The sequence below is a fragment of the Microtus oregoni genome, unplaced genomic scaffold, assembly GCF_018167655.1.
Source record: "Microtus oregoni isolate MIOR12 unplaced genomic scaffold, Mior012 000069F_ref0000032, whole genome shotgun sequence".
Lineage (NCBI taxonomy): Eukaryota > Metazoa > Chordata > Mammalia > Rodentia > Cricetidae > Microtus > Microtus oregoni.
In genome coordinates, this window is record NW_024543976.1 from 7,827,122 (window position 1) to 7,893,032 (window position 65,911).

General features: G+C 42.5%; 1 protein-coding gene and 2 pseudogenes across 3 annotated transcripts; 2 read left to right on the forward strand and 1 right to left on the reverse strand.

Annotated features, from left to right (window-relative positions):
- Positions 1–501: 501 nt before the first annotated feature.
- LOC121440682 lies at positions 502–1,808 on the reverse strand (annotated as a pseudogene).
- An 11,697-nt stretch (positions 1,809–13,505) lies between these two features.
- On the forward strand, positions 13,506–13,975 carry LOC121440685 (annotated as a pseudogene).
- A 14,322-nt stretch (positions 13,976–28,297) lies between these two features.
- LOC121440651 (glutaredoxin-like protein C5orf63 homolog) lies at positions 28,298–46,517 on the forward strand. Of its 3 annotated transcripts, XM_041641440.1 has the most exons (5): positions 28,298–28,318; positions 30,130–30,231; positions 40,750–40,867; positions 44,895–44,951; positions 45,559–46,517. In XM_041641440.1, exons 3-5 carry the CDS (start codon positions 40,757–40,759, stop codon positions 45,742–45,744), a joined length of 354 nt encoding a protein of 117 aa, XP_041497374.1. In that variant the 5' UTR covers positions 28,298–28,318; positions 30,130–30,231; positions 40,750–40,756; the 3' UTR covers positions 45,745–46,517. The 3 variants fall into 3 exon arrangements, with proteins under 3 accessions (XP_041497374.1, XP_041497375.1, XP_041497377.1); XM_041641441.1 differs by lacking the exon at positions 30,130–30,231 and having other exon boundaries at positions 28,303–28,318; XM_041641443.1 differs by lacking the exons at positions 28,298–28,318; positions 30,130–30,231 and adding an exon at positions 31,032–31,140.
- The last annotated feature ends 19,394 nt before the right edge of the window (positions 46,518–65,911 follow it).

The following is a 65,911-nucleotide window of genomic DNA, read 5'->3' on the forward strand; positions in this document are numbered from 1 at the left end:
ACCCATCTAAGACAATGACAATCTAGTAAGAAGTACCTGCCCCGTTTCAACTCTTTTTTCCCTACTCCATTCCAAGCCTGAGAAAGAAACCAGACTCCACCCACTGTCTATGCATGCGAGGCTTAACAGAGGGAAACACTACCTGACATTTTTCTTTGTTTGTTTTTTAAGCCTCATGAATGAATCTTTATTCAGTACAGACAGATATTTACAGCCAATAGCACAAAGGCCACAGACAAGAACGTGGAAGTACACCTGGGCTTTTAAGTTCTGGCCAGGCTCTCTCACGTGCCTAACACATTCCACCTGCGGGGGGGGGGGGGGGGGGGGAGAGCGGAGTTATGTGGCAATGCCAGCATCTTTAGAGCTCTTAATTCAGCCACTGATGACCATAATGAGGACCTTTGTTTGAACTAGCTCCTCTTCCAATCTAAAGTCATCTATTGGGTTAATTTCAAACTAGCACCTGGCTAACATCATGCACTGGTGACAAGGACAGGTTTAGTGAGTTTTAAGCTCAGACTCCCGGACCTTCTGGCCGGTCTTGTCCACCTCTGCATTCTGAGGCTCAGTAGACTGAGGATAAAAGGGACCTACCAGCCAGTTGAGAGGCGTGTTGTTAACAAGGTCATCCATCACATCATCTAAGGATTCTATAATTTTCTGCAGCTGCCCTTACTGGAAGTGAGGAAGCCATCAGACACTTCCTTAAAGGAGGCAGCATTGCAGAACACTGAGTAAATGTCGCCTGCCATCACCCCCAAGTGGTTGGCCTGATCTTAGACATTCTGTGGCAACCCTTGGACGTTGGACAGGAGAGTCTGGCATGTAGTTTGGAGCTGCTGAGTCAGGTTACGGGCGATAGCCAGAGTGCATGACTCCATGTGTTCAGCACAGTGGGACTCGTCAGTGTCATGGTAGCCAATGCTTCTCTTCCACTCCACCCATGAGACATAGAGCTTATCCTGGGCACTCTGGATTTTCTGGTTGGCACTGTGCATGTTTTTCTTGGCGAATTCAATCAGATGAACAGTGGAATGAAGCCGAGACATGGTCTTCTGGCTTTTCTGTTTGGCATCTTTAACCCTGCTGAGAGCCTGCTGATAGGCCCGGGAGCGGAGCTTAGTGGACAGGGACCCCAATCTTACATAGTAACTTGGCTTCTGAACCATATCAAACCCTTCCACCTTTTTTGCTTCTGTCTCTAGCTCTTCCTGAGTGAGAGGCAGTACTGGTCTACCAGGAGTTCTGACTTGGCAAGTGCATTTTCTACCCCGCTGCTCACAAGTGCATTTTCTAACCCGCTGCACTATCCGACTCCCCAAAACTGTGTTGATGCCGCCATTGACTACAGACTGGGTCCTCTCCATGCTGCCAGTCACTGCTCCTTCGGTCTTATCCACCACCCTGTGATCGTGCTGGCTACAGAATCTCTGGTCCCGGTCACAGTAGTTGTCACTGCATCTTTTGCCCCAGTTACAGCACCTTTGGCATGGGCAACAATCTCAGCTGTCAGCTGATTCAGAATAGGCAGTCTTTCCTCGGTCCTGTCTAGCCCCTTGTAAGCGTAGGTATTGGCAACAGCAATTTGTGACTCCAGCTTTGATGGGCAGCGCACTTGTCACAGTCACAGAGGTCACGGTCTTCACACCCTTCTCTGCCATCTCACACACAGATCTCAAATTTGGATGCTGGTCCTTTGTACTGATATAAGCGGAGCTCACCAGGTCATAGGTTGAGCTCACCAAGGGCAAGTTGTTTACCCTGATCACCATGCTCAGTTGTGGATCAATTGCAACCGAAGCCATTTTTTCCTCCTGGAGGAAAAAAAAAAAAACTAATGGCCCGAAGAGCAGGAAAAAAAACAAGTCTACACGGTCCAGCCCGCAGCACCGACAATATCTGATTTTAAGTTAACTTAGAAGTGTTGACATTCTATAAACTGGACTTGCCAAGTAAAGACTGCATTTAACAACTTTAAAATGTTGTGTGTATGCTTACACTGCCCCGTCTGTGTTGGATCTTAACTGGGGAGGAGGAGATTTGGTTTTAAATCACCTTTGGAGTGTTGAGAATTGATAAGCTGCACTTGCTGAAAAAAAGATCACTTGCCAACTTAACATTTTGTTTGTCTGTCTGTCTGTTTGCTTGTTTGTACCAGGGTCACATTTCGGTGCCCCGGGCTTAACTGGAATTCAAGGTCTTCCTGCCTCAGCTTCCTGAGTGCTGTTATTACAGATGTTTGCCACCACAGCAAGCTGGAACATAGTTCCAACGTCTTCCAGCCTCCATCTCCCTTTCTTTCCCTTTCCTCCCCCCACTTTCTTTCCTGCCTCTGCTTCCCAAATGCTGGGCTATCCGCGGAACTTTCCCTGGCTGGGTACCTATCTGAAATTTTTATCCAGGATCAGTAGGTTCACCATGTCAATTGCATACACCGTTCCTCCCTCCTGTCCATTGCCTGCAAAGATTTGCGTGGATCTGAGAAACATCACGGGTGGGGGATGACAGCAACAAGTAAAACTAAAAGTGCCCTGACTCAGACTTAGCCTCACACCGCAGAGGTGGGCAAAAGCGGTGCACGCAGAAGGAAACCGTCATTCCGGTATCAGCTGAGCTCAGCTCATCCCGAGAGAATCAAATGGAATTAGCTGACAGTCTCCTCCCAATATTTCTGCAAATCCCCAAAAGTCAGCAACCCACCCCATGGTTCCTCAGCATGCTCCCCATTCTGTTCCTCACGTTTAGAAGAGAGACTCTCCCTCACTCTCCTCAGAACACTCCCACAGCAGGCCGTTACCTTTCACCTGCAGTTAGCCCCTGAGCAGGGGACATAAGCATCCTTTGTCTTTGAACGTCCTAGGCAGGTGTCTACCCTGTGCTGCTCCCAGGGACTGGCAGCCTTCGGCTCTGTGGCTTTTCCCTGGATTTTCCTGCTTCTCGCTCTAGCTTCCTTTACCTTCTCATCCAGAAAGTCCTCATTTACTTTTTATGCTGATTGGTTTGGCTATTGCTGTGTTTCATTGCGCCTTCCAAATCATGCCCTGGGGGCATCATCTCTGCTAAATAAAAGGCTATTTAATCCAGGGAGAAATTATGCCACTTCCTTCCAGGCTGAAGCTGCCGCAGTCACTCACGGTTGATATAGGAACTGCTTTATCTTGGTCATAAGATGCAGCAACAGGGCTTGATTTGGAGGGGAGGGGTGTTTATTGCTACAGAGTGGTAGCAGGTGGCGGAGCTCCTGACCCTCAAGGAGCCTGACAGCAAAGGGTGCACTGAGTGAAACAGCCTGAAAATTCTGGATCTGATAAAGTCAGCATGGGCCCTTTTTACTTTTCCTGCATCTACACACACACACACACACACACACACACATACACACACAGATACTTCCTTTGGTAGCTATGAGACATGGTGGGCCATCACTCTCCCTGACATTGAAGCACAATGGAGCAAGTCCTGATTCAGCAGAAGGCCAGTGGCTTTCGAGTTTTATGAAGACTTATGCATCCAGAACAAAGGCCATGGGGAAAGGGCTTTAGCACCACACAGTCCGCTGAATTATTGAACCTGGCCTCATCGGAGTCCTTGCTCTGGTACCTGACAGTTAAGAACTCTTGTCAGCAACTACTGACAGCTCAAGCAACCTAGTGGAACTATCTCAGATGGATGCAAAAGAATAAAAACGAAATATCCTCTGTCTTCACAAAAGCAGCGAATAGGATCTCTTAAGCCTTGACCAGTGGTGCTGTCCCATTTGTTATAGAGACACTAGGTATGGGAATATCCACCTCAACAGTAGTGCTCCAACAGAAGGGATGTAGGAGCAGTCTGGCAGGCAAGGGTCGGCAAAGAGGAGCAAAGAGGTAGCGGCTACAAATCTGGGCGCAGCAGATAGTGGTGAGGAGTAACTGTCGATGGTGTAAGCACCCTTTAGAGGGGCGCGGTGAAAGTCTGTCCTTGAGTCAACAAGAAGCCCGTCCACCCGGGCTCTGTTGGCTGCTATTGACATTCAAGTTTAATATGATGTGGCTGCATTTGCAGTCAGCGGCTGCTAAATCCCGAGATATTTGGATTACATGGCCATAAACGGCTTTTGTCTCTAAGTCCATGAAATTTACAGAGATACAAGGTTGCGCTGCCGTGGAATCACTCTGTGACTTTGACTCATTCTGCTAACAATGTTTTCCAGAATGCTCTGAGAGAAATTTCCAAGCAAAATATTGCAAGCAACATAGGTAATAATATCTAAATAAAGACCATGGCTGTTAGATTGATTGCTTTACCACCTCATCTGATGAAATGCTTGCCATTGTTCTAAGAAGTGGCTGTGCTCCTCTCTCTTTCTCCCTCCCAACCCCACCTCCCCTCCTTCTTACTCTTCAGCCCTGGCCGCCCTAGAACTCATGCTCCTCCAGTCCTCACCTTCCAGGTGCTAGAATCCTCTATCTTATTTTAGATGTAGACAAAGTTCAAAGATTTGAATAACCTAAGCTCAGTTGACTAATAAACATTGCAACCACTCAGCTGGAGACATGAAAATGAATGTTGAAGTAGGATGACGCGTAGGTAGACTTGGGGAGCTATCTTTAGCGCCCTTCCTTTAATACCCTTTCTCCGAAGTCAGCTTCCCTAAAATTGAATTGGGGTTGATGTCTCCCATGGATTGACTTCCTGAGGAAGTCCTCCCAGGGTCTCTGATAAGGAAGTAAGGAAGGTCAGAGAGTCAAGTATGAGATGTCGGGAAAAGCACCACGGAAGTGATGCCCCAATCTTGTGGTGTTGGGGAGGGAGGCCGGGGGCAAACTGCACCTCAGAGCTTTCTCTTTGTTTTGGTTTTACGAGACAGGGTTTCTCTGTGTAACAGAGCTGTCCCGAAACTAGCTCTTGTAGACCAGACTAGCCTCGAGCTCACAGAGACCCACCTGTCTCTGCCTCCCAAATGCTGGGATTAAAGGTCTGCACCGCCGCCGCCCAGCATCTCAGAGCTTTCTAAGCAGAAGTACCGTCACCTCTGCCAGTTGGCACTGTACACATAGGAAACACCCACCAGAGCTTGCAAAGCAAATCTCACCAAACTCATTGACACATAAGGGGGATCCAACAGGTCTGCCCAGAGCACGGCCGTTGTCCACTGAGCCCATTCAACAGCAGAGCTGGGCCACGGCCAGCTACAGTCCTTGACTGCTGTCCTAGGGAGAAGAGATTTAGAGGGAGCCTTCGATAGGGGGCTCTGACTCCCAGTCGATAGCTGGGAAGAGTAGAAAGGCACATGAGCCTTTCAGTGAAAAGGAGCTGTGTATTGGGAGCCTGGCATCTTTAAGTTTCCATAGGATTATGTTATGGAGGAGGCAGCTCAGCTGTGGCATGGCCAAAGGACCTCAGCCTTTGCAACCCTTTTCATTCAGCGAAATGTCCTTCCCATGCCTCTACCACTGTGGGAATCCGTGGTTCTGGGCAAGTCATCATAAACCCTGTAAGCCTCGGGTCCCTTAACAGGAAAAGGAAGAAAATTTTCTACCCCAGAATTTGCTGAAATAAGCAACAAGGAGACACCTGTTAAAGTACTTTGTAAATGGCCATTAGCAACATCAGCTTGTAGTTAAACAGAAAGAATCGTGTTTCCAGTAAACTGAGCTCATAGAATTCCATGACCTGCATGTGGGTGGATACAAAACAACATTCAATGTAAATTCAGGGAAACTGAGAGTTTCTTCTTAATGCATCAAAAAACCTGCATCTGCTTGTTCACTAACATCCATCCAAGCCACCATCCAGCTAGAGATTAGATAGACTTGAAAGGAGAGCAGCCTTGAGCCTCAGGAAACCTCATCTCCCAAAGACACAAAGCAGCCAGGCCACGTCAAGAGGAACCGCCAGTTCCCATCACACACACATCCTGTAGCCTTAGCTGTCCCCACCCTCCCTGCCAGGCCTGGACTAACTCCCCAGCAACTCCTGAGTAGGACTGTGGTAAACACATTTACGTGACAGTCCACAGGGCCCAGCTGTAACTAGGACTCTCTCAAATATCTGGGAAAGCAAGTGGTGAATGGTGGCGTGCCCATTGAAACACTCCAGGCCTAAGTTATGAAGAGTCTTTGACTTTCCATACTGAACAGAAAGGCTCTCAACTATGGCACAGTCTCTCTGTCTGTCTCTGTCTCTCTCTCTCTGTCTCTCTCTCTCTCTCTCTCTCTCTCTCTCAGCTGTTTCCTACGCAAGTAAAGAAAGAAAGCATGCACTCTAAAATCAGAACAACTCGAGCTCCCCTCCTGGCTTAAGCTTTGGCCAGTTTTGTGACTCTGAACCTTGGTTTTCTCGCCTGTGAAATGGAGAAGTGAGTTTCTCCTCACGAACTGCTGCAAAAAGGCCTGTGACCTACAGAGATGTCTGTGCTGCTTGGCAGACATCCACCGACTTCCATGAAATAAAATCCACACTGATACAGGAAAGGGCTGGACAACTGTTTTTGACATAATGAAACATTAGTTATTATTACACTCTTCAGAAAGCACTTCGGGGATTTGTCCTCAGAGGGCATGAAATAAATAGTGGTAAACTAATGAATATACAAATGGCTGTGTTCAACAAGCTTTTTAATTCACAGAAAGGAGAGAACATTCCTGAGATCTCTCTGGAGCTACAGAGAGAGTTCACGGCCAACACGTGTAACTTAGGGATCGTCTATCTCAAAATAGAAAGTGAAAGTGAATGAAAGACTTCAGATGTAACTTAGAGGAAGTCCTCGCCTAGAATGCATGGGGCCCTTAGCTGATATCCATCTGGCACCCCTTCTCCCAAGAAAACAAAAAAGGAAATTCTTACATACTGTCAGGGCATAAAAAGAATGTCACCTTTCTCTCTCTCTCTCTTTCTCTCTCTCTCTCTCTCTCTCTCTCTCTCTCTCTCACACACACACACACACACACACACACACACACACACCTGGACTAGGAATTGAATTTAGGACCTTGGACATAGCTAGACAAGTTCAAGCACTGAATCATATCCCCTAACTTTAATTTAGCTGTTTTTTTTTATCTTGAGTAAACATATTCTTAAGTTACATTTTCCTTGAACTCACTCGGTAGCTCAGGCAGACATTGAATTGTGGTCATCCTACTTCAGCCCCTCAAACATCTGGAAGTATAAGCCTACACTTACAGCCATCCCAAACATCTGGAAGTATAAGCCTGCGCTTACAGCCATGCCAAACATCTGGAAGTATAAGCCTGCGCTTACAGCCATCCCAAACATCTGGAAGTATAAGCCTGCGCTTACAGCCATGCCAAACATCTGGAAGTATAAGCCTGCGCTTACAGCCATCCCAAACATCTGGAAGTATAAGCCTGCGCTTACAGCCATCCCAAACATCTGGAAGTATAAGCCTGCGCTTACAGCCATCCCAAACATCTGGAAGTATAAGCCTGCGCTTACAGCCATCCCAAACATCTGGAAGTATAAGCCTGCGCTTACAGCCATCCCAAACATCTGGAAGTATAAGCCTGCGCTTACAGCCATGCCAAACATCTTTAAAGTGGCCTTGTGCCTCACATCAGGCTTCACGTGCCAAGCAGGTACCCATTCCTCCCTTCACTGTGATGAGGGCAAAGCCTCTGAGCATGGGGCAGCACACTCAGCCTTGCCGGGTGCAGGGCTGGACTTAACAACTCTTTCTAGATCAGGTCACGGCAGAGTGCTGTGATTGCCAGTTGGTGCTGGAGGTGTTCTCTCTTTCTGCCTTTTCACATGGTGGGACCTATGTGTCCATGCACTGTTGTGGAACATTATTTTAAGATAGGTTACATTTGTTTAAGCTGTGAAATATTTGTTCAATGATGCAAAGATGTGCTGCATTCTTTTACATTGCATTTGTTTAACTCTGTGAAGCTTTGTTACTTTGACTGTCTAAAACACCTGATTGGTCTAATAAAAGCTGAATGGCAAATAGTGAGGAGGGAGAAGGATAGTCAGGGCTAGCAGGCTAGAATAAATAGAAGGAGAAATCTGGGAAGAAACATCGAGGAGCAAAGAAAGAAGGAGGAGAGGAGGACATCGGGGGCCAGTCACTCAGCTACACAGCAAGCCACGGAGTAAGAAGGAAATAAAAGATGCCCAGAAATAGAGAAAGGTAAAAGCCCCGAGACAGAAGATAAACAGGCTAATTTAAGTTAAGAAAAACTGGGTATAAACAAGCCAAGCTAAAGTCAGGCATTTATAAGAAAGAATAAGTCTCTCTGTGTGATTATTTGGGAGATGGGTGGCAGTCCTCCCACAGAACCAAAAGAGGAAAATGAAATACATTGCACCTCTGCTGTCCCTTTTGTGTGTCCACAGTTGCTCATCTATAATACCAGTCGGACTGGAAAAAAAAAGGCTCCCTAGTGGCCTCATGTGAACTTACTTACCCCTTTTGTATATATGTGAGTGTGTGTGTGTTTCTTCCTTCATCGTTTTTTGTACATATGTATACACATATCTATATCTTTTTTTTGTTTTCTCCAGACAGTGATTCTCTGTGGAGCCTTGGCTGTACTAGAACTCGCTCTGTAAACCATATGAGCCTCGAACTCATTGAGATCTGCCTGCCTCTGCCTCCCGAGTGCTGGGATTAAAGGCATGTGCCAACACTGCCCAGTTTACATATATCTTTTTAATTACCTATTTAAAGGTCCTGTCACCAAATAAAGTCACATTCTGTGGCACTAAGGTATTATTTATCTAGTGTGTTGGGGGAGGTAAATGTGGACACATGCTTGCCACTGCACACAAAGACGAGGAAAACTCTTCTGAAGTCCATTCCCTCCCTCTTCCTTGAGTCAGGATCTCTTCTCTGTTTATGTGGATATAGTGCTGCCTACTGCCCATGAGCTTCTCGATGAGCTTCTGTCTCTACCTCCTATCTCAGCATAGGGGTGCTGGGATTGTAGATGAACACCACTGTAATTCACTTGTATGTCCATCTGGGCCTCCGTCATCAGGCTTGTAGAGCAAGCCCTCTCCCAAGCCCAATGTCAGGGATTTAATACATAAATAACAGCTTGCCACAATTCAGCTGTAGCTAGAACTATGATTTCCATGTTACTGGTAAGGACCTTAAAGTCTTCTCTGTGCAAAAAAATGATGAGGAAAGGATTTCAACTGAAGTCTGGATTAGTTACTTTTCTACTGCTCTATAGATTTTCTTAAGCAAAGGCAAATTCAGGAAAGTGTTTATTTGGGCTCACAGTTCCAGAGGGAGATTCCCTAATGGCAGGGAAGGCATGACACTAGGTACCTGAAGCAGGAAGCTGATAGATGACACCTTCAGCCACAAACATGAAACAAAGAGAGTTAATGGGAAGTGGGACAAGGCTGGAAACTCTCAAAGCCCATCTCCAGTGACCTACTTCCTCCAGCCAGGCTCTGCATCCAAAGAGCCTTAACCTTTCCAAACTGCACCATCAACTGGGAAGGAGGTGTTTAGATACCCGAACCTGTAGGCAACATTTCTCATCAAACCACCACAGTTTCTGTCTGGCAGGCAGTCTACTGTCATCATCATATAACACTGCCTCTAACAGTCGATGAGCTGAGCAAAGACAAGAGGCTGAGTGACAGCCATCAGTACTTCCTGGTTACTGACAGGTACAGAAGGGTCTGGGTGGGTGGTTTGCTTAGAAGACTGCTTTGCAATGCATACTAAGCAGAAGCACGGAGATTGTGGATCAATTTGCATTTCTTCCTTTGTTACTATACAAAAATCTCTCTAAGGACCGCCCACCTCCATCCAGGTTTAATAAGGTGAGCATCCAAACTGCCTAGGCTCCCCCAAAGCCAGTACGTGCAGTAGGATCAAAAACCCATTGCCTCCGTGCTCCGCTATCCAGCACAATTCTTAGTTAAGGGAGCCACCTTAGGGCTGGCAAGAGACTTGAACCTTGAGTGGCTCCCAGGAGCCCAAGGCGATGTCCCCAGTTAGTTCCTTGGGCAGATGAGGATAGGGAACCTGAAACGACCCTATCCTATAGCAATACTGACGAATATCTTGCATATCACCATAGAACCTTCCTCTGGTGATGGATGGAGATAGAGACAGAGACCCACACTGGAGCACTGGACTGAGCTCCCAAGGTCCCAATGAGGAGCGGAAGGAGGGAGATGAGCAAGGAAGTCAGGACCACAAGGGGTGCACCCACCCACTGAGACAGTGGGGCTGATCTATTGGGAGCTCACCAAGGCCAGCTGGACTATGACTGAAAAAGCATGGGATAAAACCGGACTCTCTGAACATGGCGAACAATGAGGGATGATGAGAAGTCAAGGACAATGCCACGGGGTTTTGATCCTACTTCATGTTCTGGCTTTGTGGGAGCCTAACCAGTTTGGATGTTCACCTTCCTAGACATGGACGGAGGGGGGAGGACCTTGGACTTCCCACAGGGCAGGGAACCCTGACTGCTCTTTGAACTGGAGAGGGAGGGGGAGAGGAGGGGGGAGGGGGAGAAGGGTGGGAGGAGGGGGAGGGAAATGGGAGGCTGGGAGGAGGGGGAAACTGTTTTTTTCCTTTTCTTAATAAAAAAAATAAAATAAAATAAAAACCCATTGCCATTGTTCTTGAGTTCTCAGTAGTCCTCATTGTCTGCTATGTTCAGCAAGTCCGGTTTTATCCCATAGGTCAGGTCAGACAACCCTGATTGCTCTTCGAGCTGATGAGGGAGAGGGACTTGATCGGGGGAGGGGGAGGGAAATGGGAGGCCGTGGCAGGGAGGAGGCAGAATAAATAAATTTAAAAAAAAAAAGAATAAAGAAATATACTCTTGATTTATAACGGAAAAAAAAAATCTCTCTAAGCAACTGAAAACTCCACACCCCGCCCCTGCGCAGGCATATACCTGCCCTGGCTAATTATTTAAGACATTGTTCAAAGAAGAGCTCCTAATTAACAGTGTGCCTAGCCTATCCCAAACCATCTCTAACAGTTTGTAATCCATCTGGTCTCCAGGCCCACATACCGGTGTCAGGTATGGCTGCTGTCCCCACAGCTACCTAGCTTCTTTTTTGGTGGTGAGGGGAGTAGAAGGAGGGGTCCATAGTGAGTAATGAATCAATAAACACTCGGTCAGTTCCCTGGACTCTGTTGACATGCATGGCCAGTTTTCTCTGGTGATCAATTACACTTGTTTTTGCAGGAAGATTAATTCACTTTTCTAGAGAATTTTTCTGAGTTTCTGCTATTAAAAAGCCAATCTCAACAATCCCCCTAGCTCAGCAGAAATAGAATCTGGTTCAGTATGGCTGGTTAAAATTGTCAAAATCTATGACTTTAAAAAAAAAGAGCATGGTCACAACCAGAAAGGAGGGCATAAATGTGCGTGGCTGGAGTGCAACATACATGAACATAAACATAAATCTCTTATAATTATGTTGTTTCATATTAAGGTAAACAGTGTGTATCTTTTTTCTCGATTCCCACCTATTTCAAAAAGACTACTAACGTCCCTACAAGCAAATTAGGTACTACATGTTTCAGATAATAACAATCAGAAAAGAAGAGCAGATGACAGGAGACATGTCCACAATTAGGCCGAACTCTTCAAACAAAGAAGAGCGCTCAATTAATTAATGTTTGTCAAGTACTTTAAACTCACATAATTCAACAATCTAGACATTCCCACCTAAAGATATGAAGACAAAGAATTGGGGGAGGGAGCTGCCTTGACTGGGTGGAGGTCTTGTCTTGCTCAGTGATCATCAAATTTGCCAGAGAGGAAGAGGGGAAAACACCCTACACACACAAAGTAGCTCCAGCTAACGTCCTTTAAAAGCTATTGCTCTGTCTCTTCCTCTCGTTTTTCTTTATGACTGAGGGGGGAATAATTTTTCTGAAAATCATTTCACAGGAGCAGTACCATCAATTCTTAATTATTAATATCACAATTTGTTATTTATTGAGCATCAACAGGGCATTAGATGTCTGCAAGTTTTAAATCAAAGCGGCTCACTTAAAAGTGTGGATCTTTAGCGATGTTGTTTTTGAGAGGTTTGTGCATGTCTGTGTGTGCACACGTGTGCGCGTGGGCTCATGCACGCACACTTAGTGTGATCATGGGAAATGAGCTGGATAATGGGATGTTCCTTGCATTTGATAGAATGTTTTTCCTAACATCTGTATTTTCTCACTTACTAGACAGATTATTTTCCTATAAATCAAAGACTAAAAGCCACAAATGGAATCCTGAAAACTCCGAATCTGATAATCTCCAAATACATCTGACCAAATTCCCATCTAAGATCTGAGCAAACCCCAATCTTAGTAAAGTATTTTTAAAACTACTCCGTTGATTTTATATGATCCCTTGCAAGCTATATACATACACTACTGAACTGATACATCACGATCATTATAAGGCATTCAAAAGAGAAAAGTGTACAGAGGACAAAGAGGTAAATGTTTTAAGATATTTTTTGCTTGATTGTGCTATTAGGAACAAAGAAGATTTGCTCTCACTACAAGGGTGCTGCCACTGATAACACCTCTGGACTAAGAAGAATGCAATAGGCTGTTTCATATTCTTTTTAATCTTGGCTTGGTATTTTGGGGATACAGGGATTTGAAAGTCAAGTGCAGCTTTCACGGCTGTCATTGCTGAGAAGGAAGCTTCACAAAAATACGTCCATCCAAATACAAGAGAAACAGAGAATTGTTGGCTGCCTTCACACATCACGGAACATCCAGATCCTGCCACCCCCCAATTCTGGAACTGTGTCGGTTTTTTTTTCCTTTCCTACCACTTGTTTTGTCCCCCACAAATTAGAACTCACCGCATTTTGCTTATTTAATAGTTGATTCCTTTGAAATATACTGAAACTACTTTTAAAAAACAGTCTTGAAAATTGATTACTACATTTTGTAAGTTTACAACACCATGATTTTAAGACTGTACTTAGCCTTGGCAACGAAAATAGCATTAATGATGGAAACGTTTTTTGGCCATTATGATCAAAATACTTTCTCTGTAGCACAAAATTTGTTTTATTTTTCCGATTTCTCCTCTTTAAAAAGCAATGGCAGTTTAATTGACTAATTAAAAGACTTCATTTAAAGCCTACCCTTCTTGTCCTCCCCCATTTTCTCTTCTCGGATTCTATTTTCTCATATATCCATGGAGTTAATTCTCTGCTTCTGCTTTTGTAAGCCCTATAACAGCAATGACTGAAGTCATGTAAAGTAGAATCTGCCTGGCTCCCATATGAAAATGGAATCTATTGAAGGTAAGTCTTTGTTTTTAAAATTTTTAATATGCCTACTACCAATAGCCAATTGTCACATATGAAAATAGCATAATTTACATGCTATTTGTCAAACAAACTGTTATACAACTTTGACTGCTTTAACTTATCCCGGTATGATCCACAACCCTCTTGTGACACAGCAAAAGATGAAACCGTTATCCCTGCATTAAAATCATCATAAAGGTCCCTTTCTAGCCTGTGCCTTGAACCCTGCAGCCTCGGTGATGTTGATGCCTAAGAAGAACCAGATTGCCATCTACGAACTTCTTTTTAAGGAAGGAATGATGGTTGCTAAGAAAGATGTCCATATGTCCAAATACCCTGAGCGGGCAGACAAGAATAGGCCCAACCTTCATATAATGAAGGCCATGCAGTCTTGAAGTCTTGAGACTATACGTGAAGGAGCCATTTGCCTGGAGACATATCTATTGGTACATGATGAACAAGGACATGAGTATCTCTGAGATGACCGCTACCTACCCCTGGAGATGGTGCCTGCCACCATGCACAGAAGCTGTCCTGAAACTGGCAGGCCTCAGCCCAATGGTCCAGAGTGACCTGCAAGATTAACAAAAGGGGAGGCAAACACCCATAGAAAGCTATGCCTTTTGGTGCTAAGGCTGGGGCTGACTCACCAATTGAATTCCAGTTTAGAGTCAGCTTTGGTTGTGGCCATGGTCAGCCACCTCAGTGAAGTACACAAGAGACGACATTTCTTTTCTCCCTTCCACTATGGAGTCTGCTGCTCTGGTCCAGCAGTTTACTGAAAAAAAGCTTCTCTGGATTCTATACCAGATTTCTTGAGTGCAGGCTGCTGCTCCACACAACATGTGCTAGCTGGACAACTTGATAGCTATCTACACTCCCCACGTGGGTGGCTCCAGAATCATACTTCTGATATGTGGCCATCTTTTTTAAGTATCTCTAATGACAAAGAGCTAGTGACCTTCCAGTGCAATCCCACTTCGTTTTTAGACAGCTGGAACTGTCAGAAAGCATGCTCTCCTTCCCTGTAGTTCTATCTACTACTGGGTTATTTTACTCTCTGGTATCACAAAGAAAACAAGGCACCACTATCCTATCTCCCATCATCTCCCTGTCCTCGATAGTTATAGGTCAGCTTGACAGGTTAAGGTCATCTGAGAGGAGGGAACCTCAATTGAAAAATGCCTCCAGAAGGTCAGGCTATAGGCAGGCAAGCCTTTAAGGCATTTTCTTAATTGGTAGTTGAAAGGGAAGGACCCAGCCCATTGTGGGTGAGAATATCCCTAGGCTGGTGGTCCTGGGTTCTATAAGAAAGCAGGGAGAGCAAGACAGGGAGAGCAAGTCAGTAAGTAGCACCCCTCCATGGTCTCTGTATCAGCTCTTCCCTTCAGGTTCCCACCCAGGTTGACTTCCTGCCTTGTCTTCCCTCCGTGGATTGTGATTCAGGATATGTAAGCCAAATAAGACTTTCCTCTCCAAGTTGCCTTTAGATCCCAGCAATAGTGGCCCTAACTAAGACAACCTCTATCCTCTTTAAACCCTTAAGTCGATGCCCATTTGCTTGGGTTTCTAGAGAGTTTGTCCCATTCTCATCCCCTTCTCCTGGCTGCTCCTGCTTAGATGTGTTGTCCCATAAATGCCATCTGGTCAAGTCAGAGAGCTGTAGGTGTGTGACCTCTCCTGATTGCTGCAGTGACTTTGTTAATTCCAAAGAGAATGCTCATCACCAGATTAGGTTTGCCTGTGTTCTGTGTGGGTGTTTTATGCAGAAATATCTTTCATAATCAAGTTGAAGGATTTTTCTAACTCTCTTCAAGACACACCTTCTGCTGTCAACATGGATGTAATACACTGGTACACAGTCCTAATGACACGATATCTGTTTATTGTCTCCATCTTAGTGTTACCGTAGAAAACAGGGTATGCGAACAAACACCGAAAATAAGGTTACACATCAGTTGATATCAGTGAAGGTCCAACTCTGCTATATGACCTTCAGGAGACCCCTTTCTATGCTCTCAAATCCCCCTAATAAGATGAGAATGTTAGTGACTAACCTCGAGAGCTCAGGAAGTTTTGGTGATAACAGATGAATGAGCTGGGCGTGGTGGCTCATACTTGTAGTTCCCTACTAAGAGGCTGGGGAGAGCTTAGGAGGATCACAAAAGCTTGAGACCAGCCTCGGGTACCCAGTGACCTCAGCACTAGCCTGATCTATAACTGAGACCCATCCTCAAAATAAAAAAAGAATTAAATGAGTTGCAAATGAGCCCTTAAAAGAAGTATGTGTGTGTGTGTGTGTGTTTACAATGCAACCTGTAGGTACTTAATGAATATTAATGGGATAATTGAACATATAAACATACAGATAAATGACATAGAGCATACTGAATAATGACAAGAAAGTGGGATCAGAAAAAATGGTAAGACATAACATCAATTCAAAAGCTCTTGGCATCTGAAGCCAGTATCTGTCGCCAGTGGCAACACCAGATGAATCACAATGCCTTTGGTCCAGTGCAGTGTTTAAAAAATGCAAGGCTTACTTTCTGGAAAGGAATCATCTTACCCATGGTTTCCACGGCTCTGTGCAGTTAATGAGGCATCTAGTAGCACCTGTTCAAAATTTGCTCAGGAAGAAACAAAATGAGTAAGAGGCAGAGCCGAGAAAAGAGGCTCACATTCATCAACGCACATTTCTAGTCTTCCAGGGACAGCAAAATATTTAACTGCCAAGCAGCAAATCCCATTTGACTGTTTAAGTAAGAAGTAATGATTAATATCAGACTAAAAGTAGGTGCCATTCCACATTTTGTTATATAAAATATGCTAATAGCATATATATATATATGTATATATATGAATTGCAATTACTTTTTACCAAGTTTTTCGTTCTCACCTGAAATAAGCATCACAGAATGTTTGTACCTAGACATTTAGTCATTCATTCACTTTTTCAAAAGAAAACAGTGAATTGCTTATGCTAGGCATAATCCGAGCTACAGCAGGACTAAGACAAATAACCCTGTAGGCTGGGTGTGGGAGACTAGGGTCAGTCTTTAAAGGCACAAGTATATGTTAGATCACAGACTGACAACTCAGGGTGTTGTGGGCTGACAGGTGATCAGTCATGACCATGTAACAGCTCTGAGAAAGCCAGCAAATTTCAATAGAAAGGGATTTAGTGAATTAAATGCTAATGAAATCTAAGAGCAGAAGCAGCAGCCTCTGTTAGGACTCTGAAGAAGTGAGTCCTCAAACAATACTTAAGAACAGCAACCGCAATGGCAGCTGCCTTCTATGGCATCTTCAGGAGGCCTGGGAATCAAGATGTTTGCCAGTGCACCCAGTGGTCCCTGGGAACACATTTTGTTTACAACGCTCCATGGGTTGTAACGTTACTTTCTCCTTTAGGAGTGGAAAGTGGGAATAAAGGCTAACAGATTATCCTTGGTCTCACTATTTATTTCGGGTCTGAATTTGTCTTGTGAGAACACAGCCGCTTAGAAGAGCCCAAAGTCACATCCAGAAACCTAGCTACAAAGGAGCCTCTTTCCAACATCTACAGTAGAGGAACATGGGAAGAGCTGTAAGAGTTATGGTTGTAAGGAGCCATTATACTCACTTGATCAACAGAAGACAATAAGATGGAGAGGATTTGATAGAGAAGGGGGATAAGCTAAAGACGGGGAATAGGGAGCTCTGATGACCTTGAACAGAACCCAATACCCCATTTTAAAAGTTCAATTATTTTGGGCCGTCATTAGTCTTGACATTGTAAAACTAACATTAAAGTCACATGAGTGTGGCGTTCTGATGGAATAAATATGAACTAAGAGTTAAGAGCAGTGTTCGCCCTAGCTCTCCCACTAATAATGTCCCCAGGGAGGTCACTTAACATCCCTAGCTCTCCCACTGATAATGTCCCCAGGGAGGTCACTTAACATCCCTGGCTTCAGTTTTCCCATTGGTAGACTAGGGAGGGTTTCCATAATTCTCTGCTAACAGGAATTAACAAGAAATAGAATCACCAAAATTCATCATCTTGCTAAGTAGTTGTAACACGCAACAACTAAACAGTCTACTTAATGGGCTGAAGGAAGACCTTCATGGTATTTGTGTAGAGACTTTCTTTGTAACCAGTAAATTCCTTCCCCAATAATACAGTTCTACAGTTTTGTTAGGATAATTTGAGAGCAGTGACTAGTCGATAAACACTCGCTGATATCAAATAAAATTACAATAACGATGGAATTCAGTTGTCTTTGGAAACGCATGTCCCTACCCAGCTTTCCTCCCACAACATGTTGCAGAAGTCGCTAATCATGCAGCACATGCTGACCGGCCAGGTAAACAGATGAGAATGCCAGAGCTTTGCCTTGTTTGCCAGGCGCTGTGCTCAGCCAAGGTTGAGTGCTTGGCAAGGGAAACGGTCTTCATTTCTCAATGTTCATGAATATGTAATTCATCTAGTCACAATAGATAGGTTTCATGCCGTTTGGGAAGCCACGTGTTGTTTCTTTTCTATAACGGCCTCCTCTGCCCTACTTAGAGGCTCAGCTGCTGCTGAAGGTCACACTGCCACTGAGATGCAAAACACAGAAGGTAGCAACTGTGTGGCCTGTAAATTATCTGCAGGAGCATAGATATCAGATGACAAAGCAACTTGAAACCCCCTCTTCCCCTACCAAGGAGGAAAGATGAATTCATGTAAGCTATAAGAGACAATATAGAATCGACAACCTGTGAAAGATAATATAGGATTAGTTCGAGCAAACATGAACTATTCCACTGGGTTAGATCTTGCCCTCATAGGCCTGTGTTAGAGTCAACAGTGATCAAAAAGGGGAAAATGCTATAATGTGAAACTACAAATAACCTGGAACTAGGAATGTAATGACAAAAAATAAAATAAAAACCTGGAAGTAGGGATCTTCAACGTGACCATCCATGTCACCACAGCAGACAAGCTGCAGCAGAAAGAGTAACTCTAGGTTTAGAGCTTTTCTTAGAGCCGGTAACAACAACATGCCTCTACTATTGTCTTCTCTTCTTTATTCATATACACAGGCATACACACACACAAAGGCACACACAGGCACGTACAAATGAAAATACACACATGCACACATACATACATGCTCAGGAAGAGAGAGAAATGGCAGGGAGGCTCCTTAACTAATGAAGTCACAAAATAAGAAAATGACCATACCATGATTAAATTATCACCAACAGTACAGAAGAGCGATGCCAAAGTTTCTCTGTGGTTATGATAAATTGTTTCTTACATTTCTTTTTGTCCACCAAGCTTTAGCCAATTCCTCCTCTCTTGTCTCTTTGACTAATGAGAATAACTGACCCCTAATCTCTGTGTACCATTCATAATCTGCCAGCTTATTGTTATCATTCAACCTTCCTGCTTTTTCCCAGAAAGTCGTTGCCACTCTTGAGTTTATAAAGAACCTTTTAAAATTTATGTCATATGACTTTTTTTTTCTTTCTGAATCCTGGCCAATTTGACTTGTTAATAAAAATAAAAAATAAAAAAAGATGTTTAAGCCTCAAGAACGCTCATGTCTGTGGGGTAATGAGCACCAACGGACAGCGGTGTGACCAGTTCAAGATGAGAATTTTTTTCTCATTTTAATCTTTTTGATGTGTGGTAGCTTTCAAGACTTTGGATAAAAATATGAGAAGATGGTCTTTGGCTTGAAATATGAACCCAGCAAGGTTGTCAGGGAAGTCTGACACTTTTCACATGGACTGGATAACTCCTTTCTAAGGTTACTGGAAGAACTAAGGGTGGAACAGAAACTAGAATAAAGAGCCATATTCAGGTTGCCGAAGAGAGAAGGCAGCTGTTAAGATCGCTAGATGTTCTCGAAAAGGAACTGGGTTCAGTTCCCAGCACCCACACAGTGGCTCACAGTCACCTGTAAACTCCAACACCCTCTTCCACCTCTACAGGCAGCAAGTACACATGTGGTATACATACATTTGTGCAGACAAATACATAAAAATAAGATAAAAATAAATGAACGTGTGTGTGTGTGTGTGTGTGTGTGTGTGTGTGTGTAAGAACCAGAAACAGAACTATGGAGCCTGGCCCATGATATAGAACTGAACCAAAGGGGGTCTCAGAAGCATTCTTTCAGGACCGTCGGCTTCAACACCAGTGCCTTGTCTAGAATAACTTTCGAGACTGCAGGTGGTACCCAGAAAGGATTTCTTCTAAGGAAGAGACCCATTAGTTTTCAAAGGATGGAAAGGAACACAAGCTTCATCAAAATAGCTGTCCCTCTCCTCCACAACCAGACAGTAAGATTAGCCTAGGTGTGATCCCTATGATGGCTAAGTTAGGGAAGAGCATTGTCTAAACATTCCAATGGGCAATGCATTAAAGAATCACCAAGTGGAGGAACACCCAAGGGGTCTCTTGCCTAAATATCCAAACATGGTCTCATATTAGTTCACAGTCTCTCAATCTCTTGATAGCTGCTGTTTTGAGTTTGTTTTTGTTTTGTTTCTGCTCACTTTTCTTGAGCAAACTCAGTGCTCATGAAGTACCTATAAGATAGGGGTGAAAGATCCTACGGAAGCATGGTGTATTAATCACTACGCTGTTGCTCATTGAATATGTTGTCATTTTCCTTGAGCTGCATACAGGAATTTTAAAAGCTGATTTATTAATTGCTTTAACCATTTGCCAGTTACTTGGGCTTTAAGGAGGTTGTTAGGAGCTTTAAAATCACATTTGTGTTAAATACCAGAGCAAATGAGCCACAGAAAGGAGCAGAAACGCTCTAGCGTTGGGTTGTATTCAAGAGATGATGGCTCCTCCCCCCACCCACTCCAGGCTATTTCACTCTGAGGACATTACACCATTATTAAGACTGTCTTCCCTTCAGGCCTCAAGGATGGATTTAATTTTGTGCAATTCAGACTTGATGGCTAATAGCAATAACGCTGAGTACAAGCATCTGGACTCGCTATGGGAAATTGCTCCCTTCTTTGAGAGCTGGGGACCCACCTGAGTGAAGGGAGTAGAAGAACTTTAGTGCCTCAGTTTCCACCCCAGAAACAAAACACAAAGGTTTGCTGTGAAGTGAGAGGAGACAGTGGCAAGAATGGACACAGAACTTCACAGACCATTCTCTCTCCATCCCAGCTGTAATCTCCTCGCAGTTTTTATATATAGAAAATATCAGGGCAGGAGAAGCAGAATACAAAAGCTTTTGTTTTGTTTAAAAGTAGGTCACAAATGTTCCTAATATAGCTAAAATCCTGCACTTCACCCTAAAGAGGCTAACAGTACCAAGCAACAGAAAAGTTTTCCATAATTATATTGTACATTATAGACCAAGTCCAACCAAAGAAAGTTGCCAAAACCCCAGACCAGAGACTGCAGAAGCCAAAATATATATCTGACTATCTGAAGGTACAGATGGGTAATACAGATGCCTTAATTAGGGTTTCTATTTCTGTGAAGAGATACCATTACCACAGCAACTCTTATAAAGGAAAACACTTAATTGGGGGTAGCTTGCTTACAGTTTCAGAGGTTCAGTCCGTTATCATCATAGTGGGGAGCATGACGGTATGCAGGCAGACATGGCACTGGCTACATCTTGATCAGAAGGCAACAGGAGATAGACTGTGACAATGGGCAGTATCTTGAGCATAAGAGACCTCAAAGCCCTCCACCACCAGTGACACACTTCCTCCAACAAGGGCACACCTTACTTCAATAAGGCCACACCTCCTAATAGTACCACTCTCTTTGGGGTCCATTTTTCTTTCAAACCACCACACGCATATTCGATGGTCTTCCCCCCCCCCCCCCAATTTCCTGTCTGTACTGAGTTGCTTTCTAGAGATGCTCTATGATTACACCCTTCATGTCAGAGACTGCAATATGGGGACCAAGAACTTCTCTGTGGCTTTTCTTGTCACTTGCTTTCTCATCTCCCCTGTCAACACATTATTAACACATCTATAGCTGGCAGTAAATGAGTACGGTAAAGGCACATTTTTGTATCTTACTCTGAAAGTAGTTTAAAACCCCTTATTAGTCCTTTCATCCACCCCACCGCCAGCAACTCCTTGTTATAGCCACCCCTGCTACCTAGAATCACACAGTTTTTCTGATTCTTTCCAACTCTTTTCCTTCAAGTCTGTTATAGGTTCCAGGGTTTTCTCCCAATACTTAAAAATGTAAAAGAGAGTATTTACAAACTTAAGCAGCTTAAGGAAAAGGTATTAACGCAGATGCTAATCCAATATAACAATATTTTTTAGAAGAAAGAGATGTCAAGGCACAGGGAGAACGCCACGCAGCAGCAGAGGCAGAGCTGCCAACCAGGAATGGCGGGATTGCTGGCCACCAGCACTTCAGCCAACAGAAAGAGCCTCAGAGAGGGCACATGGTCCTGCTGGCCCTTTGATTTCCAACGTCTAGCCTCCAGAATGAGAAAACTTATAAATATCTACTGTTTAAAGCTACCCACATTGTGGCACTTGATTAGGGAAGCTCTAGAAAATAAATTGTCTCTCCCTCTGCCTTATTTTCTCAGCAGAGATATTGAGCATCCCTTTTGTCGTCTTGACATTTACCCAGAGACACTCATCTTTGACCCACAAGCTGCTGGTGAATGCAATTTCCTCAATAAGCACAGCTCCCTCCCTAAGAGGAATCCTGGAGCCAGAGGGTAAGGGTTTTTTTTTTCTTTAACAAAGTTATCACTATGATGTATTTACATTGGGGAAAAAAAAAGAAATCAAAGTTCCCAAATTAGACTTGAAGGTCTAGACGCTGTAAATGTTGCTCTTTATAAAACAAGTAGACCTTTGCTTCACCTGCACTGGAAACTTCTCACTGTGGAGAGGATAAAGACAACCATGCTTGTCAAAGCCCTAAGTCAGCAGTTCTCAACCGGTGGGTCGCGACCCCTTTGGTGATCAAACCACTCTTTCCCAGGGACTGCTTAGGACCATTGAAAAACATTACAGTTCACAACAGTAGCAAAAATTACAGCTATGAGGTAGCACTGAAAAGAATTTCATGGTTGAGGGTCACCACGAGGAACTGGATCAGAGGGTCGCAGCATTAGGAAGGTTGAGAAGCACTTGCCTTAGAGCTGTCATGAAGTGGTCTCAGTCTTCCCACCGCCTTGCCCTGTACCAGCCCCTCTTTACACAATGAGCTTCATTCAGTTCCTCCTTTTTGACACATAGTCCCTCGGTCCTCCTACAGCTGCCACTACACTGCTGTCCTCTCCCTCAGAACTCCTGCCTCAGCCCCTCCCTGAGATAATTCGAATGGGTTTCCATCCCAGCTCAAGCGTGAAGTCCTCGGAGGCCTTTCCTGGCTTCCCAAGGCAAGAGCACAGCTCCCCCGTATAGACCTTTATAGCACCCACTGCTTTTCCTTGAAATATTTATTAGTTTTTAATTACAACAGAAGCACTTTTAATTGAGCTCCTCTGGGACTTAACTGATGTTTTCAAATCCCTTTGTCAGATGTTTTGACTGACTGTCCAGAGTGAGACAGATGCTTGTGACTCCTGCCCGCCTGGTGTCCTCACCGCTTCTACTCCCACCAGCTGAGCTCCACGCTTACTCAGAGTGGCTTGTTTTTGTTCTCAAACCTGTTTATGACAGTTGTACTTGATGACTATAATTACATAGTTTAATTAAGTATCACATAAACTGTTCAAATATGAGCATAAAAAGAGAGTTGCTTCCATGAAAGCTAAGTTAAATGCTTTGGAAAGACACACGAAGTCTGGGACGTGGGTGGGGGATTGTTCTTAAATTAGTCGTGAGTGAAAGAAGAAGTGTAAAAGATTGAGAGGAGAATAAAATTTCCCTGAATGAAATGTTCTTCACTGGTGTCTTCACACCTTCCACTTTAAAGTAGATGAAACTGAAAACTGTACGTAGAATGTATAATTTTGAGTGGGCTTTAGACGAGAAAGACGAAGTAACACTTCAGTTACTAGACCAGTTCTCAGACAAGGCATCTTAGCCTGATCAAATTTAGCAAGTGGATGGTTATGGGTTTTAAGTAAAAAATAAAGCATGCATATAGATAGTATATATCATGTCCACTTTTTCTAGTAAGTTACAAACATTACCCTCATCGAAGAAAGGGATATTTACAACAAATATTATTTTGTTTTGTTTTATTTTGAGATAGGGTCTTGCTTTGTGGTTCAGGCTGGCTTCTACCTCTTCATCCTCCTGCCTCAGCCTCCTAAGTGCTGAGATCACTAGGGTGTTCCACCAAGCCCAGTGGTAAATATTTATTAACTTGGCCATCTGGTTCACACTGATCTCCCTATGGATTGTGAGTTCCACTGCAGGAGGCATGCATATTCTTAGTAGCTGGGTTTCAGTGCTCACTGCTGGCACAAGAAGCATTATTCTGAATCAAGACAATTTCCCTTTAGTTTAGGCTGCACATACATAGCAGATGGTATGACTAATTATTTTATTATATTTCTCTGGAGGAAGGCCAAATTCTCAAAATTTGGAAAAACTGTATCTCAAAATTCTTCTAGGCAGTAAGTTGTTGGCATGTTTGTGAATAGCATGTTAGAGTGTGTTTGGAGAGCAGTTCTTCCTGGTAACTAGCTGCCCTGTCTATCTGAACAGGCCTCCTGAATGGTGCATATACACCAGGAAGCCAGGGAGAAGCCTTGTGCCCTCCTCTTCATGCTGTGAGGACCCTATGCTCTTTCATGATTCAGCTTTAGTAATTATAATAGAAGACAGGCTTAATCCATAAAAAATGAAAAACCTTTCCTATCTCAAAACCATTTCCTGCCTCCTGAGGTAAAACAAAACCTTCCCTGAGGGATAATGGAAATGTGCTCAGATATTCTTAAAAGATCCTGCATAGCACAAAAGAGTCTTTTGAGATAAAGCCATAGTTCTTTTTTATTCACATTTAAACCCATGGATGAGATAGTAGAAAAATACAGTGGGAAGCACAGTTTTCCAATTCCTGTTTCATTTGTGATCTTCCTGAAGCTTCCATTTCCTCGTCTGTAAAATGGGATGACGAAAATGTCTAACCTGTCTTGAGGAACTGTAAGCCATCAGTTAACCAAGACTGGCACGGAGCTACACTGCCGCTGTCACTGAAGGGTCTCCGACACCCTCATCTTTTAGGAGCGCGGGCCCCTGACCTTTTCTTTTGCGGCTAGCTGGCAGTACATCAGTTCACTTCCTTCAGCACAGGCCCAGCAATCTCCTCTCATTACACTCTGAAGGAGGTTGGAGGCTACTGATTCTGGAGTCGACGACAATGGTCTGGTTCTCACAGATCTTCTGGGAAGATCCACAGGACACTCCAACCCCATTTCACCTCACTATCTTTTAAAGATGGATAAAGAGAGAGGCTGGAGTCAGGGCCCCTGTGAAAACTGTAATTTCACTGCCGGTATGAGTTTAAATTTTAACAATTTTGGTATCCATCTGTGAAATGTCATTTCTGTTGGTTCCATCCTATAGCTCAAACAATAGAAAAAAATCACACGGCCATTCCTGTAAAAGTCTACAGTTTCTCTATAATGTATGGGCACTCAGGCTGCACTAATTTATGCTACAATTACTTTTATTTTTTAGCATTTTTATTTGACTTTTATACTACATAATTAATGGTGTTTACACAGAAAGGTTGTTTAACTAATGTAAATGGCATAAGTGGATTACTTGAGCAAGCCTTTAAACAAATAAGCATTTTTCCCCTTTGAAATTTTTTTCACTCTCCTCTAAATGTCTGGAAAAAGAAGCAGGGGTTTTTTAAATGCCATAGAGGATACAGAAATCAGGGTTCTGTGGCCCATTCTTTCCTGGTGGGACAGGCTTATAATTCTGTCTCCTCTTACAATGGTTGGTGGGTAGGTAGTCAACAGTGACCCAATGACCCAACCCATCCCAGATTCAGAAGCACATCTTTTCTTTGGGAGGCTGCCACTGTTTTTCTCCATGACCTTAAACATAACCCAATATCTGGCTCTCTCAGATCATTTCCTGCAGTTGGCAGTACCTAGAGAGAGTGACTGATGAGATAAACAAATATGTTCATCATAAGAGCAGAAAGACACAGGGAACTCCTCCCAGGTTCTGAATATTTCTACCATCGTATCACCCAACGGTGGCAATTACTGAGATAGCCCCTCCTAGTCAAAGTCCAGGTTACATGTTCTTTGAGTGGCAGCACAAATCCAGGTTACAGTAAACTAGGGCAGGCATGACGATCACTCCCTGCCGAGACATTGTTTTTTTAAAGCATTCTGAAGGAAATGCTTTCATACCAACAGCCATGTCTTTACTTCTGCTTTCTCAGAGGCAAAGCCAAGAGGAAAGAATGAAGCCACCACCCCCTACAACCACAAGTCTAGCTAGCCCTCATGAGGCCTTAAATGGAAGGCCTGACTCCAAGTCATTTCTGGAAGAAGAGATAGTGTACCGTCTAAAGTACTCTTGAGTTATCTCAGGAGTGAAAGACCAGCCCTTCCAAGCAGACTGTTTCCAGAGTTAGGCTGAAGCCTTGGACAGAACCACTGAGATAAGTCTTGAGGTCTAAGTACAGAACTGAGGTTCCAAAGAAGTCAGAACACAGACTGCTGTTTCAGTTCTCAGGACAAACACTAGAACTGGAGTCCACAGAGAACAATACGTAGGTCAAAGGCCTACAAAAAGAATATCTAAAATAAAATATACTGACCCAGTGCTATCTAAAGACCTTCAATCTTACCTTCACATCATTTGAAACATATTAAAAAGCTGTGAATAGCTCCTGTATACTTTTCTATAAAAATAAATATATAATTTTGTTTTTTGTAATTATTTAGCTAAAGTCACCAACAAATACACTACAGTGTCTCAGTATTCACCACACTGTAGTAGCTCTCATGTGTCTAGACTGTCTCAATAGAGTGTTGTTTTCAATGAATGCTAAATCCATCCTTTAGTGACACCCACACATGTTCTACTCTCTGACCCTTGAATAAATGTTTATTTTGCTGTGGCCAATTTTTTTTTGAGATAATCATTTTTTCTGTTCAAACTCCAGAAATTCTCTCAAACAAAGGTCCTTTGCTTGGCACAGGGAGGTGGGAAATCTGGACCTAGAGGCCAAACTGTTCTTCTGGAATAAAAACCCTAACACAGACATTCCCAAAGTGACTGGGCACTGATAACAGAAACAGGGATTCACAAGCATTTCAGGAAACTCTCTCTCTCAAGTATGCATTCTGAGTCCTGGGCTACCACTTAAAACCCATATAACTACCCCCCAAAAAAATCTTACTAATGAACTGTTAACTCTGGAAACGAACTTTGACTCTTTGGGGAAATTTACCTATAACGGACGGTACAAAGCTTTCATTATGACCTTTGGGGAAAACCATTCACCTTCAGTTTGTGAAATCAAATTTCATAATCCAGCCAACTATACAAAGCTTCATTTTCCAGTGAAACAAACATGAAATTTGGAAGCTGACCTGGAGTTACATTTCTGGGACGATCTTTCTATCACTCTACAAAATGTACAATATGCAGTCTCTAGTGCTTACAGCTAGACACAGCACTAGCTCTCAAGAAAGACTCTCTCTGTAACTCTTACACAGTGCCATGTTCCTGCTCAGAAAGATTGGGACTTATCAGAGTGTATCAACAGAATCATAATCACAGGTCTGTTTACAGGCCCCAAATCCTCTTTTGGCTGCTAACAGATGCTGAAGCGATAAAGTACGAACTTGAAAATTCGACTTCCAAATTGTGTCCTCTACCAATATCATATAATCAATATTATTTGTCTAAGGGATTCATTTCTGACCCATTTTATCTCTTTTTTAAACACTAAATACACAGTGATTTTTTTTTTGTTGTTGTTGTTGTTCAGTGATGGGCCCACAGGTACTGGCAGCAGAAATGAAATTCAATATGCTATTTTCTCTTGAGGATATGGGCAAGTTACTGAGCCTCCATTTCATCATCCGTAAAATGGTACTTAATAAGACCGTTCACAGGATTAAATGTGTTAATGAGGACCAAGCTTTGGATGTGCAATCAATAAATATTAAGGTGAGCATTATTATACCTATTACCCATCATTTTCTTATTACTTACAATACCACCACACCTGGAGCCTATACTACTTAGTCATCTCCTGACGTCCCTGCTTGTTCTACCTATACCAAGCCATTAACTTCCCAAAGCTAAGAGATCCTTTTTGAAGACGAAAAATAAATTATTCCAGCTCCCCTTTCTTCATAGGGATGTAGTCAGTCAGGAAGTATTCCAGCTGCCCATAGCACAGGCCTGACCTGGCTACCTGGGTGGGCTCCACACTCTTCGGCCTCTTTTCACCTCTCGTCCCCAATCCCCTTGGAACTTTAGCCATACTAGTCAGTGGTCTGTGCATGGCCCAAGCTTCATTCTGGGGTTCTGTCAGCATCCTGGGGCTGTCATATGCTAGTCCAAAAGCTACTAACCAGCTGACATTCTTATCTTTTCACAAGTCATACTTGTTCTCTTCCAAATGCTTTGCCTAACAAATTCCCTCTTTAAAGGAGAATTTCCCCCACGTCTGCCTTGCCTCCAAGGTTATAAGGTTGTAAACGTGGAGAGGTACAGTTCCCAGTTTTTCTCATCCTGTTCCTTATAACCCAGTTCAGCCCCCAACCCAAAGGAAGAGGAAGACAGTAAATACTCCCGTAATAAATGAATGAACGCATACAGGGAGAGGTTAAAATGCAATCTCAAAATGCTGCTTCTCAACCCCCAGGCCGTTTCTTAACACACAGGGCCTCTTCTCTACTTCCCTCCTTCCCTTCCTTTCTTTCCTTCCCTCTTTTCTTTCTTCTCAATACATTTTAGCGTGCCTCTCTCATCTACTGACTCAATCCCTGCTCTCCCAGGGAACAGAGACAACGCCCTGAGAAGTAAGAGCCCATGCGGCAGGGCGGCGCCCGTGAGCCGGAAGTGCAGCGCGCGGCGGAAGTGCAGCAGGAGGAAGCGGCGGCGGCCGGGTGCGGAGGTGGGTGATGGCGCCGGCGTTGCCGGGAGCGCTCCCTAGGCCGGGAGTTAGCGCGCGCCCGCAGAAAGAGGCCGCGATCCTTTCGCAGTGCGGCGCGCTGCAGACCTGGGTGGCCGTCAGAGGGGATTTAATTTAGCCGAGAGCTATAAATCCCCGAGCCGCTGGGGGGAGATTGTGAACGCGCGCTTGTGGCGGCGCTCTAGGAACTGACTAAATGACGGGAGGAAAAATAGAGCTTTTCGAAGAAAGCCGAAAATGTCCCAACTCATGCTTCTTCCAGTGATTCACAGATGCCCTGGTCCCGGGTTTAATTGAATTCTATGAAGTGGCAATATCACACTTGACAGCCTGCTGAGTTGACTGCCTTTTTAAATAAATGTTTTTGAGCAGCCATGTTGACCTTTAATTTGGGGTGAAAAGGTTGAAAAGTGCAAGAGGAAACATCGTGAGTGCCAGGCCCCTCTGGACCCGGCTGTCTGGACCCCGTCTTTGCTTTATTGGGAAGAAGCAGCCCTCTGGGCTGTGGACAATAAAAGAATAAATCAGATATTACAGTTCTCAACAAATACTTAGCCCTGTCGCTCACCCCTGACAAATACCAGCTAATACAATTTTTAATGAGCCCAAGTCTCTGACAGTTGTCACTAATGTGAATAGGTATCTGACTGTTTCTAAGACTCTCTAAAGTGGGTTTTTGTCTGACTAATCTTTATCCTTATTGTTGTTAATCGTGTTTATATAAAACTGTATTTTAGTGTTCTTATAGAAAAAAATAAACTGTGTGGTCTAGCATGACCCAAAGATGGGACTTAGACTATGTCATATCCCAACATTAGTAGTGTATTTCCCAACCTAAGATGGGCTCCTGTGACTACACATTCCCTAGGTTGATGAGCTGCTCTGGCTGTCTCGGTAGAACACTGAGCAAGTGGAGTTGACTCTTAGAGGCCACAGTCATCTCCTTCAGTAACATTCTGTGGAGCAGCTTTACACAGTGCTCATGATGCACTCTCCCAATATTTAGAAGTGCACGCGTGAGGTGTATACAGGTAAACGGCAGAGGATAAAATGCAAGGGGTCCAGCATGGCAATGGTGCTTATCTACAATCCCGGCGCTCTAGTTGAGGCTGACAGATCTTGAGTTCTGGACCAGCCTGAAGACGGAGTGAGCCCTTGTTTCGGCAAACAAACCACCACCAGCAACAGGAAACAAGTATGCCCTGGAAAATGCTGAGTGAAGCAGAACTAATCACCGTTCTACTGAGCTGCTGAGACTTAATAACCTTGGTCCTGCTCTCCTGAGGAATTGGCTAGAACCACAAAGACCCTGTTGTGAAAATTAAAATGTATGGGTTACTTTAACAGGCTCCAAGCTTTCCTCCCTGTTTGCTGGGATCCACTTGAAACTACCTGCCAGACAAGGATCAATAGCTTTTGTCTTTTTGGCTAGAGGAATATGCAGTTTTATTTAGACAGACTATCGGCAGGTTAGTAATAGGGAGGACTATTTTTCTAACTTGAGAATTGATTGAGCTGTGCTTCTGTTTTGTTCCGGTTCCCTACTTGTGTTGTACTCACAGGGGCACTGTATGTACCCAGAGGCACTAGAGAGAGGTGCCTTCAAAATAAGTTTGTTTTAACTAAAGTTCTTGTATTTCATATCTTGTATAAATGCTAGCTGGCCAGTATATTCAGTTACTAATTCTTGTGCTTGGGACTTCAAACGTAGTATGATGTTGAGGTGATGTAAAGTAGCGAGGGGTTTTATGTTCCTTATTGTAAATCTAACTTTTTGCACTGTTTTATTCAAGGGATATACATCAGAAGAAACAAAAAGATAGCTGGAATAGCTCCTGAATGGGATTTTATTCCTACTGGCAATTTTTTTGAAGATAAAATAAAATACCCCCCAGGTATGTGTGGCTATACATGTAACAGGACCAAGTAAGGTTCTCCAGCTCTTCTCTTTGTTTGCATAGCAAGTCCCAGGAACAAAGTCATTCAGGGGAAATCTATAAAATGAAAAGTTGTGGCTAATTCACATAAATACATGATTCTACATCCCTGCCCCATCCCTGTACATGTAGGCTCAGGGATCAGAAAACATAAAGACAATACCTCTCTTCTTTCTCTAGTTCTTATCCAACAGTTAACTTCCCAGAGATATAAACAAAATTTTAAAATGTCTGCTGTTGTTAGAAAGTCTTTGGCTCATGATTCCAGAGGCTGGAAGATGTACACACACTGATAATGAAGTCTTGGCAAGGGTCCCCCAGCCATGGCCCATCACACTGGAAAACTAGAGAGCGGGCCAACCATGGACAGAAAGGGCTACTTTTCAGTCAGACAGGACAATGATAAGCATCCTCTCCCCGTTCTCACCATAATGTTCCATGACCAGATATCTTCTAGGCTCCACTTCTTAGACATTCTGTCACCTTGCTGATGCCACATTAGGGGTGGAGCTTCCAGCACTTGAACTTGCTCGAATTGTATCCAACACTACGTCAGTTATATCTGGCAATGACTGGTTTACTTTATTAGCTGTTGTGTTGTCCGGTCTTTTCTCTCCCCTAGGTTCTTTAAGGGCAGGGACAGTGTCTTAGTCACTTTTATGTTTCTAGTACCTGACACTACATGCACTCAGTTCATGCTATAGACAAACGACAATGTCCCTGGAGGAAGATTACACCTATAAAGAACACAAAAGCATCACTGGGAAAGCAGCAGAGAGAAAAGGAGGAAAACTAGAATCACCTTTCAGGGAGCAGCTATGTGCACTTGGATGTAATGCGTTGATTACCAGCGTGGACCAGGGAAGGGTATGTTTGAAAATCCACAGACTGTCACCAGACTGCCTTCTAAGCAGATCTGCCTGGCGAACTGTAGAGCATTTGCTGTGTTGAGTTGACTGTGCAGGCTGGGTGGTCCAACAGCTCTGCCTCTACACTCCTTCCAGGCTTACCACGTTCAACCCTTCACCCAAATATCTGCTCCACAAATGTTTGAAGAATTATCTATGAAGGTATGCCAGCTTACTAACTTACCCAAGCCATCGGCATCTTCATTTGATCCTGTCTCAAGGGAAAGGATCTGTCACATTGCTATCTTAAGCTTAATTGCTTAAATAGCAGTAAAGAAGAGCCACAGTTGTGGGTTTAGTTCATTTTTTCCCTCCTTTATTAACAACATCCCAAGTTCAAGTTCACAGCACACATATAAAACAGTACCGTTTCGGGATACATGCTGCTTCCGTCTCTTAGCTTGATTACAACCAAAACCAGAATGTTATAGCTATAAACAAATGAACTTCCTCTTATTGTTCTAGCACTTTCTCATATTAATAATGAAATAATAGGAAAATGGGTTTTAGTTCAGTCAGGAGGAGAGGACATGGCATTGAATTATTTGATATTTTACTTCTTAATGTGTATGGTTTTGGTAAGCTAAGAGACAGAACACTTATATTAGTTAACAGAAAGTCAGCTGAGGCCATTGGAAATATACTGTGGAAAAGGGTTTTCATGTTTAGATAGAAACTAATGTGAGTCTTGTTAGATGTAGAGATCAGAACCCTGTTTTATGCTAAGAGAATTTTCTATCTGAAACCTCGTTCTTTCTTCCCATGAACCTTAAAGTAGCCTTAAACAAAACACATAAGCATATGCCCTTGTTCAAAGAATAAAATAGGAACAAACAAAAAAATATGATGTACAAAAGACTTAAACATAGCTTCCTTATCTAAAGTCACTTTCCAGTTCCAAAATTTCAAAATATTTTATTAATGATAACTGAGGAAGAACAAAGTTAAGTCTCAGAGTTTGTAGACTGTTATACAACTCAGAGTTTCCAGGGCCTGGTCACGGAGTAGACAGTTCTCAACATTCAAATTAAACTCTGTGCTTGTACAAGCTTATGACTTATTGATATTGAAAGACCAGTGACTCGCTGGATTTGCAACAAAATACTTTGCAGGTCTTGTGTGGTCATCTTTGGAAAGATGAATTGGAAATAAATAGAATATTAATGACAAATGAAAGATACTTTAAATTGCAAACTTGTTTTTAGCAATGAAACTGGTATTACTCTCTGGGCATAGTGTGACTAAAGTGTTTTAATGAAATTGTCTTCTTGCTGAGTCAGTATTAAATATCAGAGGGACTGGGTCATGTTGGTTGAGAAGGGTAATGTCAAAAGGAGTCTATATAATTTCTTATGCACTTTGTTCCCATTCCTTGAACTGGTTGATTTTGCCCTCAATCTTAATGCTGTCTTTATGGGAGGATGGAAGTTTTAAATTGGTTTTTAAACTCTGTTACGCCCTCATATCTAATATAAGCTACGCACAGTATTCATGTTTTCTTGCTTTCAGGAATGAGTTTGCAGCCATTTTGTCAGAGTTGAACTGAACATTGTTGCACACTCTGAATTTGTACTGTGCCGCTCTGGCTCCAGGCCGGCTGCTGAGTCAGCATATCTGGGGTTGGGGCAGAAGAAGGAGGGTAGCACGTGTAGACTCCGTGTAGACTCCGTTGTGTTAATTAGTCCAGAATTCCCTCTAGACGACTCCTGGATACTTTAAGGCACGGGCTGTGGAGTATTAGCATTGTTTTATTTTTCTGAGTTGGATGTTTTGATAGAAACCTTTTCTTGACCCTTGACATTGTGGCATGCACCAATCCCATTACTGAGGAGACTCCTCTGAAGTAGTAATCTGGAGGGAGTGACTGCTGAGGTCTAAAGGTTCCAAAACACTCTTGGTGTGCTGAAGATTCTTTTCCTGCTGCACATCTATCAGCTTCCTACAGGCCAAGGCAAGGGCAGCAGTGCCTCTGGATATGGGGAAGAATGCCAAGATGAAGAGGGTATGTCATTTAAAATAACATTTTAAGTACGTCCTAATAGTGTGTCCGACTCCCATGGTTAAACAGTTTGCTGATGAGTGCCAGGCCACTCTGATGTCAGCTCTCCCATTTCCCCGCTTAGCTCTGTCTGAAGCCTCTGCTTCCCAGTTATGAGAAAAGGGTGAGAGAAAACAATTGAGAGTAAGCAAGGATATTCACACTTGTGTATGAATCGCAGAGTGAACTCTGGTCTTCTCTAAATAGCTGCATTTTTTTCAGCTTCTAAAGACAGAAACTTGTTCAAGGTCTTGTGCAAGCATGGGCCATCCCCATGCTGTTTCTCCAGTATGGGATTGTCCTTTCTTGGGTTACAAGGGCATGTGAGACCCCAAGCCTGTGAACATGCTTCTCTTGAGTCCCTGGAAAGTGTGAGATCAGGACAAGTAGTCGAATTTCCATTTTACAGTTGGCAAAACTAAGGCCGAAAAAGATGAAGAGTTTTCCTGCATCTCAGAAGTTAGTGGCACTTGCATTTCTCTTTGGGATCTGTGTTTATGGAATCCTCACCTAAAAATGCATTCAGGGAATTCAAACATAGAATTCCAATGTAAACTTTACATGAAAATGAACTTTTAACTACTTATGCTTAATTTTTCTGATTGATAAGTTTGAAAGTGAATTATGTTTACTTAAACTATTTCAATCTCTCCAGCAAGCTTATTAGAACTGCTTGGGACAAGTTTTATCTTTAAAGATAATTAACAATTCCAACTTAACATTGTCTTAGGGGCTTCTGTTCTGATATGCATGGCTTGAGGAAATCATTAGTATTATAGTAAGGACTTCTTTTTCTGTCTGTAAAAAATAAGGACAACAACAACAACAAAAATAAGGACAAGTACAGAGAAAGAGCTACTGGAAGGGGTTATTCTTTGTTTAAAATCTGTCGATGGAAAAATGGTGCTTGAAAAGCTCTGTTTGGGTGTCCTAGTTTGAATTTTCTGAAAATTTCTGAGTGAATTAAACCACTACCTTATGCCAGGGTATTTGCTCTCCAGTCTTACATAGGCACAGTGCTGTCCGTTTAAGTAGTGTTCACAGTCTGAAATATTGAACTGTATCCAAAGTGTTTTCCAGTCCTGCAGTTTCTCACTTCTGAAACCACTGTTGCTAGGAATGTAAGTCTGCTGTCTGAGGCCAATAAAAGCAAAATTTCAACAACAGCAAAAAAGAAAGAAAGAAAGAAAGAAAGAAAGAAAGAAAATTGTCATTTTTTATAAAATGCTCTTAGAATTATTAATAATTAATAATTAAGCTTTGATTCTATGTTCTGTTTTGATTTACACAGATTTTTATATTTATTGTCCCTTTTAAGATAATCAACTTTTATCTCCACTCTTTTCCTCCTTTTAAGTTGTTAAATCGGGCAGGAACTAGTCAAGGGTGTGAGTTAGTAGCAGACATTGGTTTTAGGATTAATGCCTTTGGAGCAACATCAGCTACATCTCTTCTGGCCCATGTGTGTCATTCCACTGTCCCATTCTAGGCAAGCCCTCATCACTCCTGGGCGATGGACTGCTCCCTCGTTCTGGAAACACCCTTTCCCACTGGCGTTTCTCCTTCCTCCACAATCGTGCTGCTTGTCCTGGCTTCTCTCTGCCTGATAGCTACAAATTGGATTGCCTCAAAGGGCCACCTTGAGCCCTCCTTTTCTGCACTGCTGAGATTATCTTATCTAGTCTCACAGCTGCAGATGCAATCTTTATACCAATAAAAACTCTAATTTTTGTGTTTAGCTCTGGCTCTTTACATGAGTGCCAAACCTGTATATGTCACTGTCCACTTGAATCTCAACATTTCTCTAACTACTAACAAATTAATCTTCTAAAATATTGGAAACAAAACACTGTTCAAACCTATCAGTGGTTCCCAAGACACACATGATAAATCACACATGGCTTGATAGCTGTTAAACATTCTCTAAAGTCCTGTACTATTCTTCTTTCCCAGCTGATTTTCCACCATTCTTTTTCTTTGCTCTGTTCATGTTTTCCCACCATCAATATCCAACCCATGATTTGGAATATTTCCATTTTGTCTGTGTATCCATAAATCCTAAATTATTTGAAGCCCTTCTTTTGTGACAATATCGCCAACGTTAGCTCACAATACTCGTTTTTTTCCTTTCTCTCACAGCATTTTGTATCACCTTGTTGTTATACTTCCTGTCCTTCTTTCTAGGTTACCTGTCTGTACATGTTAATATTCTGACCAGATTTTTGCTTCTTCATGAATGAGGATCATCTCCTATTTCCTTTCAACCTTTTCTTTCCTCGCCACTGTGGAACTAATGAGTAAATAGTCATGAGTTTGCTAATACTATAAAACATGATATAACTTTTATCTTAATTAAGAACCACCCTTCTGAATCCACAAACTCCATCTAGAATTCTTGTTGCTTGTATGTAGTCTAGGAAGTTGATGTAAGCTTTACTTGGAAAGAAAGAAACTAAACACCAGGATAGATGAAGGGAAAATGTGATGGCTTCATTTTACTGAGAATTAGAAGGGGTGTTCACAAATTAAGTGGTAGGTATGTAAAATATAAATTTAATGATTGTAATCTTACTGTGTAGACAAGTCTTAACTTGAAACAGCTAAAGAACATTTTCACAAGGTTATTACGAACAGATTACGTGTAAATGCCATTGAGTGTGGCACCTATGGAATCTGAACATAAAAACAGATACCCAGATCTGTATTCCATGATTTGCCAGGGAATACTTGAGTGAAGGTGTAATGAGCAGATGAAGTCCGAGTAAATGTGTAGTGTTCACATGAGCACAACCATGTCAAAGACAAATGCCCCAACGCATGGGAAACTGGCAAGCAAATCATCAGCTCAAACTGCGTAGTCAGAGTGAAGCTGAACAGTGCGCTCCATACAGTGGTCCACAAGTGGATGTCAGGGTCATTGCTGTGACACTGTCTGATTTGTGCCACCTTCTTAGTTCCCCAGGCTGAGCCAGACACTGGGAATGTACCTGCTATTGCCTGCCACAGACACTCCATATTCTTCTTTAACCCCTTGGAATTGACACCTCAGAGTATCTGTCTACTGAGAAGTTTAGGTTTTGTCCCTGTATGGTGTCTCTCCTCATCACTTCCAGGGGCATAAGGTCCCTTCCCTCCCTCCCCTGTTCTTGCACCCAAGATCTTCAGTAAGGATCTTAAGTTAGGTTGTAGGGAGTGTGGTTCAGATCCAGCTGTTTGCAACCCAAAGAGAAGAGCCAGGGAGGCATCCTTTGTCCCTATTTCCCTAGGCTTAGGTAGAACCCAGTGATCTGAGTCACAACTCAACAACCTCACCTAACTACATGAACTTTCAGTCTGCTAGAATATAGGGATGGTTCCCCAAAGAGGGTGTGTGTTTCTTTTCATTTGGGTGAACCAGGAATGTTATACCTAGATGGTAATGCAGATGAAGTGGCAAACTTAACCTCTCACACGGCACAGATGACTAAACAGAAACCTTGAGCTCTCTCTATAGAACACAGGTTTAGCAAGAGCTATGATAATAGTGTTTGCTTAATGTCAGCTCAGCATTAAATTTACATTATAGTCTTGTGCAGAAGCTCCAGCATTATCTGTTAATAACCAAGGTGGTACCTGGGTTTATATAGACTTCTTGATTTTGCACATGAGCTAACACTGTAGCCTGCTGATGAATGATTATGTGAGCTTAGCGCTTTGGTGTGCCAAAGGACTCTTTGAATGGATAGAATTCTGGTCAGTGAAGGTCAGTTTCTCTACTCAAGCGAGAACAATGTTGTTTCCCTCCTAATCAGATGCACACAGTGGTTGAAAAATCCAGGAGCCCCACATAAGTGATGTACAGCCACAGCCTGGGCAGCTCGTCATGCCGAAGTGAATAATCCTTAATAAAGGCTCAAACAACCATAGCATCTTCCTGCACTATAATCAGTTGCTTTCATGGTGTGCCCTTCAGTGCTTCTCGGGGAAATGCTATAAAGTTAAGTTACCTTCTCTATCTTGCTTCAAGGAAGGCTGAATTGGTCCAATCAGTCCTCCCCCCATGTTGTGTTTGATTCTGCCATAAAGACCAATGAAGTCTGTCTCTGTCGTGGGGGAAGGCTGGTTTCCCTTTCTCTTTCAGGGGATCCGTGCCTCTGAGTAGCACTAGACTTGGAGCAGCAGGAGTCACTGTCTTTATTGTTAGGCTTCAGAATTTTCTTTAAGCACATTCTAAATCCAGTTTTATGCTTTTCCTACTTTCTTCCAGTCTGTGACAAAGGTGACCCAATTGTGCTTCTTTGATATTATGAGCACAGTTCTTTGTGTTCCTGTCACAGAGACATATAACAAAATACAAAGAATAAAATTGTGTCTGTCTGTATAGTAAGAATACTTATTTCATGACTAAAGGGACATAATTTTAAAACAATGTTGTCAGTAAGGCCTAGGATTACAGGTTTCTAATGCCAGCTGCTTAGAAGGCCAAGGCAGGCAGAGTTCAGGTTCAAGGCCAACCTGGACTACAGGGTCAATTCAAGGACAGCCTGGACTATTTAGTGAGACTCTTAGAGCTTTTGCCCAGCATTTGTGACTCCCTAGGTTCAGTTCCCAGTACAGGGGATTAGGGTGAACTTTTGTCAGCTCATGACTGGGAGCTAATAGGCAGAGACCACTTTTCAGGATGTTTTTTAATAGTACTCAGTACGGTTCAAAAATAATCAAACTAATGAAAATGTCACAGTGATAGAGTGGCCCTCATAAAGATTTTACTTCAAGAAAACATAATTGGTGAATGTGACTTTGACAGCAATGGCGTAAGGGTTTACAGAGTTAGTAAAACGATCTCAGAAGAGTATTAAAGTGCTCCCATTGGAGTATATCATTTTTCATTTAATTTTTTATTGCTATAAGTGAACTTCAAGAATTAAGGAATTTTAACTTTAGTATCTGTCTAGCTGAAGAATATGGAGCTTTTTCTTCATATAAGGCTCTAATGTAAATTTATAATACACTTCTGTGAAAGAAATAATTGAACAATATAGTAAAAATGCATGTACCTTAGACTATTAAAAAATACTCAAGTAAAGCTGCAGAGTTGATGCCTTTCTCGGTAAACAGATGTGCGCGGTTTAAGTAATTAAAAACGTGTGTGAAAGCAGAAGCAGCAGAGAACAGCAGTAGCTGTGCGTGCGCACAGTGGCCGTAGCATCACTGAGGACTCTACTTAGTTGTCTGGTTGATTGAACAAATATTCCAGCAAATCTGAAGTGAACAGCAGCTCTGTTTACTATGACAGCCTTTATTTGTCTTGGGTGCAGCCAAGACCACATGCTGTGTTGTGTCACGTTGGAAATACTGAAGCCAATTTCCATTGTGGATGTGAATTTTTTTTTAAAGCCTTAACACCTCAGTCTCAAGTCAGCTCGGTAGGAGCAATAAGTTTTCTTTTCCCTTCCATTTGAGCCAAACATCAATAAATCTTCTGTCCTTCCCCCAAAAGCATGTAGCTGTAGTTCGCCATCCTGGTTAGTCTGGGTACCCTGCCCTTGCCCCTCCCATCCTCCTCATTTCCAAGGCCTATATCTGCACTGTTTATAGAGCTAACTTTATAATTTATGTGGATACCCAAGCTTACACTCAGTTGAGAATCTCACAGAATGTTGTAGCTTTGTTTACATTCGCTTTCTACAGTGATTCTAAACAGCAGATTCTTGCAGAAGTCATATTACATTCCTCTTCCTTGCATTGCCAGGTCATTTAGCTAGCAGGGAAATCTGGGTAGAAGTGGAAGGCTAGAGGGTTGTGAAAGAGGTAGGGGAAAGACTGTTGCTTTCATGGATCAGTATCTGAGCTTTTTGTCCTGTGGTCCTTACTGTAGTTCGGTATGAGCTGGTAGGGTGTTTTTCTAAAGTCCTATCATTCTGTCTGAAGTGAGTTTAAGGCTGCTTTACGCTGAGAAGCCTGTTGCCAGAGAAGGGTAGTCCTTGATAAAGGCGTGCTCTGTCAAGTGGAGCATAGGAGGTCTGAAGTGGTGGCAGCAGCAACTGAGTGCCTCAGTCCAAAGTCAATAGACACCCCGAAGAGCAGTGCCTTTTAGCTTAGAGACAGGCCTAAGAATGACTGGTGTCCACACGGAGTGGCGGAGCAGAGGTGAGGGTGTGGGAGGGAGAGGCTCACTCTAGTATTTTAACACTTGAGCACCTGTTCTATGCACATCAATTGTGCATGCTGAGAAATACTGGCGCGAACAATACCTGCTCTTACAGAGCTGCGCTGTAGAAGAAGGGACAGAAATTACTGTCAATAATAAGGGGCATCCTGAAACGGAAGCACATGTAGTGAGGTTATGCATCAGGTTGGTTCACAAAAATACTGTGAGTGTGAGGATAGAGAATTACAGGCTAGCTGGCATTGGCCAGGTGGTCAGTAGACTTCTCAGGGAGGTAATCTGAGTCCTAGTGCCAAATGAGGAGAAGCTATGTGTTCCTCATTCGAGAAAGAAAGGCAGGCACAGTGCCACTGGTGTGGAAATGGTCGCTAGGTGTTCAAGGAGTAGAAGGGGAGCTTTCCCAGGAGCCCCTTGCCCATGTAGAGGAGGAGAAAGTGGCAGGTAGAGTTAGAGAGGGAAGGTGAAATTGAGAAATAACGATCCCAGGAGTAAGTTCATCCTGGGAATAGCTGTAAATGGTAAAGGTAACTATACACGTGTGCCTTAGAAGTGAAACTGTAACATTTATAGATTTAAAGACAAGACTGGAGACTCCCTGGAACAACTAGGAATAACAGGGTGTCTTAGTCAAGCAGAGGAGCAGAAGGAGGGGGCTTCGAAGCCCAGTGTTTGACATGCTGCTATTAAACTGTTCCCTCTGGAATCTCTCCAATAGAAACACCAGTGCATCTGCGTGTGAAGCTTTTGAAAGTCATGGCACTCTCCTTTGAAAACACTTCTTAAGGCGTTGAACAGGCTTCTTTCCTGACAAGTTAGCTCAGACTGCGTCCCTCTTCCGCTTTCTCTACCTGCAGTGTTGAGCTTCTCCATCTCTTCCAGTGCAGGAGCAGAGCTCTCCTTGGAGATGCCTTGCGCTGTCCGCTGGGAACTATTTCTTTTACCGTGGAAGGGCTGGGTGGTGTTGGATGCTTGCCAGTAGGATTAAACTGTTGTGACTAAAAACCACCTCAGGACACCTCTACTTTTAGAGAGTCATCAGGATGCTGGCAACATCTGCAGCTGAAATTTAATTTTCTATGCAAATTAACAAACTCATGCAGTTTGCTTACAGAAACCAAGTGATTAGGCACAAAACTAATCCATAAATAGGATTTGTTTTTTTTTCTTTTTCTTTTTTTAAATTCTAAGTTCTGTTTTGCCTGGAGTACAGTATATTCATTGTGGACACTTGCCAAACATCTGGACCTCTCTGACACTCCTGGAGCCAAAGATACAATTCTGAAATTTCCAGATCCAATCATAAGCATGCAGGTTACTGCTTGTATTCTAAAGAGCAGAGTTGATGGTGCATTAAGTTTGTTGGCTTATTTTTCTTTTGGCAGAATTAAGATGCTCTGGTTTCAAGGAAACAGCCTGCAGATTGCCAAATCCTCATTTGGACTCTTGCGAAATCTCTCTGCCTCTAACACCACTCTGCCTGTGCTGACCTTATTCACAAAGGTACTGAGTGAAAGCTGATATTACACTTAAAAAATAAAGTGCTATCGTTGGGTGAAAAAAGTTATATATCCATGAAAAGTGGTCAAATCTGTAAAGAAAAGCAATAGGAAAAATTTTTCTTCAGAACCGGTATTTTGTCCCCAGACATTTCACTGTTTCTCAGTTATTGAGGGTACATTAGTATATACAATGGTCATTTTACCCCCTCATTTGAAAAAAGCAGATGAGGGAGGGGGACTTGATCGGGGGAGGGGGACGGAAATGGGAAGCGGTTGCGGGGAGGAGGCAGAAATCCTTAATAAATAAATAAATTTAAAAAATAAATAAATAAATAAAAAGAAAAAAAAAGAACTATAGATTATAATTATGATGTTTAAAACTATGCTAGTTAGAAATAAGTCAGTTCTTATTATTTGTGGTAGTTACATTGTAAAAAAAAACAAACAAACAAAACACTATAAACATTGAGTTAACAAATACAAAATCTAGGAAAAGTCCTGGATTGGGTTCCCATAAGCACCTGGCCACGGTACTTTTGTGAACTAACTAATGTATAACCTTAGTTTATGTATGTTTGTGTTTAAAGATGTCTTATTCAGTACATAGTGTTTAGTCATTAACATGTTGCTCGCGGCCACCAATAATACAACTTGTCTAACATCTGTGTTTTCTCCATGACAGCCTTCTTTTAGCACCATGCTTAGGAGCTGTTTTGTTTTGTTTTGTTTTAAATCACCAACAAAAAACCCAGCCACAAAAAAATGGCATTACCCATACAGTTACCCCATGGGACTACCTGTAAGGCTACTGATTTATGTTTACAGTAGGGAGCTAAAACAAGAAGACGAAGCATTACCTTAGGAGACCTTACTGTAGAAATGAACACTTTTGGCACTCAGACTTGGTACAGCTCTGTGCAGAAGCATGTTTGTGACTCACTATAAAGGTGCTTCTAGTATTGTTTGGGGAGTTACAAATTTTATCACGTAGGCAAATTCACAAATAAAGAACCTATGAATAATGAAGACTCATTGTACTTGTTTTCTTATTCCTACCTAGCGCTGCTGTTAAGCCACAGGGGTGTGTGTGTGTGTGTGTGTAAGAGAGATGTGAAGATATATGTCTTTTCTATATATGTGCACACACCTGTGCAGGTGCATATAGAGACCTAAGGTTTTAGCAGGAATCTTCCCTCATTCACCTTATTCTTTGAGGCAGTCTCTCAGACTTAAGGGATATAGCTAGTCTAGTGACTCACCTGCCCTAGAGATCTCCTGTCTCCACCTTACAAGCACTGGACTTCCAGGCAAAGCCACCGGGCCCACCCAGCATTTACATGAGTTCTAGGGATCTGAACCCAGACCCCAAGCTTGTAATGCAAGCGCTTTAACCACTGAGCCATCCCTTCACAGCCTTAATTTAAAATTTTTAAGAGTTTTTCACCCTGTAATTTTGTAGTACAAGCATTAGTAATGTCTTTTTCCTAGTTAACCTCACTCTGTGGAATTTATAATCAGAAAGAAATGTGAAGACAACAGAAGTTTCTTTTTTAAACACAGTAATTCAAATTTTTAAAAAACGTTTTTTGGTAGATTTTCAGATTTTAGCCATTTGACAATTTAAAGACATTCTGACAGTTGTCTAATAACCAAGTCTGCTAATTGTGATGGTCCACACCTGTGTCTCCCAGCACTTGGGAGTCAGAGTGAGCCAGGAGGATTAGAGAAGGTTCGGTCCCAGCCTAGGCTACATAGAGCCAGGGCTTACATAATAAGACCTTATCTGATCCTCATCCCCCGCCAAAAAAAAAAAAATACAGAGTTAACTTCTAATTGAGAATATTTCATCTAATTTCATGCATTTATGTCATCAATATGTATTGTACTGTTGGAAATTATAGAGCCAAAAATATTCCATTATCTGAGACAATATCCCCATAAAACTAGTTGTACTTACTTGGCCTATGATTGTCATGCACTGTTTGTTGGTTCCAACAGCAGTTGAGATAGCCAAGAACATTTGCAGAAAATAATCAAACAGACAGAAGGCCAATCTTCTCTTCATCTTAATATGTATACTGAACCCTGCAAAGTACATAATAAGATATAAGTAACACACAGTCCCATAGAAGAAGTATAAAAGTCAAGAATTTGCCCTTTATCTATGACTAGTAGAGTACACTTTGCAGATTGAGTTAAAAAGGGGGGGGGGTGGATTGTTTTGGTTCCTGGTTCCAGGGAGCGCCTGAGTCAGGAAACAAGGTTACCAGTTTCTTCAGTTTTTTAATCTTCTGGATTAAATTCACCTTCGTATTGGCTCTCCTCTTTTATGACTGCAGCAACCCTGAGCCCAGCTCTCACACTTCAGACATCTATAGAAATCTCAACAGAAGACCCATAACTATTCATGGCTGATTGGTCCATCCCTGAACCAGTCGTAGACAAAAGAGATAGGATACCCTAAATGTTTGCACCTGGTCCTGTGTTCCCCCTTTTCTTACTTAGAGATGGAATTGGCCACATGCCGAGTAGTTCCTTGGAACAAAACTGTAGCGTTCTTGCTACAAGAAAGGATGGGTCAGGAGTAGGGTGAACAAGTGCTGTGGAGAAGCCTCAGAGAGGCCGTCCTGGCCATGGACCTGTTCTTGTCTGGGCTCCTTATCCTTTCCAAAGCGTGGTGAGCCTTTAGAAAGATCCACATAGATGCACACTCACACACTTGCATTAGCAGCTTATACAAACTTCAACAAACCTGATTTCAAAAGCAAAACACCTTGACTGGGCTCGTCTCAAACTTTGCTGTAAGAGCAAACTATAAAGAAGGACATTAGGTACATCTGCAACTTAGTATGTTCTTGTTTGGCTTTTACTTTCACCTCTTACATCGATCTTGTAACACTTTCTTAGAAAATTTAATATGATTGTCTTACAGCAACAAGCTGTCCACAATCTGTTTGTTGTTAGTGCTAATACCAATTTGATGAGGTGGATCCAGCCGAAAAGATCTAGAAATATTCAAGTCCTTATTTGCAAAACATGTTTTGAGTTAAGCTGAAGAAAAGGCCTGTCTTTTATGTAATTGCTTATCTCTTCCCAGTATTTTAAAAAGCAGCTTTTGCACAAGCAGAACTAATACTGAATCTGTGTGAGCAGCTTTTACACAAGCAACAGTAGTTCTGAGTCTATTTGAACAGCTCTTACACAGGCACAACTAATACTGTATCAGTTTTGAGCTCACATAAGAGAACCTATAACTGGACTTTTAGGCACAGTAGCTAAGAGACCATTAATATCTGCCAATCTGTGTTCTCCCCCATCTTCCCCATAAGGCAGTTGAAGAATACAAGCCACAGCCGGTCCTAGTGCTTGCCTGTGCTTCAGGTAGAATAGTATTAGCCCATTGTGGGTACCTCTACTACTAAAACTGAGAAAGCACTGTGAAGTGCTACAGTCGTGCGTCTGAATTGAAGAGAGTTTGTTTTTCTTTCAAGGGTAGAATGGTCCCTGTTCCACTCCTCCCTGATAGAATTATTCCTCGGGACTGAGTAGGAAAACCAGCATGATGAAGTTCAGTACTTCCTAGTCAGGAAAGGCTTAAACCATTCAGGTCCATTGTATGGAGCCACCAAGTTGGCTCTTTACTTAGGACAGAGCCCTTAGCTAGGTATATAGGTCAGTGAGAAATAAGGAACATGTGATATGCACACACAAACACACACACATACACACACACACACACACACACACACACACACACACACACACCAGTAGGTATATACACACATATGAGGAAAATAAAAACAACACCCAAAAAGTGTGGAGAGCATCTACCATGAAATAGTAGCTGTTTAATGAGATTCTGTGGTGATGTTTTGCTTTGGAAATAAAGCCGTGTGATTAACCTAGTAGAAGACTATCTTTGGAAGTAAATGTAATACGCCTTTGCTGTGTGTTCGGTTTTTTCTTAGGTGGGAGGTGTTGCTCCAAATGTCTGCCTGTGGGCTTAACAGCTTTTGTTCTTCTTGTAGAATCCATGCCCACTCTGTGATGAAGCCAAAGAAGTCCTCAAGCCTTATAAAGACAGGGTAACTTTCATATATATGGGGTAAATAGAGCTTACTGCATAAAGTATCTGCTTAGATCCTTTCTTCGGGAAAAGAGATTAAATGATTTTTCACTTAGATTTTGTTTTTATTCCTCGCAGAGTTTAGGGACTGATTTCCATGAAACCCATTACCCCGAAGTGCTGTTCTCTGAATATTACTGGATTTTTTTTCCTCTCTGATTCAGAGTTAACTACCAAGAGCATTCATGCTTACTTTCCACTCTGGTCCCATTCCTTTTCTCTTACTTTGCAACGTCTATGGCTGTGTTTGCCTTTAGCAAACCATTTTAGCTTGGCCATTCTTACACCAGAACACCTACATCCTTATTTCGAGGCCACTTGCCAGCTCGGACATTAGGAACAGGGCAGAACCCTGGTGCTGAGTGGAGCAGGTGTAACAGAGAAGTAGGGAAATCAGGAGGTGGAGTATATGTGATGAAAACAGTCAGGCTTTGGGAATTGGGGCCACTGGCTTACTGTAGGCCTACAAGTTTTTCATTACAACGTCTGCAGTTGGTGCATCATTGCAGTCAGTGCATTGCTCCGTGGCCTGTAAAACACAGGGCTTTAACCTCTCCATGTCTTAGTTTATTTTACAGGAGGTGGACATCACACTTCCAGAAAATGCTACTTGGTATGAACGGTATAAATTTGACATCCCCGTCTTCCACCTGAATGGCCAGTTTCTGATGATGCATCGAGTAAACACCTCCAAGCTTGAGAAGCAACTTCTGAAACTTGAGCAGCAGGTGCTGGAGACAAATGTCTCATGAGTTCCTCCCTCTCTGTCAGAAGGCATCTGCCCAGGGGGTGACTGGGGTCTTGGATGTCCTTGTCACCTTCACAGTGCCCTTATGATGGTATAACATAAATATGTTACCGTTACTCCTCTGATTGATGCAGGCACCTACATGAGAAAAGTCTACGTATGGGCATTGTGTAACCTAGTGCACTGTATGGAAGGGGAAGTTGTAGACAGGGAGGGGTCTGTTTGGTGGTTATTTTGTGTGAATGTGGAAGCACATGTCGTGTCCTGGACAGTGCCCTGATGGGAAGGAGATGCTGCAGTCCTGCTGCTAAGCAGCCCTATTACTTTTAGTGGCGTAAATGCTCTTCCACTAAATAAACTGAAATGTGAATTGTTAATAACTGTGCACAGTCAATAAAGGGGTGTTTTAATGAATACATCTGCACGCAGCTATTTCAGTGGAATTTAATAATACCTGTTTAAAATTAGTGTTCACTTTTGTTGAGTAGAAGAGAATAATTATCCTAGCCAAGGAGGCTTCTCTTCAGAAAGACAAAGGAGATTTACCCCTCCAGAATGTATATAACAGACTCCGCTGTTCATGTCTTCGTGGAATTGACTTGTAATGTTGAAGACTGCCTTAAGTTCTCATCAGTTAAGTCAATTCAACTAATTGTACGATAGTAACTTTGTCAAATTTTAGTATCTTGGGAAAATTCATTTTTCATCATAACTGAACATATATGTATATAAATCTAAAGTACCATGTTATATAAAGTATTAAAATGTGGTTTTGTACCCTTATTTGTGTTTTGTCAGATTTGTCAAACATTGGAATGGATTCATTATTTTCCTCTTAAGTCAGATCACCATGAAGTTTTTCTATACACTGTTACATATCGTGAGCCACTAGACCATAAGTGAGCAGTGTGATTTAGTCTTTAAGGTATAGGATATTACAGCCCACTCACCTTAATCACCCTTTGGCACTGTCCTTATATTATGCCTGAGGAAGAATCTAAAGTTTAGGGAGTTTGGGAGTTAGTCCATAGTCACCCAGCCACTCGGCCTCTTGGCCAGGTCTTGCCCAGAACCCTGGCATTTCTTTTGTTCTCTGGACTTACAGTAGTTGTTCAATTGTATTGTTTCAAATACAGCATCTCCAACCAGTATGGGTTCAACACAAAATAAACTGTCCAAAGTCTAAAAAAAAGAAAAAAAAAACTTACAGTGGCCGGAGAGATGGCTCAGTGTTACGAGCACTTGTTGCTCTTCCAGGACATAGGTTCGTTTCCCAGCACCCACATGTTGGCTCACAACCATCCATGACTCCAGTTCCAGGGGATCCAACAGGAACACATGTGGTACATGTACATGTATGCAGGCAAAACATTCATACACAATCAGTAAAATAAGGAAATTAACAAAAATTAAAATCAAAAAGTCCTTATAACTGGAGAGCAGTGTTCATAATTTACACATGTTGGTACTATATTTATTAAGCCCCTTAATAGACAGACTTCTAGAATGACACCGATGTCCTCACCCCTGAATAATTCCCTCCCCGATGAGTGAATAGAAATGTCGTTGTAGCTGTATGATATATGGCAAAGGGACCAGGCGGTAGTGACTCACGTCTTTAATCCCAGCACTCGGGAGGCAGAGGCAGGTGGATCTCTGTGAGTTCGAGGCCAGCCTGGCCTATGAAGCAAGTTCCAGGACAGGCACTAAAGCTACACAGAGAAACTCTGTCTTGAAAAACCAAAAATAGAAATTGTCCTGGGTGTTCCTGCTCTGATTAGGTAAGCCATTGAAAGCTTCGGAGGCGTCAAAGAGGTCATTTCTAGCTATCCTGGAAGCAAGAAAGTGTCTTGTGAGCTGCCTGTTTGGGGCCACATAGCAAGAAACCGGAGGACAGTAACCAACAGGACAGTGGAGACATTAGTCTTACACCTTCAAGGAAGTAAATTCTATCAATAGTCAATGAGCTTACAGAGGACCTAGCCCTGAAGGAGAACTACTGCTCTAGGTAGCACCTCAACTTTAGCTCAGTGAGTCTCTGGTCAGAGCATCCAAGTACTCCACTCCAGATGCTCAGACAGTAGGGTTAACCATAGAGCATGCAACTTGGCTCGTCTGAAGCACTGCCCTGCTGAGTTTCGCCCAGTGGTGATGCTGTGTAGGGATGCAGCAGCTAAAGAATAGCACTTCATCACAGCTTCCACAGTCAGATTTTATAATGTGGTGCTGTGTGGTGGTGCACACCTTTACTTCCAGCACTCGGGAGGCAGAGGTGGGCAAACCTCTGTGAGTTCAAGGCCAGCTACTATATAGTGAGTTCCAGGACAGCCAGAGCTATATAACAATACCCTTTGTTCCAAAGAAAAATTTACACTGTGCTTATTTCCAAGATATTCGAAGGTATTGATAAAGACATTAAAACAATAATACCAATTCCAGAAACTATTACGTCACATTCATGATTGCAGGAGATTAAGGAGAGGATACTGAGAGGGTTTAAAAAAAAAACATAATAAGGGTGAGCTCTCACTTAGTTCCTACCAAAATCAAAGGCATGGGGTCACCTGCTCTCGAGAGAAAGAGGATGATCAGAAAGCTGGTGTATGTCCTGAGGTGAGACATACAGTGGTCCAAGTATGTCTTTGGCAGTCAATGGAGAGACAGTTGTTATGAAGAAAGCTACAAGTTTGTCCAGAGCAGTAAATGTGTGTGTCTGTGTGTGTATTTGCGTGTCTGCCTGCTTCCCTGACCAAATGTGGGCCAAGCAGGAAAGAAGGCATTTAGTGTAGGGTCCCTTCAGTATAAAATTAATTTATAGATATAAATATAGATATATTTACTACATGTATTGTTTATCTATTATAGCATTATAAGCTCACTATAGCTATCCTATGATGTGAGCATTGGTTACATAGCCTAATGTTTCCTAGTTGCAGATATCAACTAATTTACTTCTCAATAGAGAGCAGTGGTTATGTGATGAAGATTCCTGGAAATCTTCAACAATCTTTCTGGTCCTGGTAGCTGGCAAAAGAGAAAGCCAGATACCTGGAAATGTGGTATCTAAAAAGCAATTTGATTATGCCACTGTTGACAAGTCTCAGAATGTCACTTGCAGGCATTTTCCTGTGATACTTGTAGCAGCAGGTGCTTGTCTGAAATTACCTTCACAGAGACTGATTTGTTCTTAATGTACAGATTTATACCATAAGCTCAACATCTACCCCCGCAAAGTGATGCAGCTTTCCTTCCCCCACCCCCTTCCTTTAAGCTAATACTTTAAGGATTAGAAGGAACATTGAGTTAGGGTCTTCTGTTGCTGCTCTCAAGTAGTCATTTGGTCTCTTCTTTACAGACGCCTTATTGGGGTGTCATAAGGACTTCCTGGAGTACATACTGTTTGGGCAGTTCCTTTGAGCAAACAGGATTCACTCAGACAAGGCTTTTGATTTAATAATGTAACAGCTTCATGGGCATCTACAGCAGAATCACAATACAACATGCCATGACAGCGATACAACACACAATACAACATGCCATGACAAGCCATAGGAAACAGATCCTGCCCTCTCACAGTGTCCTGGCGTCCTTTCTTTCATTCCCCTGCTCACGTGCTAGACCACTGCAAAGCTGCAGCCTGCCCATGCCCATATTTCCTTCTGAGATTTCTATTCCACAGTACAACGCTCTGAGTGGCTTAAGGCCAGCTCTCCTCAGCTTCCCCATTTTGGAATCTCAGTAGAAATTTTACCGATATTTTACAGTCAGCCACCTAAATTGTAAGGTAATTGAAAGTCTGAGAGTACTGAAACTATGAGCCACCTTTTGGACAAAGGCCATTCCCTAGCCCAGTTGGCTGTGGTGATAAAGGTCATGTAGAATGCAGATCGTGACCATCGTCCTTGTCCATGCATCATAGAATGGAAGCAGGGCAGGCATAGTGATCAGTAACTGCTACACATCCAAACATTTAAATGTGTCATTTCACTATACTCACCAAAAGTCAAGAGGATGGTGAGTTCATTCATATCCCTCTTTGTAGAAATGAAGAAGTCTCGAACCAGAATGTTAGGCAAAAAAATTATCAAGAATTTAAGAAATGCATGATTGAATTACTGGGAAGGTGATGATGGTGAAGGTTTGGGAACACAACTGTGAGGTCTCAGTTAATGGCCAGTGTTCTTGCTTTACCATTGTGTAAAACCTGGGACTTATTCCTTGAGACAGAAGGTGTAAGAAGATGAGAAAGTTAGATTTGTGTTGTATTTGATAGGTAAGGAAAACAGAACATGGTGAATTTGCCATGCTGTGCTTCATCCTGGTAAAGATTAAAATCCAAAGTGTGACACACAGGTCTTAGGCTTGAGGTGCAGATATTTAAGAGCCACAGGATATGGTTGGAATTTTATCCACTTGGCATATTAGGAGGAAAGCGACCTGGAGTATACCTATCTTTACATAAAAACAGAGAAAGTTGCCACTGGAGGGATGAGAGTTGACAGAATTGGGAACAGTAGGAGCTTGTCCATTTCCTGTTAATATGGTAGCTGTGATTTGATGGTACCAGCGCTACCGAAGATAACACACTAAACCCGATAGCCAGAGATCCTTCTCCTGGGGGCTTGCATCCAAGAGAAAGCCCACATCAATGGAAATAGCTGTCTTCTTAGAAGAGGAGCTTTCCTGCATACTGAGAGCTTTAACTGTCAGGAGAATTAGGACAGTGGCTAAAGAGACTCCAGGTTTAAAACAAGGGAATCAGTGCTGCCATAAACTGAACATTCCCCAAGATCCCTGAGTCCTCGTCCCCAGACTTGGAAATGTTTCTTATAGTGAAAAGGAACTTTGAAACTGTGATGAATCTCAACATGGAGAAATTCTATTATCCACATTTAATTGCATGTCTATTAAGAGGGAGACAGGAGTCTTGACTGCAGAGAAGGAAAGAGGAAATGTGGAAACAGAAGCATGAGGTTAGCCTGACACAAGAAAGGGGTCATGAGCTTAGGAACCTTGGTGGCTTCCAGAGGGTAGAAAAAGCAAAAGGTCATAGGGCAGTGGTTCCCAACCTTTGGGCCATGACCCCTTAGGGGGTCTGGTGACCTTTGCACAGGTCTCCTAAGACTACCAGAAAATTCAGATATTTATATCACTATACATAACAGAAGCAAAATTAGAGTTACAAAGTAGCAAGAAAACTAATTATGGTTGGGGCTACCACACATGAGGAACTGTATTAAAGGGTCACAGCATTAGGAAGGCTGAGGACCACGGCCACAACATGAGGAACTGTATTAAAGGGTCACAGCATTAGGAAGGCTGAGGACCACGGCCACAACATGAGGAACTGTATTAAAAGGTCACAGCATTAGGAAGGCTAAGGGCCACAACCACAACATGAGGAACTGTATTAAAGGGTCACATCATTAGGAAGGCTGAGGACCACAGCCACAACATGAGGAACTGTATTAAAGGGTCACAGCATTAGGAAGGCTGAGGACCACGGCCACAGAGCCTTCAGCGTGAGCAGCTCTGCTGACACCTCAAGTCCACTGAAAGTTATTTTTTATTTCTAGTGGTCAGAAATGGTTTAAATGAAAAATGTTGCTCACAGGTTCATGTATTTGGCAGTGCTGTTATGGAACCTTTAGGAGGGCAGCCTTGCTGAAGGCAGTATATGACCGAGGGCAAGCGGGGTTAAAAGTCTTCTTCCACTTTCTACTTCCACATTCTCTGCTTCCTGTCTGTGTTTGCCATGTGATCTCTCAGCCCCTACTCCAGCTGCCTGCTGTTCTGTCTTCCTCACCATTGTGGGTACCGCCTTTGGGACCATAACCCAAAATAAACTCTTCTCTAAGTGGCTTTTGGTCTAGTATTGTATCACAGCAGCAGAAAAATAACTAACAAGCAGTAAAAGAGAATACATCTGTGTTCTATTAAACCACCAAAATTGTGCTCAACTGTTACCATGGCAATAGGAAGTAGATACAGTTGTTGGCGTTGTAAGAACAATTTTGTGGGAAGGAAGAGGTAGACTAAGAAATTATAGTAGGATGGGTCAAAGATTCAGAAGGTTTCCATCTCTTAGAAGTTTTCACAAAAACCCCACTTGAGCCTCTAAGAAAAAGTATTCAGAAAAGATCTGAAAGATTAATTATCTCTCAGTCCCAGGCAGTACCAGGCCTCGGCAGTCTTTATCTTCAGCCTTTCTTAGGAAAGGTTGGTGCCTAGCAATGTAGTTCTGGGGTCCCCAGGTTAACCCTAACTCTGAAGAGTAAACTATGATAACCCTCCTCGGTCCAAAGATACATCACCCTTATTCACCATGAAGACCAGGATACACTATACTAGGAATCTGCCACAGATCTTCTATGAAGGCAGAAATCCATGTTGACCTTGGAGGCAGGGCCAGCATAGACTGGCCTGTGGCCAGTCCAGTTTAAGCACTGACACTTTACATTTTACCACCCCTTTGGTTCAAAGAAAATGACTACCAAAGATAAGTTTCTGAATTGGAAAACCTGAAATATAAACCTTCAGGGAAAAAAAAGAGAGAAATATTAGAGTCATACGAAAGATGGAGAATAATAACACTGAAACACAGCGCCAGTCAATGGAATAGGAACAAGTCTGGCCAGGGTCCCATAGGAGAGTCAAGAGAGTATAGAAATGCTCCATTTGAGGTGTTCATGATAGAAAGCCTTCTGTCCTTAAGAGCAAAGTAGGCTGATATCACTAGAGACTCTTGAGTGATTTTGTCACAGCAGGATATGGAGATGATACGAGCTAAAGGCAAGTTGAGTCCGCCAAAATAAGCTACTCACATGCACCAACATACTATAACTTTCTCCAGAAGAACCCTGATAGCAGTGCTGGGTTCTACAGAAGATCCTCCCAAGTCCTCACCACAAGATCAACCCTTACTCTGGCCACTGAGACAAGTTTTATAACAATATAAAAATATAAACAAATTCCTCAAAAAATGAATAAAGGGGCCAGTGAGATGGCTTGGGAATAAAAGTACTTGATGCCAAACCTAACACCCTTAATTCAGTATCTGGGGTTCACACAGTAGGAGAGAACCAATTCTTACAAGTTGTCTTTTGGCTCCATAGGCATGACCCATGTGGACACACAGAAATAAAACGGTGAATCAAAGTGTTCAAATACATAATGGCTCTAAGCTAACCATCACTTGGAAAGCTTCCTTACATAGAACAGCTTCCTTGGCTTGATCAGTAAAGTATTGCTTTGTGTTCTTCTTTACGAATTTAATGTCAAGAGAAGAAAAGAGATACTGACAGAGATGCAGGGCAGGGATGGGTTAAGAAAGAACTGCCAGAGGAGCTGAGATTCAGGACTTAACTATAATTCATCCAATATTACTTTGTAAATGTATTCTCAAAATTGAATTTAAAAAAAAAAGAAATCGAAAGGAAAGGTCATGACTGTTCTTAGGTATGGTGGAGGAGAGAGTGTGTTGTAGATAAAAGGGAGGACATAGGTAGAGGCAGGGACAGGGACATCTGGGAGAATCCAGGGTGGACATGACCAGACTTAGTTGTCTATGTGAGGAAAGGGGGAGGGGAAGGGAGAGGGGAGAACCTGGTGCAGCAGCCAGGAGGCCAAAGGTCCAAAAGGGAAGAGTAACCAAAATGCCTGAATTATAAGAAAGAGCCTCTGGGGAAAGGGCAGATCAGCCCCTGGTTGGAGAGTTTAGAGTAGGGGCAGGATATGCCAGCCATACCTGTAACAGGTAGAGACTAAGGGATGCTGGGAGAACCTGAAGGCCAGTTTTCAAATATCAGATATAAACACTCAAATACCAGATATCAAAACATATCCGTTTTGATAAGTTAAATAGGCATCTCAGACGTTCGTCCTGGGTTTGAAACTTACCAAAAATAAAGCCAGTCTCACTCTGAAGGCTGGAGAAATTAAGACATTCTGAAACTACAGATTGAAGGATTTATTCCCATTGTGACGACTGGCTTCTAGTACCAGTCTTGTTCTGCATGACATCTCTTGCCTTGCAGACTAGTAAGATCCCTGAATTTGGCAAGAATCCTGCTCTGTAAAGCATTTTCAAGTGAGGGGTTTTAGCGATGCTGGTTTCGTACAACCAGGACTAGAGGAAAGGCAGAAGGGAAGAGAGAGAGAGGAAAGGGGGAGAGAGCAGTGGGGCTGCAGAGCTCCACCCACAGCCCTGCAACCTCGCTGGCCGCAGCTGAAAGACACGGGCCACCACCAGTCCAGCGGAGTTAGGGACATTGAATTCGACAGTCTTAAATCTCCTCGCCTTATTAATAGATAAAAGTTCAGATATCCTCCCCTTTACCCTATTCATGCACAGTGGTATTGTCTGTTTATACATGGAACGTATATTGTATAGTTCTTGATGCGTTTTGTAATGTACACAGTAAGGCCAGATGATGCCTTCAGTGGTAGCAGAAGACGCTATTGCCATTTTAACTAAAGTGTCCAGTTGAGAGAAGAAGAGTAAAGCTGATGATTTTGAACACTTGAGAAGAAGCTTCATTTTGCCAGTGGTGCAGAACCTATAATTATGTACAATTCCCTGCTTAAGACTCTTTAGTTATGCTGAACATTGGGGAAAAAACTAAATAATGGGGAGGAGAAAAGAAGGGAGTTTTAAACACTTGACACAAGATGTTCATTTAAATAGAGACATCGCCTTACCAGGAGGGAGCAGTTAAGGGTCTGGTCGTCCCACTGGCATGCTATTATCAAATCATCATCTTTAAACCAAGGATCTGCAAGCCTTCTAAATCTTCATTATTATTTCAAAATCAAGACTGGTTCCTTCTGTTCACAGAGCACGATCATTTTTCACTGATATCTTTTAAATGCTCTGACCTTTTTGCTCTCTCAAAAAGTTAAATCTTCAAACCTTGAAACTAAATCTTTTTTTTTTTTTAACTAAACCCATAAGATGATCTTTTCCTATCACTGGCATGGCACTGGCAGACAAGAGAACATGCCTTGCCCAGTGAGAAGCCCACTGTGATTTTCATCAGGACTAGGAATATAGTTGTAGACTTCAGTTAAGATGTGATCAGCATAGGTTGGAACAGACTTTCTTTGATTCTGTTTGGGAAGTGTCCTCTGAAACCCCAGAGTGACAGAGGGGATGCTTTTTTGGTGGCCAAGTCAGGTGTCCCACAGGAAAGAGAGATCCTCCAGATGAGAGACACAGAAACAGGAGACAGGATGATTGCAGAGGTATCGGTTACTCTCTCCATCCGTGTCCAAATACCTGGAGAAAGCAAATCAATGAGGAAAGAATGAATTAATGGTGAGGAAGACATGGCAGAGGGGCTCCACCCACACAGGCACTATTTCAGTAGCTCAGGAAGAAGAGGACTAGTGAGGCTAGTCACACAAGACCTAGCTCGGCCCCATCTGCCCTAAAGTTTCCACAACCTCACAAAATAGCACCAACGTCTGGGGACTGAGTGTTCAAATACACACACCTTGGGGCACATTTCACACTCAAGTCATGTCACAGAGTCTTGGCCTTTTCTGATTTCTAGGGACTTCCTCCACACTTTATACTGGAAGTGAATTTGCATCAAAAAAGGTGCTCTTGCCCTGTGTGGTGATGCACACCTTTAATCCCAACACTCAGGAGGCAGAGGCAGGTAGATCACTGTGTTCCAGACTAGTCAGGGCATGTAGCCTGACTACATGGTAAAATCCTGTCTCAAGTAAGTAAGTGAGTAACTAGGGAAAAAGAGACAAATCTAAAGATGAGCGTGGTGGTCAGCTTTCTGTTACTGTAATAGCACATCTGAAATAATGCACTTAAAAGAAGAAAGGTTAATTTGGGCTCATAATTTTGGAGTTTTTAATGCATTATTCGTGGGCTCTGCTGTATTTGGGCCCACGGCAAGGTACTACTATACAATAGCAGGGTGGGCATGGCAAAGTTCTCACCTCATAGTGGCCAGGAAGCAAACACACAGGAGTCCAAGTTCATAATGCCCTCCCCAAGAGCACACCCTCACCAACTTAACTCCCTCCCACTAGGCCCTTCCTACCCTTTAAAAAGTTCCATCAGTTCCCAATATACTATGAGCTAGGAAGCAAACCTTTAACATCGTTAAAGAACTATTCAGAGTCAGTGGAAAACAAAGCTTGAGGTTCCCTAATAAAGACTCTACCTGGGACTAGGAGGAAACAGAGTCTGAGGGGCTAAAAGAGCTGAGAAATTAAGGAAGATGGGTCAAACCACTGGCCAGTGTAACAGTTGGAAAAAGAATGTGCTCTGGGTACCAAGGACATTTATGCAATAATCATACAAAAGTGGCCTCTTGCCAAAACTAGTTACATAACAAATTGCAAGACAGTCAAGCTGATTGTATACTAATGGTTGCCCACATAGCCAGTGGTAGCCATTTTAACTAACTCATACCAGATATCTATACCAGTGCCATGTTATTTAAACCTTTATCTGACCCTTTTGATCTTTCTCCCCATTGTTTCTATAGCAATCTTTGGTCAGAAGAATCCCACTGCTTACCTGAGACGCCCTGACCTGAGCCTGTCAGGGTTTGGCAAAAATACCACTCGCCAGGGTAGAGGCGTGGGGATTTAGAAATATTAGTAAAGAATGTGAAGACATGAAAATAATAAGACAGAAAAACATAGAATAGTATTGGGAGGGAATTCTAGTGAATACTGAAATCGCCCACGTTTAATTTTTAATTGCTTAAAGTACCCCTGATTCCAAAAGGTAGAAGACAAAAAAAAAAAAAAAACTACATTAACGCGACACAAGGAAATCAACAGACCAGTTGAAGGTCACAGGCTACGTCCACAGTTAAATATTCTGTTGCTAGAACAAAACAAGTCATGCTCACACCCTAGACCAAAATATTCTGCAGGCAAAACACTCCCTGGGTGGAATCCAATGGTATCTCCTTAAAGGAACTGGAACCACAGTTGGATCCTTAGACTATTGTTTGAGATAGAAACACATCTACTTCCCTATTCCTGAAATACAAGGTCTGGCTATTAACCACACCAGGAGAGAGTATAACTCTCTGCTCTAAATCTAGGTGAGACCTTTGTTTGTTTGAAGTAGAAACACAATAACCTTGAAGGAATAGAGGTAAGTTCCAACTCTCTGACCTTTGGTCAATGTGGAAATAAGCTCACATATTCTGGCCTCCACAGAACCTGTGATACCGGCTCTCAAAGGTGACTGTTTATAAAAATATATATAGTCTCACCTGCGAATGCTGTCATTAGCCAGCAGAGACAAGTGTCATTGAAAATGACTTGCAATCGTCGTTCATTGACAGGCTCAGGTAAGCACATCTCACTGAGTGGTATCCTAAATGGTGCAACCTGCTTGGTAAACTCCAGTAAGGCATCTCTCCGGGACACTTCTCAAATTCCACAAACAGCAGGCAGTGCCCTTGCGACACTTCCCACAGCCCACCAGGGACGACTTGACAGGTCCCCAGGCAGCATAGCAGCAGTCAGTGGAAGAAACTACTTCTAAAGCTCAGGATCTGGCTGCCTCTCCTCCTAATGGGAAACACAAAGAAGGCCTGAGGTGACTGAGCAACAGCAGCCCTTGTCTCCCCATCCTTAAGACGTCACGATTTCCCATCTTTCCTATTGAACACTTGTAAGGGAAAGTTTAAATGTGCGTTCCATTCAGCCTATGCTTTTCGGAGTCTGTACCCTTACTAGAAACAAAACAAAATGATACTTAAGAACACCTGTTGAAGAGGACAGAGCCAAGTAGCAGTGTGGGTGGTGGACGGGAGGTGTTGCCCAGGCAGTAAATCCAAGTTGCTCACACCAAAGGCAGTGTTTCTAGGGACGCTATCTGAGTAAGTGGTAAATACTTAGTCATTTGGGACAGGCCGTAAATGACCAGTTCACCAGCAAGGGGAGAGGTCTGTTTTCAAAGTGCTCACAGAATGGCAGGATGCTATTTTCCTCGCCGGGCCACTCTAGATGCATAAGGCATGTTCCTTTGTTTAAAAATGTCAAAGATTCTATAACCAAACCTCTGTTGGCAAGGCATTAAACAGCTACAGTTTGGTCGCCGGGTGCCATCTGAACAATATTTTTTTTATACTATGATTCTAAATAACAAATCAAACCAGATCCAGTCCTCTATGAAGTCAGAGATGGCGAGGTATACACCTGTGCTTTTCTTCCCGCCTGCTCCCCAGTGTCGTCAGGTTTTATAATTCTACTCCTTAACCATCTTGTCACATCTGTCTCCTTCCTTCGACCCATCTCTCACTCACACAATTCGAAAACCTTTTTTCCTAAATGGTTTCCCTTTCTCACTGCTCTCTCGCCCCGTTGATATCTGTCTGCCTTAATCCTTTCAAAGCCACTGGTGCTGCTGATAAGCTTATGACTCCCTTGCCAAAAGGGAAAAAAAAAGTAAGAGGAAAACCAAATTCTGGGGTTCGGGCTGTCGTCCAGAGCCCACCTACCATCCATTTCATGTGTCCTAAACTCGGTTTATTCGAGGTAATTTGTCTTTGCGGAAAAGCATCACCCACTATTTGTGTGTCAGCCCTGAGCGTGACTCACTACCCAATATACCTTACAGAGTCACCTCCTGACCCAGCTCAAGATGCTGCTTCCTTCACAGAATTCTCTGCTACTCTTCTTCTAATCTCTCTCTCTCTCTCTCTCTCTCTCTCTCTCTCCCTCTCTCTCTCCTCCCTCCCTTATTGAGATATTCTAAAGCTATCTGATTTACTCATTTAAAGCATCCAATTTAGTAGCTTTAGTATAATCAAAACATTTGTGCAACTATTAAAATTAATTTTGAAGATTTTTTTTCATCGCCTTTCAAATCCCACTTCCATTAGATGCCAGTCCACACATTCTTCCTTTCCTTTGCCAGCCTGAGGCTGCCATGTATCTGCTTCTTCTGGACATTTTATACAAATGGCATTGATAGTATGTACTCTTTGAATCTGATTTTTACACTCCTTGTGACTGTTTTTCACTTAGCATAATGTCTCCCAGGTCCGTCTGTGTTGTAGTATGTAAACTTATTCCATTACACCTTATTATGGCTTTTGGTGGTGATGGTTTGTGCTTGGGATCAAACCTTACACAAACTAGGCATGTGTAACTCGACCATGGGTTTATATCTGCAGCCCTTTTTTTTTATTGTTGAATGATGGTTCATTACATTTACCTATTTATTACTAGAATACAGACATTTGAGTTGTTTCTACTTTAAACTGTTACGAAGAATGCCTACCTAACACATACCTTTACTTTTTATTAACATTTAATGAGTGGCTTAGTATTCTAGAGTTTTTTTTTAAAAAACATTTGGTCTTACCTATAACTATGCAAGCATTCAGTACCTGTTTGACAGAAGGGTGCCTGAGCAGGTATTGTTGGTTCTCCTCCTGTGGATTTCTGAAGAAACACAAGGTACTTACATTAAAATGAACCAAACAATAACTAAAGACTGCAACGGTATAATTACCCAGTAAATTATAAATTCCAAAGACTGATGGTTCTCAAATAAACCTTAATCTCTGCATCACTTCCTGGGACAACATGTGGTTGTCATAGTTATTTCATGCATGTGGTTCCTTTCCTGATCGTAATCGTGATCTGGTTGGATGGAGGCCTGGAGACGCTGGACTTCCTTCCCTGAATTGAACCACGGTGTTCTGGGGTTAGGTTTAACCTATGATTGAATTCTAGAGTGGTGGTTCTTGATTCTGGCTGAGCATCAACCTCTCTCCGAAACCCCCAACCAGGAGCTTTTCCAGGTACAGATGACCTAGCTTCTTCGCGCCCGCCCCCCGCCAGTCTAGAGGCTGAGAAAGGGCCAGGTATTCACATTTCCGGTTTGAGAATGACTGTCTCAAAGCTAGCCTGCAGTTTGAATACTTCATTATGTAGAATGACGCAAGCATCATAGTCCTGGACAGCTCTTCACTCATCCTGAGACTATGCTACTAAGGCTGCCTCCCGTCTGTAAGACCTTTTTATGTGGAAAGAGTTTGCAGTCATCGTTTATTAGCGAGATTCACATGCTGGGTGACCTTGTACAAATCCCATAATCCTTTTGTGTCTTAAATTTCCTCATGTGTAAACTGTAGGTGCAAGTACTGACCCACCCTTAAGGGATTCTACAGACACTAATGGAGGCCTATAAAGCAGTCACCAAACACGAGAGTGTTCCATGCGTGCTTATTAGACAGGTATGAAGTCCTAGTCACAGCCTTTTAAAGTGAGACAAATACCAAAAGAAACACCTAAGTAGGCCTTCCGGAAACCTTTATCATCATTTGAAAGATCCTTTCGCAACGTGAACATATAGCAATTCTGTCACGCTCCCAAAAACTAACGAGCAGACGCATACTGTGGTCACAGGAAGACAACGCAGTAAATACATATAGAAAGAAGTCCTGAAATCAGTTTGCTGTCTCTTACCTACTTAAGAGGCAACTAGAGATTATACCTATAAATGCACTTGTTGAAAAAAAAACAATTCTTAGAAAAATATTTATGCAAAAAAGTATGCATGTTCACACAGGTCCCTTAGCTAACACTTCTCACCCCTTGCTGATGTTAAGCTGGAAGTTGTATTCTTCTTCACTGATACCTTCTGCATCTTTTAGCCTCATTTCTCTCAAGTGATGGAAAGAATATGTGGTCAAGTGAGACCTTCACCTCCATGTCACAGTGGGCCTGGGTGAGAAGGAGGAGACAAGACTCTGTCGCCTGGGAATCTGCCTAGGCTAGGTTTTATAAACATGCTGACCCAGAGCTAAGAGCTCAGTTTGGCATCCTCTGCTTCTCGGAAGAAGGAGCAGAAAATGAGCCTGGTTTTTATCCTGCATTTTAATTTTTTTTCCTACATTTTGCTTTGAAAAGGTCAATGTTTAAAGGGCCAGGTTCACTTTGCATGTTGTTTAATCCACAGGGGAGTGCGACTCTTCACACTAGTTAATGTGATGCACAAGCCTAAAGAAGCCAGGCCTTCCTGGCGCTTGAGTTTGACCTCATGCATATCTCTTTGGGTGTTTGAGGGGTAGGTTAAATCCCTGAGGACAGTTGATTTCTTTGGTTAATCTCAAGATTTTTAACAATTAAATTCTATGTGATAAATATTTTTGAATCCTAACATGTGTGGGTAATATCACAGCCCTTGCTGTGGAGGCTCCCTGAGTTCTTTGAGATGTTTCAGTGTTTCCACAATAGTGACCTTCACTTAGAAGAACACAGCCTCCCTCAGAGAACCTTCCCCCCCAAAATTTGGTTGGCTGATGCTCCAGTTTTATAGGGACTACTAGACTAACCTTTGGCAACAGGCAGTTGAAACATACTTTTTATTTTTTGCCCCGGGATAGTTTTTAGACCCTAATCAGAATTCAGAAACCCCAGTGAAAAGGAGCCTTGGTACACAGAGCCTCATTGGTTGGAGAGATGATAGAGTATGTGCAGCCACTGTTTTAAAATAAGGTTAATTCAAGGATGTTTCGACCTCAAGAATCTTTAAGAATCTCAGCATTTTTTTTTTTTTGGCTGAGCATTTTAGGGGAAGAAAGAGCCACGTAGACTTCATTGCAATAGTCAGAAGATATTAATGCTAATCTAGGCCTTCAGTGGGATTCACTTAAGTATCTTTAACACTTTCTTTCACTAATATGGAAAATCCCCAGAAGTGTGTATTGTAGATTTTTTTCCCTTTGTAAAGAGATGCACATGATTACAAAAGGTTATGTGATTTCCTCTGAGCCTCTCTAATTTCTATTTTTCCAATATCTTAAGGTAAGGATTCTCTGCTTTGCAGATCCACCAGGTTAAGCATCATGGACTCATTCCATCACCTTCCTTGGTGACATGTCGGCTCCCCGTATTCTACCTGCTGTTTCTGAAACTGGAGGAAAGGGTCACGGCACTTCTAAGATTGAACAACAAGTTTATGGCCTAATGCATGCTCTCTACATCTCTTAGGGGAAACTTAAATTCCTGTATGAAAATTTAATCATCTTTGTACCTTAATTTTGCTTTCTCTTTCTCTTACAACTTCTTTTACAAGAAACATGGAGAAATTCTTAACTATTCTTGATGATTTAGGTCATAAGTCTGAGCTGAACCAAACACATCACTGGAGGATTAAAAGGCAAGAAGTAGGACCCGTTTTGATATTTTCCTAAATGTCTGGCCCATCATATACGGTACCTATTTGTCTAAAGACTGTTTTTGCTGATTATTGGTAAGAATTTTTTAGCTCTAAACCAGATCAGTGAAAAGAAGCATCCTATTTGACAAATAGAAAAAGTTTCTGTGCTTTAAGTTTTATGTTATATAAGTAGCCTCCTCAGAGTTTCTTCTCCCTATAGAAAAATTTAAATAAGCAATTTTTTCATTCAAAAATCTTTTGGGGTTAATGATAATACTCCTCTTGTTTAATCTAGATAATTAGACAGCAAAAATGCCAAAGAATAGCCTGTATCTGAAGATCTGGAGAGAGGGAGGGAAGGAGGGAGGGAAGGAGGGAAGGGGGAAAGGAGGGAGGGAGGGAGGGATGAAAGAATAAGGAGCTGGGAGGGAGAGAGAGAGAGAGAGAGAGAGAGAGAGAGAGAGAGAATGTTTTTGAGAGGCAAAGCTATAAACAGACAGGCAGAGGTTAAATGGATTAGACTGCAGTGCTATGAGCAGGAACTAGTGAGAGAAATGACAATTTTTTAGAAAGAGTCTATTTAGTTGAAGACTAAGCCTAGATCAAAATGTATGCAGCAGCCACAAGAAGAACGTCATCAAAATGCCAATATTTACTGTAATTGTAGAGTAGAAAAATAACACAGGAAAATGCTCTTTCTTTTTGCCCTGGAGCTGGATGTAGACATAAACACCCTGAATGTTAAGGCCTTATCTTATTTCTGGAAAGATACTCGGCTAGGGAAGGGGGCATGCTATTCTTTGGGTATCCTGAGTGCACACACACTCCAGCATCTGCACCTGTTCCTCCCAAGTGGGAAGTCAGGGGTCCTGTTTTTGAGCCCCATGTCTGTCAGTTACTGGGTAGATAATCTCATGGGGGACCCTCACAACTTCCTGTAATCCTTGCTCCAGAGGATCCGGGGCCTCTCTGGCCTCTGTGGGCACCTGCAAACATGTGCACATACACACAAATACATATTAACACACACATTCATAAAAAGGAGCAAAAAACATATCTTTGTAAACTGACGTGATGGAAAGCTAATGTGAAGAAAAATACTTGCAGACTAAGAACATATTAGCATTCAATATAGTCACTGTTAGAATGAGAAAATAAGAGAAGTCAGAGATGAGTTGAGTCCAGCCCCTTAGGCCTACCCACAGGCTTGGCTTGAAGTCCATATATTTTATCTGGGCACCTAAATGACCTGGAAAACCTGTTCCTGTCTGCCCTCTGGTCCCTTCCCCACAACTTCTCTGCAACAGCTAGTCATTCTCCTGGATTGTATTAAAATATTTGCCCAGTTTCACGTTTCTGTGCCATTCCCACAGCCCTCGTTTGTCAAAACTGACACACCCTTCAGTGACTTTGAATGCCACTGTCTCCAGGAATCTTAGCAAACTCTCACTTCCTCCTCCTCTAAACTGGGATTCTTTCTCAACAGGGCACTCCTGATCGACAGATCACTTCCTGGTCCAGCAGAATGCACGTTGCTGCAAGGCAGAGGCCACACATAAGGTAGCCACGTTTGTGCACCGCCTCTACGCAGACTTCGGTGCGTTGCCAAGAGTAGTACTGAATAGTATCTGATTGAATGAACCATTTCTCACCCTGCCCCTATTGTGCGTTTGGACAAAACCCCTTGCCTCTTTCAGTCTCGATGCCTCTGCTATGAACAGAGGATAACAGCACAGGCATACTCCCCAGGTGTGCGGGAAGAATAAACCAATGACTGAAAAGCAATTTAAAATTGTAAAATGAGATGCTATATATAAATGTTACATAATCAAAACCTCTTCCTTCTGTATTATGTTTTATTTGGCTTTATATCTTCAAATCCTTTGTGGGTTTCAGGATTTCACAGATGCAATACTGTTCACATTAGTACCCAGATTCTCCTGGGTAATAAACAATTTTGTGTATTATAGATCACGGCTACTTTTCCTTGGCAGGCTTACACGTGAATCTGTCATAATTTGGGGTATTCATAATAACTAATGATACAATTCATTTCTAAGGGATAATCCTCTTCTTTTTTCAGTCCTTGACTGACCAGTTTTTATTCCAATAGGGTTGCCTTCAGGGAACTAGCTCCCATTAAGTCTAAAATCTGGTTGATAAATGTAGATTTTTTTTTTTAGAAGCCTAAATCGCCTAGGAGCTTTACAATGAGACCTGGAAATGGCTCGGGCTTTAAAACGCTGTTTGTTTTCTATGGCCTTCCTCTCCCTTGTGTCACCAAGCACTCATTGCAATGTGATGTCCTAAGAATTCCACATTGAAACAGATCAGTGCTAGTTAAAGATGCTATTTTCTTCTTTAATATGTTCAAGAGGTGGCCAATAAAAAAAATAAATTTTCCTATAGTATCACTAGTTCATTCAAAGAGCTTTGGACCTATGAGTACACAGCCTTCTCTTTTTCCTATAATAGTTCTTCAGCCTAGAAGTTCTGAAGAAGGGGAGATGACAGGCTGTCACGGGGATCAAGGGAGTAGTCCTTCCATGTTAAAGGGTCAAGGTAGAATTGATATTTAGTAAGTATTCTGTAAATATATCAGTAGAGGGCCTTCTGCAAGCCTGGCCCTGCGCTCTCACTCAAGCTTCATAACAAGCTAATGGGGTCTGGGGGATCTAATAACCTCCATACTCCCAAGCCTCAGCAATAGGATTTCCAAAGAACGGGATTTCTTCAGAGAGCAAGAAATTCTTTTGTGACAGTTAATTCTATGTGTCAGTTTCACCAACCCACAGAATAATTAGATTAAATATTATTTTTGGATCTTTCTGTGGTGATGTCTTGGTTTGATACAAGCTACAGTTATCTGGGAATAGGAATCTCAGTTGAGAAAACACTTCCTTCCAATTTCCTATAGGCGAGGCTGTAGGGGATTTTCTTGATTAATGATTGATATAGGAGACCCAGCCCACTGTGGATAGTGCTACCCCTGGGCAAGTGGTCCTGAGTTATAAAACAAACAGACTAAGCAAGCCATGGGAACAAGCCAGGAAGCAGTGTTCCTCTGCCGTCTCTGCTTCAGTTCTTGCCTCTGGGTTCCTGCCTTGAGTTCCTGCCCTGACTTCCCTGCGTGGTGGACTACAACTGTACACTGAAATAAAGTGGCTTCTGGAGAAGAGTAGCACCTGAACAGGTGCATTCAATAAACCACTCTCCCTAATGTGAGCATCCTCCAATAAACCACTCTCCCTAATGTGAGCATCCTCCAATCTGTGCAGGACTGACAAACACAAGGAAGAAAATCCCACCTCCTATCTGCCTGCTTGAGATGGAACACTCGTCATTTCAACAGTCAAGACCACCAACCCACCTGCCTTTCAAGTCTTTAGACAGGGAATTAATTGAATCATTGATTTTCTTGGTTCTCCAGCTTACAAAAAACAGATCAGAGGACTTCTTGGCCTCCATGAGTGAGTCGGTTTCTCATAGTGAGCCTCTTCCTGTGTATGCCTATATAGATCCCATTGGTTCTGTTGCTCTGGAGGGCCCCACAGTGAAATCCATGCCCCTCCCCCACATCCACCCTGAGCATATAATCCTCCCTTTTACAACAACTGCCTAATCCCTCGAGATTGCTCATTTCACTATAAAGTGTTTTGTTTGATTTTTGTTCTTTCCTCACCCCCCCCCCCAAGTTGTTTTGACAAGATAAGGTCTCATTCTTATTAGTAGCTCTGGCTGTCCTGGAACTCACTAAGTAGACCAGAACAGCCTCAAAACTCAGAGATCCGCCTGCCTGTCTCCTGAGTGCTGGGATCAGAGACGTGCACCACTGTGCCTGACTTCACTGAAACTAGGTTTGTTTGTTTTGAATTTCCCCTGGTAGACTCCTGATCACCTTGTGCAGTTTTATACTAGGCCAGCATTTTTCAAAATCATTAGAGTCTTCCATCAGATTTGTCCTCCGTAGTATAAATTTTTAAGAAGTTCAACGTAGTTTTTCTTCTGA

What these genes read in the sequence shown, in the direction of transcription:
- LOC121440651 (XM_041641440.1), top strand. Translation starts at nt 40,757, where the DNA reads ATGCTCTGGTTTCAAGGAAACAGCCTGCAGATTGCCAAATCCTCATTT. An exon ending in TGCTGACCTTATTCACAAAG is followed by an intron (nt 40,868 to 44,894) that starts GTACTGAGTGAA and finishes TTCTTCTTGTAG; the next exon opens with AATCCATGCCCACTCTGTGA. An exon ending in TCAAGCCTTATAAAGACAGG is followed by an intron (nt 44,952 to 45,558) that starts GTAACTTTCATA and finishes TCCATGTCTTAG; the next exon opens with TTTATTTTACAGGAGGTGGA.